Source organism: Zingiber officinale, chromosome 3B (assembly GCF_018446385.1).
Source record: "Zingiber officinale cultivar Zhangliang chromosome 3B, Zo_v1.1, whole genome shotgun sequence".
Lineage (NCBI taxonomy): Eukaryota > Viridiplantae > Streptophyta > Magnoliopsida > Zingiberales > Zingiberaceae > Zingiber > Zingiber officinale.
The window spans coordinates 41,733,884-41,805,972 of record NC_055991.1 but is presented as its reverse complement, the minus strand read 5'-3'; the positions used below and the strand labels follow the sequence as shown (position 1 = coordinate 41,805,972).

Below are 72,089 nucleotides of genomic sequence, written 5' to 3'. Positions count from 1 at the left end.
GAGATTAAATAGAGTTCAAGAGCTTGAAAGAAAGATAGTTGGAATAATCATATTCTTCTCGATATCCCAAGCGTGCTAGAAGAAAGTTAAAATAAAAGAAAAATATTGCAGGGAACATGAAGATCATGAAGATCGGCGTGCATGTTTGGTAAAACTTGGGAGAAATTGGAAGCTTAACATTGGGATAATGAGAGATACATATGATGTTGTGTGACTAATAATTACTACACTATTTAATGTTTTAATTAGATTAATAACTAGTCATTTAATCTTAATAATTCATAAAAATCTTAGGTTCCAATTTATCCTCCTGCACTTGATTACCAAAGCAATTGTTAAGGGCATACAGTACTAGATTTCTGAAACTAAGGATCCATTTGATTAGCGTAGAATATTTTCCTAGAAAATTTTTCCCCATTTTCCAGTCTCTTAGGCACAATGAAAAATTATGGTCAATCAAAAATGAAAATTTTAGAAAAACAATTACTAGGGGAATGATGGCTTCCTAGCTAGTCGTTGAGTTCGAGTATATTGCTTTAATGCATTTGATAACACAATTCAAGTTAGGTTTATATTTGATATTGCTACATCGAGTGTGTAAGTTAGTCATGCCAATGGGTGCTCAAAGTATTCAAGAGCTGAGAGTATGAATAAGAAAAAGTTCGATAGGCTAGAGGGTAGGAAGCTTAGATCAAGAGAATCCTCAGAGACCTCAACGTAGAAAATTTAAATCCGAGCAAGATCTTGATGGATTAGAGCAAGGACCCCAAATCAAGGAGTTGAAGACTAAATACATGTGATGATGTGAACCTATTGCCTGATTATGTTGATGTAATGTTAAGTTTATTTTTGGACATATAAAATATATTGATGTGATTGCCTAGGTAATAGTTCATTGTCTAGAACTTCATTGTCGGAATCTTACGACTTTAGAAGATACCTAAGTCATTTATCGAGTTGCTCAAGTCACAAACCTTACTAAAAGTTTATGACAAGCTATATGTGAGTAAAAGGTATTGTTGTCTAGTTGTTTTATTCGAGGGGAACGTGATATTCCAATCAATTGAAGAACAAAAAAAAAGATCTAGTTGGCTAGATAATCTTTTTTGTTTGAACTTTAATCAGTTGACGGTTTCCAGTAAAATAATGAGCAGTATCTTTCAGCCTTTTATGGTTGATTGAAGATATAACCATTGAAGCCCAACATTCACATTTGAGTAGTCCAATCAACTAGAAATGCCTCATAATATTGTACTTGATCTTGTATACCCATTTACATCTAAAAGGGTAATGTTTTGGAAAAAGAGGGACGAAAGATCAAGTCTTATTTGCTTCCAGTGTAGAATTTTCAGCATTCATTGCTTCAATCCATTCTTGGCCTTTACAGGTTTGCTCATGTGTTTCTGACTCGACCAAATGAGAAACATTATAGATGAAAGTACGACGAGAAGGAGAAAGATTACAATATGACACATATCTTGATAAGCGGTGTTGAGTGCTAGATTTAACCAGAAGAGACGAGTAGTGGCCAATAGAGTATGGTTGATTTGATAATCTTGAAGGTGGGATGGTGTGAGTCTAAGTCTAGCAGATCTATGAAGTATTGATTCTAGTTGTGGAAAAGTTTCATTCGGCTGATGTGATTGTTCCTATGTGTTCAGGTTGGGTGTAGGCATGATGTTGGGTTGGAGGTCAATGAGGCTATGAGTAGGATTATTGACATCTTGTATAGGTTGAGTGATTAAAGGTATCTCTATGTCGTTATCAACAGGCTTTAGCAAAACTGGCACATCGATTTGGTCATCGTATGACATGATTGAATATGGAAGTAATCATTTTTCTGTTAGTCAAATCATAAAAAAGGAACCCTTTTTGGTTTGATGGATACCCAAGAAAATAATAACATTGTGCATGAATATCGAATTTATGAGTGAGTTGTAGATTTGTGGCAAAACAAAGACAACCATAGACCCGTAATTGGGAATAAGAGCGCATTTTATTATGTAATATTTATTTTATATGGTGTTTTATTTGATAAGAGTGGTGTGGGTAAACGATTAATAAGATAGCATGCTGCTTTGATGTATTTCCTCTAAAATTTCAAAGGAAGATTAGTTTGAAAGCAAATGACATGGGCTACATTTAAGAGATGATGATGTTTGGATTCAACTACCCCATTTTGTTAGGGTGTGCAAGTATAAGATCAATGAAAATTGGTGTCATTGCCATCGAAGAAGGTTTGCAAAGAAAGAAATTCTAGTCCATTATCGGATCTTAATGTTTTGACTTGGCGATTATGTTGTGTTTTGACCCAAGAGAAAAAATTCTCGATGATTGATTGGACTTTAGATTTGTGACACATAAGATGAACCTAGGTATAACGATAATAATAATCAAAATTTGTCAAAAAAAATATCCTGCTCCATAATAAGAATGAATTCTATGGGGTCCCCAAATATCACAATGTATCAGATTAAAAGGTTCATGACTAAAAATATTACTAATAGAAAAAGGTAAATGAGATTGTTTTGCTAAATGACAAATATTACAAAAATTACTTGAATATAAAGAAATATCTAGAATAATTTTAGATAATAACTGAAGTGGATGAACGGAATAATGCCCAAGACGTTTATGCCAAATTTTGGGTGTCTGGTTGATGGCACTGCAAAGATGAGGGATCAGATTCAATGTAAAGTAGTACAAGCTATTACTCTGTTTGCCCAACCCAATCATCTTCTTTGTAGTTAAATCCTACATTACACAAGAATTAGGGTAAAATGTCACTTTGCAACCGAAAGCCTGTGTAAGTTTGCTAATCAAAAGCGAGTTTAACTTAAATTTTAGAACATAGAGCATATTCTCAATAGTCACATTGTTGCTTAATTTCATAGACCCGATGGATTTTATTTCTGCATGTCCTCCAATTTGTTGGGATCAAAATGTACTTAGAGGGGGGGTGAATAGCTCGGCGCGATCTCGTGCTCGTCGTTGTTTGCTTCTTGTAATGAAATGCAGCGGAAAATACCAAGAACACAAACACAACGCTAACACTAGGGATTTACTTGGTATCCACCTCACAAGAGGTGACTAGTCCAAGGATCCACACACTCACACACCCTCCACTAATAAAACACTCCTTTACGGTAACTACCGAAGGCGGAGAAGCCTTACAACACTCTCAATACAAGAAGAAACAAAGAGAAGCAAATACAAAGGAAAGCTTACAAGATTTGTACAATGAAACCCTAACCCTAGCTTCTTCTTCTTGTTGCAGACACGCCTCTTGACTTGGATGTCTCTCCAAGATCCTTCAAGAACTGGCAGTGAGAGTGGAAGATGCTGTGGAGAAGCTTCTGTGCTGATCGGAGCTGAACTGTGCGAGAGATGGCGAAGGAATCGCACGCCAACGGCTTTATCCAGAGCCAATGGTCGGATCCCGATCGATTGGATTGCTCTCAATCGATCGGGGAGGCTTTGGATCGATCAGTCGATCGATCCAGAGTGCCTCTGTGCTCTCGGGAAACGCCTGGATCGATTCACCGATCGATCCAGGGCTTATTGCGCAGAATCGCACCTCCCAATCGATCTCCCAATCGATTGGGAGCTCTGGATCGATCGGCTGATCGATCCAGCACTGTTCTGTGCGATTGCGAGCCTCTCCCAATTGATCCACCGATCGATTGGGAGGAAGCTTGTCGTGGGGACTCACCCAATCGATCGGCCGATCGATTGGGCATGAGCCAATCGATCGGCTGATCGATCCAGCTCCTTGATTTTGCCCAAAATCAAGTCTAAAGTCCCCTAAACCAACATCTGGTCAACCATGACTTATTGGTACATCATGTCTAGCATTCGGTCACCCTTGACCTGCTAGGACTCCCTCAACAAGTGTCCAGTCAATCCCTTTGACCCACTTAGACTTCTCTCCTCGTGCCAAGTGTCCGGTCATCCTTGACCCATTTGGACTTATCTTCACCAGGTGTCCGATCAACCTCGATCCACCTGGATTTCCCGTGCCAAGTATCCGGTCAATCCCTTTGACCTACTTGGGCTTCCCAACACCAGATGTCTGATCAAACTTGATCCATTTGGATTTCCTGTACCTGGCTTCACTCACCAGGACTTTCCTTCTGTCTAGCTTCACTCACTAGGACTTCTCATTTGTCTGGCTTCACTCTCCAGGACTTTTCATACTGCCTAGCTTCACTCACTAGGTCTTTCACCTGGCTTCACTCACCAGGATTTTCCATACTGCCTGACTTCACTCACCAGGTCTTTCACTTGGCTTCACTCACCAGGATTTCCAACTGCCTAGCTTCACTCACTAGGACTTTCACCTGGCTTCACTCACCAGGACTTCCAACTGCCTAGCTTCACTCACTAGGACTTTCACCTGGCTTCACTCACCAGGACTTTCCTGTCTGCCTAACCTCCCAGTTAGGACTTTCACCTGGCTTCACTCACCAGGATTTTTCAGTCAAGTATCCAGTCACCCTTGACCTACTTGACTCTTCTTCACAATCTCCCACATGAATAATTGCACCTGCAATCTTCATGTCTTGTCTCCATGTATTGTCAAACATCGAAACTCAAACATCAAGACTCAAGCTTGACCCAATTCAAGCTCAGTCAACCAGGTCAACCTTGACCTAAGGAATATTGCACCAGCACAATTGGTAGTTGCACATCAGTATCTTCAGAGACAAATTTATTTGCAGTAGGTGGAGTATTAGATACATGATCAGTGACACCACTGTCCAAGATCCAGGTGCTATTTGCGTAAATAGAATCGATACCTAAAGTATTGATAAGAGGTTCAGTGTTACCTATGTCTTTGTGAAGGAGGGTCATAATCTGATCATATTCTTTTGTTGCCAACTGTTTGGTTTTGCTCTCTATATTAGAAACAAAAGAGGAATTTATAAATTTTTTACCTTTAGTTTGACTCTTTTTCCATGATATATGTGTCCCAGAGGAAAACCATGAATATATAAACAACAATCGGTGGTATGCCCATCCATTTCACAATTGGTACAGTAGAGCTTTTTGCTACCTGTTTACTGGTGATATTCTACTTCGGTGACCCATCAAGCAGTCATCCAATTTTGTGTCTTGGGTTGTGCAAAATTCACAACATATCTAAAATCATCTCTGTTGGCACCACAACACTTTGTCTCTCATGTTGTAAAATAAGCGCATGGATCTTCTGGGTGTCAGGAAGAGGATTCATTAAACGTATGGATCCTCGAATTGTGGAAAAAGAATCATTCAAACCCATAAGGAATTGCATGACTCATTTTTTTTCTTCTCTTTCAGCAAGGCCCTTGAGGCCACCACAAGTGCAAGTGATTGGATCATGGTACCAAGATAGTTCATTCCAAAGAGCTTTCATCTTGGTATAGTAGATTGGCGCGGATTGGTGTTCTTGTCTAAGTTCTACGATTTCTTGAAGGATTTTAAAATTTTGAGTGTCGTTCCCTTGTGACAGTCTGTCTTGTAAATCATTCCATCATTGATTGTAGATGTCACGCCCCGAGAGTAAGGTTGTCCGACGAAAATCGGACAGCACCTCCCCTGTAGCAGTGACAAATAGAACCGGTATACAACACCACAGATAATACATATACAAATATATATCACAACCACGCAGATAATATACAGCCCACACGGCTGTAAAGTCAAACACAGCGGAAAACAAGAATAACAAAGATAAAATAACAAAAACTCACCGCGGGCCGGCCCGACTAGCCGTCTCAACATCCGTTGGATCCCTAGAAGAATCCGCCTCCTGAGTCACTGGTTCTAGTTCCTCGGCCTCAATGGGTTGTTTCCGTGGTCGTCCCGGTCCACGACGATAACCGACTCCCGCTCGACCACGCTGCATACCTGATGTAAACCACTAATAAGTATTACACACAGTATAAGTTCGTACTTATAAAACTTACAGCCAATTACTTGGAGGTGTTCCGCCGCTGCCTGGTCCCAAATCCCGAAAAGTCACTTCGAGGAATAAAATCACGAAAAATCCAAAACGTATGAATCTGACATCGTAAACCTGTAGCTCTGATACCAATAAATTGTCACGCCCCGAGAGTAAGGTTGTCCGACGAAAATCGGACAGCACCTCCCCTGTAGCAGTGACAAATAGAACCGGTATACAACACCACAGATAATACATATACAAATATATATCACAACCACGCAGATAATATACAGCCCACACGGCTGTAAAGTCAAACACAGCAAGAATAAAATAACAAAAGCTCACCGCGGGCCGGCCCGGCTTGACTCATCGGCAAAACAACCAAATACAAATAACAAGTCCACAGCTCAATTATTACAATGCTAAATTCAAAGGTTTAACTCACAATAAAATGAAAATCAAAACCGTAAAACCATCCTCGGAAGTGACATGGGACCGGCAGTCGGGATCCTCCTCCAAGCGTACTAGCATCGCTATCAGCTACCTGGTGAAATTACCAATGCGGGTGGTGAGTATAAAACTCAGCGGGTAATAGGATAGACAGTGCATGAGTATCATAAAGAACAGGAATACAAAAGGATACAGTCTCGGAAAGATAAATAGCAGATACTACAGGGTAAACAAAGTATATATATATCCATACCTGAAACCATATCCTAGGTTAACAGTGTAAGGTCTGAGATAAAGTAAACTGCTACAGTACTGCTCATAACTACCAGAATCACATATAAAGTATACTGCAATAGTAATCAGTGTCCAAGCATATATAACAGGTATGTGATAACAGAACTGCATAAGTAAGCATAAACAGCATAAGCAGGTATATCAAAAAGTAGCGTATGCACGGATGGTCACTCCCGCCCACCCCTCAAGTCCATGACCCCAGTATGGACGAGAGGCCGGGACAATGACAAACTGTACACACTCCAGCTACAACTACTCTCGAGTGGCCGAGAGGACAGTTGCATAGTAGCTGAATAGCTACGTCTGCGACGGGGGTCCCTGCTGCCCGCGACTCCAGCAGACACTACCCATGAGTGAGCGAGTGGGGGGCACGACAGGACATGCGGCACGCTCCAAGCTACCACCAACGACCGTCTCAACCACAAGGGAGCCAAAGTCGTCGGCTATGCATGCAATGACATGATGCGAATAATGCAACAGTCATCATATATATATAACAGGAAATCAGGTATGCTACATGAATCCGCATGCTCAATACTAAGCATAAATAAACAGTAATCAAACAGGTAAACATGGTATCAGGTCCATATATCCAATACCTACTTTCTAATGTCTGGTATCTGGTATCCAATACCTAGTACTATAGTATCTGCTAAATATCATCGATAGCAACAAGAGACTGTAAAGATACAGAAACGAGTAGCTCAAACATTGAGTGGATAAAGTATCAAGCACAAGAAATAAGACGAGTGGAGTCAAGATAAATACTACGTATATGAAGCTAACTCATGCACTAAGATCAATATCTAAAGAAGCAAGTCAAGAAATACCCGCCTCTAAATGTAGGTTGAATTCAACGCCAACTTCGTCACAACACCCGCCTCAATCAAAGTCCTGTGTCAACATATAAATTTTAACTAATTACATATGAAACTGAATAACTATACGAATGTACATGACCAGCGAATTTAATCCGAGTTCCATTTATTACCTAAACAAATCCACACTGAACTACTCAAAAACTAGTCTCAAGCCTTAATCTATCTGTTCCCGCGAATCACACAATTCCAACCTAATCTGATCAACATAAGGAATTCTAAACATGCATTAATTCCATATACACTGGTACAGTACGAAATTATCCCATTCCTTAACAAAATCTACATCTATCAATTATCTAATCAACAAGCTTCCAATTCTAACAAAATCAACATACCTTACCTAACTCCCCGCTGTTGACTCACTGCCGGTAGGTGGAATCGTCGGCACAAGCACAATGGTGCTGCTCACTACCTCAGATGCACAACCAATGTTTCAACAAGGCTACCAACATTTAAAATTGCACTAATCAGCCCACAATTCCAACCGAATTCAACACCTAATTCTACAAACCTCACATCTGTAGTTGTGTAAACCTTACCTACTGTTTCATAGCCGGAACACACTGCTGTGGAGTCCCGCCGGTGATAACTTGCTACTGGAGGTTTTGGCCGAACCTTCACCGTGAGCCCCCTGCCAACACCCAATCAACACATAACCCCTACCGAAACCTAACAACCAGAACTGCAGGTCTACATCCAAAGCTGAAGATGACTTACCCAATGACTCACGGTCGGAAATCATCTGCTGGGGATGTCCGTCGATGTTGATTTGCTGCTGGAGAAGCTTGGCCGAGCTCCTCACCGTGTGTTTCTACTAGAATCAATCCCTAATCAGTCCAATCTCCTATCCTGGCCACCAATCGTAGATCCCATAGCTACCAAACCCTAATTGAAACAATCCTTACCTCCAATACCTCAATGGCAGCTTCCACCACCAGCGACGAAGCGAAATCCGACGAAATCAACTTGGCGTTAGGGCTAGGGAACGTTGTGACCACTGTTGGGAACGCACCCTCAGCTAAGATCGAGCTCAGGGTTCCGGCGATCCGACCTCAGCATCTCCGATCTTCAGCTCGGCTCCTCGTGCCCGACGGTCCTCGCACGAGGCAGCAAACTGAAGAGAGGAAAGGGTAGAGAACCGGAGTAGAGGACTGGAGGCTTCGGCGAGGCTTCGCTGAGCTCCGCGACGCCGTGAGCTCGGGTGCGAAGTGTCGTCGCGGCGCTGGGTCGGAGGAAATCGTAGAAGGGCGAACAGGAGGAGGAAACGGTGTTTTTTTTTTTTAGGGCTTGGCACTGTAGCTTCTTAATTATATAGGTAGGGTTTAATTACTCCACCTAATTAACTCCCTAATAATCCTCTCAAATGGTGATGTCCATTATCCCTTTAAACACTGTCATAAGTCCTCCAAATAAATCCAGAAAAATATATAAAAATTCCCAATAATCATTATAGATTATTTTATTTTGCCGTATCTCACAGTAGATTATGTGTAGATAATACTACTTGCAATATTGGAATTAACAAAGTTAAGAATCAATTAAAGCACCAAGTAATTACAACGCTCCCATGTTTGAAATGTATCATGGTTTTTTTTAGCCTCTTGATTATCCCATTTACAAAACCAATTTTGTTCTTCGAGCTTAGAGCTATGCGCATTGTGCAGCTCCATTGCCCATAATTATTTCCTTCAAGTAGTTTAGAGATGACAACTAGACTGGGGTGATCAGAATGATGCAAGGGTCACCTATGGTCACCATGGTATTAGTCCAACAAAATGAATCATGACTATGCTGTACTAAATCAACCTTTCAGAAACAACTCAAGAGTGAAGTGTAATGGTCAAACTATTAAGTAGGCATATGGTAAAACAAAAATCAACTCAACATGACTTCTATAAAATTTTACTACTAGATAGGAAACATGAATTACCAAAAATGAGAGAATGCATTCACATGATAAAACTAATACTAAACACATCAAAATATTACTTAATGGATAAGGCATGCATGGGTGCTTCTAGTTGATACGATATTTATTGCGCAATGAGAAACATGACAAAACTAACTAACAATCCAAAGTATGTACATTCCCCTGACTTAAATTTTTCAATGTGTCAAAGAAATCTTAACTAAAATTTGGAGGAAGTTTAAAGTGAGGAGAGTTACCGAGTGATGCGTGCCAAATGTTTGAATCATTCATGTATTGAAGACACCCCTCTATCTAATGTTCACATTCCTCCTCAACATTGAATCCATAAAAAGAAAATTAAACAAAAAAAATCAAGTAGGAGTTTAGGGTAAGGAAAAAGGGAAGAAGTGAGATCAATGAAAGCATGACCCATGTTTATTCTTGATGAAAGTTGGCTCGAAAGAGATCAAGCTCTTCCCATTTTTTTGGCTTCTGACACAGCCCATGCCAGCGGGCACGACCTGTGTTGGGCACTGTGAATCCCACTAGTACCCGCCACGGCCCGTGCCGGCTAGCACGGGTACCTGTGGTGGGCTCTGGAACCTAGGCATGGCTTGTGCTTAATGGCACGGGTGCTCATGGCGAGGAGGTCGATTCGAGCATGGGCAACTGTGGCAAGTTCTAGATTTTGTCCCTGAACTCTATTTTCGCTCTCTTCGTGCCTCATCAAGGAAAATAACAGGAGTCACTCTCAGAAATCATGCTTCTTTCCCTAAAATTAAGAGAAACAAAATGTTAAAACTACGAAGAAAATTGGGTTGTCTCATAAGAAGCGCTTGTTTACAGCCATAAGCTGAGCCCCTTATTTGGCTCATCTAAATCTTGTCCTTAGAGGAGTGAGATATTTTAGAACCCCCTTGCTAAGGGTTCTTGGTCTTGCATCTTTCTTAAACCTTGGCCGTGAAAGAGTAGGTATTTGATTGCTCCAGGTCTTAGGCCATCATTGAATATGTCCATCTTTAAATGGTTTCCATGAAATCATCCATGTGGTTGCTGTTAGGGTCGATTTCTAGCTAGAGGAAGGGGGGGGGGGAGGTGAATAGCTCGTCACACTTTATTTGTTTGCTTCGGAGTTGTTGATATGCAGCTGAAAGACTCGAAACAAGACTCACACACTAACATGAGGATTTACTAGGTATCTACCTTAAGAAGATGTGACTAATCCAAGGATCCGACCCTCACTCACTTATCCACTATGAAAACACTCCTTTATAGTAACTACCGAAGACAGAGAAGCCTTATACAAACTCTCAATACAAGAAAAAAGAAAAATAAGTTTATACAATAAAAAATCTTATAAGAATGTCAAATATGATGTCATGGCAAATTAGCATATGATGGCAAATTGGCATATATGAGCTCAACCCTAACTGTCCAAGTTGGGTGAGATTAGGCTCAAAAATGGGCAATTGCTAATGGAGATCAGTGGTCCATGTTCAAGATATATAAAAACTCGATCCCGACTATTTTCAAGTCGAAAGAGGCAAAACACCTTCAAGTAAAGTTGCAAATAAGTGCAACAATTCATATTTGAAAGATAGAACTATATGCACTCAAACCTGATGCTCAATTTTGAGGTAACTCCGCCATTATCTAAGAGATAATATTCCCATCCTTTGACTCCCAAGTATCCACGGAGTCAGGGAGAAAAGAGTAATATCGACCCCGCAGAGAGAGATAATAGCTCCATCTCGCTGTGAGAGAGAATGACCTAATCCTGCTGAGAGAATAGCTTGATCACTCAATGTTGGGAGATCGGTGGTCGGTTAGAAAGGGGGTTGGATAGTTAGGTCACCTCTAAATTGATTGCTTCTCCTACAAAGTTAGTGCGCAAGCAGAAATACAACTAACTAATGAAAATAATAAAGAAAGAATACCAAATCGCTAACAAACTTGATGTAACGTGATTCGGAGATTGCTTGCTCCTACTCCACGACGTGTCCTTGAGGTGGACGAACCCTTGATCCTTCGGTGGATCAATCCCTAGCAATCTCCGGCTAGAGCTTTCTCCTTCTCGGTGGAGCAAACCTCTCACAAAGGATCTCTTCCTCTTTACAATGATGAAGTTTAGGTTTGGGAGGAAGAGAGTAGACTTGGAAGCTTTGGCAAAGACTAGGAGTTATTCAATAAGCATAAGTGACCTCCTTCAAGCCCCAAAGCTTTCTATAAATAAGAGGTGAGAGTTGATGATCATCATATCAACTCATCTTGGCACCTGTCAACTGGCAAAACCATCAGTCGACTGGTGCTACAGTTGGAGGTAGCCAATAACTACTTCGCAGCACCAATGGTTTGCCAACGGTCATTTACCAGTCGACTGGTAAAACTACCAGTCGACTAGTAGCTACTGGCTGAGCGAACAGAATGCTTTTGTTCGCTCCCAATCGATTGCACAAGTCGACTGGACCATTTGACTGGTCCCGGTTACACACTCACACTCATCCTCTCCAGAGTCGCCCTTAAAGCCCTCTTCCTTTGGCCTTCGTCCCTCAGATGCACCCGAGCCGTCCCTTAGATGCACCCGAGCCCACGGCTCCTCTCCGTGTCATCCTTCACATTGCCTTGAAGTCCGCTTCCCTCGGCTCCACTCCGTTGCTCCTCATCCGGTGGTCCTTCGGATGTCTTCCACATCATCCTTCACTGACTCGAGGATCTAAGCCCTAGGATGAGCTTCCCAAGTTTGGCCGCACCAAGTTCCTCATGTGTTTCACCAAGTCCTGCAAGACTCAAACACATATCAAACACATATGAAAGTCTAACTTAAACTCTTTGACACACACATCAAAACCATGATCGTACTGATCAAACTTGGGTCGATTGCATCAACAATCTTCCCCTTTTTGATATGTGGCAATATGTTTAAGTTAGGAACAAATAATAACTTTTGAAAATTACAAGCAATATGTAAACATGAAGCATAAAACCCAAGCCCCCCCTTAACATATGCTCTCAACCATAATTTTTCAGTTTTACACATACACACAATTAGGTTTCTAACTTAAACCTTCCCATTTCTCCCCCTTTGACACCATCAAAAATTGTACTAAACAAGTACATATACCAAGGTATCAATGTGGACTTAAAAATATCCAAAACCAACTTCTGAAAGTGTTGGGAAATAGGTACCAGTCGACTGCTAACTGTCACAGTCGACTGGTACAAACCCAATTCGAATTTTAGCATTCTGAAGCCAAATTCAGAAATGCATAAAAAATTATAGAAAATTCAAAAAATCATGAAATTTTGAAAACATATTTCTTTTAAAATCCTCTATCAAGGAAAAATATATTTTCATAGAAAATCAAATTATTTTTGAAATTTTGACCAAAATCTCACAAACCTTGAAAACATGAAAGTTTGTATCAATTTTAAACCTTGTTTTGAATTCATATGTTTTAAAATAACTATACCACGGTAAGTGAAACATAGAATTGTTTTCAAAATATTTAATATATCCAACTATGATTTATGGGCAAGATGTCCATTAATTAAACATTCACTTTCCCCATAGTTGGCCTAAGATCTCTAAAAATTGATATTTTTCATAACTCATCAAAATGTCATAAGCATAAGTGAATTATTTATATCATCCTAGTATCTCACATTTATGGTTAGAAAATAATGCAAGTCATTGTGAGATAAAGGTAACCTCTACTTTGTCCTTTTGATCATGAATTTCTATCAAGGTCAAGTGCTCCCCCTTAAGGTCTCAAGTCAACCATATATAAAAAAAAATAGAATTATGATTTCCATGGTTGACTAACCCATAATCCTCTAACCCTTGAGGATTGATTTTGGCATCCAATAGAAATTCTTTCTAATTTGGTTAACCAAATATTCCTTGGGGATCCATTTTCTATCTATGGTCTTAGTTTTTGATTGCCCCCTAGCAAGTAGACAATGGTAGGTCTTTTCATTGTTGGGTTCATTGTAACCTAACTCATTTTTCTTAAAACTTGCCCTTTGGTTCCCAATAATTATGTTTAGGATTTTAGAGTCAATTTCAAATTTTCTAAGGGCATTTGTAAGGTGTTCTACCTTTTCCCTTAATTTCCTATTTTCTTCTTTTAAACATGAATCATTCGAATTAGTAGAAGAAGCATGCATATCATTATCCTTAATAGACATGGATTCTAATCATTTTTCAAAGATTTCTTCTTTCTTTTTGCCTTAAACAAATCATCATTTGTACTTGAAATAATTTTAATTAAAACATGGGGAGGAAGATTATGTACCTCACTTACCGAGAAGTCCGAATTCGAAGTTTGACCTCCTTCTTCACTTGAGCTCCCTTCTTCATCTTCACTTGAACTCCTTCTTCTATTTTGGATGAGGTGGAGGCAACATCATCAATTCCCATTAGAGCAAAATGGGGCACATGGTGCTCTTCTTCTTCCAATGACGACATATCATCCCATGTTGCTTTTAGGTTTTTGACCTTATTCCCTTTTTCCTTTGACTTCTTCTTCTCTTTCTTCTTTTCTTCTTTCTTCTTCAAGAGAAGGCAATCATCCCTCATGTGTCCTTCTCCTTGGCAATTATAGCAAATGACCTTCCTAGTTCTACTCTTGCCTCTTGAATTTTCCTAGCATGGGATTTGTTAGTAGAAAAAGATTTAAATGCTTTTCTCATCTTCCTTACCATATATGCCTCTTGATCGCTATCCATTGAGGCACTTGACTCCTCGGAATCGGAAGTTGATTGAGATGGAGCTTTCTTCTTCTTCCCCTTTCCCTTGTTTTCTACAAAGGCTACTCCTCTTGATCTTTCTCTATCTAGCCCTTCAACTTGTGTCTCATGAAGCTCCATAGTTGAAAAGAATTTATCTAGAGAGCTCTTCTCTAGATCCTTTGAAATGTAGAACGAGTCTACAATTGAGCTCCATGTCGTGTTTCTTGGGAAAGCATTGATGACTTTCATCATAATGTCTCGGTTGAAGAGTTTCTCACCTACACTTGTTAGTCAACTTAAAATTTCTTTAATTTTAGAATGAAGTGAAGATACTTTCTCCTTTCTCAAGTTTAATGTTGTTGAGTTGAGTTCGGAGAAGGTCTCTTCTTGCTAACTTTGCCTCCGATGTGCCTTCATGAAGCTCTATGAGTCTTTCCCACAAATCCTTTGCACTTGTATAGTTCCCAATCCGAGTTACTTCTTGTTGAGGAAGAACACTCAAGAGATGGTGCATTGCTCTTGAGTTTGATAAATGCTCTTCTCTTTGCTTCTTGCTCCATATTACTTTCTCAATTAACTCATTATTTTGATCCCTAAGCATCTCAAAACCATTTTCTATTATTAGCATAATGTCAAAATCGGTTTCAAAAAATACCTCCATTCTCTTCTTCCACCAAGAGAAGTCTCCTTCGAATTTAGGTAGATGAATGCTTGAACTGGCCATTTTGATAGTGCTCTTCTTGGCGATTAGTCCGTTAAAGGCGTCATCGCTCTGATATCAATTGTTGGGAGATCGGTGGCTAGCTAGAAGGGGGGGTTAGATAGCTAGGTCACCCCCAAATCAATTGCTTCTCCTACAAAGTTAGTGCGCAAGCGGAAATACAACTAACTAATGAAAACAATAAAGAAAGAATACCAAATCGCTAACAAGCTCGATGTAACGTGGTTCGGAGATTACTTGCTCCTACTCCACGACGTGTCCTTGAGGTGGACGAACCCTTGATCCTTCGGTGGATCAATCCCCGACAATCTCCAGCTAGAGTTTTCTCCTTCTCGGTGGAGCAAACCTCTCACAAAGGATCTCTTCCTCTTTACAATGATAAAGTTTAGGCTTGGGAGGAAGAGAGTAGACTTGGAAGCTTTGGCAAAGGCTAGGAGTTATTCAATAAGCATAAGTGACCTCCTTCAAGCCCCAAAGCTTCCTATAAATAAGAGGAGAGAGTTGATGATCATCATATCAACTTATCTCGGCACCAGTCGACTGGCAAAACCATTAGTCGACTGGTGATACTGTTGGAGATAGCCAACGGCTACTTCGTAACATCAATGGTTTACGAACGGTCATTTACCAGTCGACTGGTAAAACTACCAATCGACTGTTAGCTGCTGGCTGAGCGAACAGAATGATTTTGTTCACTCCCAGTCGACTGCACCAGTCGACTGGTGTCGGCTACACACTCACACTCATCCTCTCCGGAGTCGCCCTTGAAGCCCTCTTCCTTTGGCCTTCATCCCTCAGATGCACCAGAGCTCGCGACTCCTCTCTGTGTTATCCTTCACATTGCCTTGAAATCCGCTTCCCTCGGCTCCACTCCGTTGCTCCTCGTCCGGCGATCCCTCAGATGTCTTCCACATCATCCTTCACCGACTCAAGGATCAGAGCCCTAGGATGAGCTTCCCAAGCTTGGCCGCACCAAGTTCCTCATGTGTTTCACCAAGTCCTGCAAGACTCAAACACATATCAAACACATATGAAAGTCTAACTTAAAATCTTTGACACACACATCAAAACCATGATCGTATTGATCAAATTGGGTCGATTGCACCAACACTCAACTCCCAAATATCTGTAGTGCCGAGGAGAGAATATGATAAACTTAATCCTGTTGAGGGAGGGAATAGCTCGATTCCATGACTCTCAAGCTTTTGCGGAGTCAGGGAGAAAATATAATAAACTCAATCTCACAATTCCCGAATGCCCGCGGAGTCGGGGAAAAAGTAATTCACTCAATCTAGTTTAGGAAGAGAATAACTCGAATCCACTGAGGGAATACTCGATCCCTCAACTCCAAGCCCGAATGTCCACGGAGTCGGGGGGAGAATATGATAAGACTTGATCCCGCTAAGGGAAAAATAACTTGATCCCGCTAAGAAAGAGAATAGATCGATCCCACAACTTCCAAACATTCGTGGAGTCAGGAGAGAATATAATAGGCTCAATCCCGTAGCTCTCAAGTGTCTGCGGAGTTGTGGAGAAAATATTACAAGAAATCGGGTTCGACATTGAAGGCAAATATCGAGTCAATCCATAAAAATGGTATTGATTGGCGGACTGAGATATATATAAAACCAAATGTATGGAAGTTAATAAATTTGTATCTCCTGTGTCGACCGAGAATTTAGAGAGTAAGGATCTCTTTAGGACAAAGATCTGTGGGCTTCTATTGTAGTTTTTGAATGAAAATAACGCCTAAGAAATTCATCTCTCTCGGTCTTGTAATGTAGTGATGATGAGTTTGTTGAAATCCTCTTAGGTCATGATGAGGGTAGCAAGTCTTTAGGTGTCATCCATCTTATCGTCTCAGTTCAGGATCTTAACTTAGTTGTTTCACAGATTGTGACAATTTTTTCCTTCTTGAGATCATCGGGAGGGTGAGCCACTATTGAGATGTTGGCGATGCTGACTAAGTCGCCATGATTAGGAAAAAGAATAAGGTGAGCTATCTTTTATATTGATCAAGTCATAGAGTTTTCAAAGAAAAGGTGAGCTATCTTCGATATTGAGCAGGTTGCTGAGTCTCCGAAGAAAAGGTGAGTTGTCCTCGTCGCCGGAAGAGCCAGGTGGATGGTGGGACCATCGTAGATACCTGTGGAGTTGTAAAATGACATCACCGTACGCTGCAGGAAAAATTGAATCGTCTAGAGAGCCTATGGGGAGTAGAGGAGCGAAGAAGAGGGTTAGAATGGAGGCCGAGGGTACCCCGCATCATCCACTCCAATGCTCATGTCAGTCTCCAACTAGGGAGATGAGGAAGATAAACAATAATGAATGTATGTATGTAATCGTATATAAAAGTGTATGCATATCTTGACCCGCGAGGTTGGAGCTTTTTTATAGTACGAAAGAGTGGGATGTGAGTCGAGGCGTCCGAATAGCAAGGCTAATCGGAGATTAGTTGTGCACTCAGTTGACAAGTTGATAGGCCTAGTGGAGACCTAAGTCGTCTGAATGACGGGGTTGATCGGAGATGAACTGAGTGCCTAGTCGGCAAGACCAAGTGGAGAGCTGGATCTAAATAAGGCGTACGGTAGGAGTCGGGAGAGCTAAGCCTTGGATGCCGGAGTTGAAATCTACCTCAAAGTGAACAGCGACGTGGTCCTGGACGAGGGTGTGAGAGGAGAGGTGGACAAGGTCGGCTACGGCTGGGGCTTGGAGGCCGGAGGCGGTGGCGTCAACAAATGTTGCGGCGTGGGAAGAGAGGTGGAGGCTTTGTTGGCATGGAGCTCTAGCGTGAAGGTCAGCAAGGAAGGCGACACGAGGAAGACGAAGATCGTGGCACCGTGAGGAAGGGGAGACATCGGGAAAAAAGGGGCTTCCGGGAGGCGGTGGTGGCAGTGGTGAGAAGGCAACAGCGATAACGAAGACTCGTGGAAGGAGAAGGGGATCAAGAGAGAGATGTGGTTCCTTCGGCTCCTCCCAATCCTAAAGAAAAAAATGGAGACCGTGGAAAATTCCAAAAAGCCCACATGGCTTTCCATCTACCCACGTCAATGACAATAAAGTTTGGACTGTAGTTGAAGAAATTGCAGCAGTTTCTTAACCTCTTTTGAAGTGTTTATGGATGTTTCCGGGGTAAAACCAGCAACTGGTTAATAGAACGAAGGGGAATGCAAGACTTCTCTCTGCCATAATCACTCACTCCTTCATGCAGCAGTAGCAGCAGCGGCGGCGTTGGTGGACGACGGCATATCTAAATCCTAGCATACGTAACAATCCTCAAGTTAAATTTCTTGGGATTATGAAACAACATTCCTTAGTGTCGTAGTCTAACTACTGACACAATATCTACAGATCAATCTATCTATTTAGAAAGGCACAAGTTGGTGTTTGGCTCCAATTAAGACTTTGCATGTTAACTTCATTTTACACATCAAGAAAGTGGTGGGAACAAGATGTGATTAAGCTAATACTTAGCTATGTCTACAGCAATTCCTCTCTTTCTGAGAGAAACTGGAGCTCCTGATCTGATCTATTCTATTCTATTCTATATGCATAAAGCATATAAAGGGAGACTTAATTCTTTTATCTTCTATATTTCACTACTACTGTAACTATTTTACTGAAAATCTCTCCATCCATGCAGAGTCAATTGATCCGGTGGTAAAGATCGGGGGCCCACAGAGGAAGGGGTCAATGACACGGGAGAGTCAAAGGTCCGACCGAACAGGGAGGGAGTCTCCTAGCCGATCGACCTGAGTAGACCTCGGGCCGACACGAAGACAGCTTGACCTCGGGTTGAGCTTCCGACGCTCACAAGCTCCTTTATAGAGAAACCGCTATGCCGAGTAGCTAAGCTGCTCTGCCGAACTACAAAATAACTAATCGATGCCCCATCCTAGTATGTGACCGAGCGGCAGTCTCGCCTGGTCCGAGGTGCGTGTATACCCGAGCACCCGGGAAGTCAAGCGAGCAGCTCGACCGACCCAATTAGAGACAAGGGGCTTAGAAGAGGACAAAAGGGGCAGCTAGTGATATCATTCTCGAGACGTCTGCCGCCGACAAGTTGCATGGTCGGCGGCCAGGCCGTACCAAGGATCGTACGGAGGAAGTTTCCGCTGCCATGACAGAGATATGTTCGGACAATTGGGGTATGGTGTCAGACATACTTTTCTGACACAGTCATTCCAAGGTATGCTTTGAGGAACATGCACGCCTTGGGAAGTGTGCACGCGCCTCTCCGAGGTCCTATATAAAGACCCCCGGACTTCGACGGAGGTATGATTTTCTTCTCGTCTACTGTAGCCACAGTCTCTATTTTATTGCTTCTTGCCTTCGCCTGACTTGAGCGTCGGAGGGTCGTCACCGGAAACCCCTTCCCAGCCCGGCTTTGTTGCAGGTTCATCGGAGGCTTACGTCGCTATGAAGAGCATCTGGGAGTAGTAGAGAGCGCCACGTCCCCAGTTTCCATCGACTCAGTGCGCGGACAGGATCAAATTGGCGCCGTCTGTGGGAACGCACTTGAATTCGAGTCGAGAAGATGGAAGAAGCTGGACGCCAACTCATGGTAACGCTCTCTCCCGAGGAGCTAGAGGCACTCATTCAGGCACGAGCCGCAAAGATGGTGGAGCAATAGCAGAAGGCCCAAGCCGAGAGGATAGCGCAGCAGGCCACCTCGGTTTCTGGAGGCCGAGCGGCAATGGAGGATCGACCGGAGCAATATTCTACCTGGGCTCAGAACAAGGGGCAGACCGGCACACCAGGAGACGCGTCGGCCGCCCCTATCCCATTCCATCGGGCACTGTTCCAGACTCCGTCGGAGTTGGCCCTCACCAACCAAGGATAGTCCGATGAAGCACCCGTGCGGGACGCCAGAAAAGGGAAAGCGCCGAGCGCAGAGTCATCCCCCGAGCGGGTCAATCGCCAGTTCTCTGAGGCGATCTTGCAAGACTCTCTCCTAAAACATTACGCTCCAATATCGATCGGAGAGTATAGTGGTGTAACGGATTCGGACGGCCATCTCGGTAAGTTCGATAATGCTGTCACTCTTCATCAATATATCGATGGAGTCAAATGCAGAGTCTTCCTTACTATATTGTCCGGTTCGACTCAACGCTGGTTCCGGAGGTTATCGGATGGATCCATTAAGAGCTTCAGAGATTTCCGAACGACATTGCTTCATCACTTTGCCAGCAGCCGACGCTATCAGAAGACTAGCGTGAGCCTCTTTTCCATGAAACAAGGGCCAAGAGAAACTCTCCGAGCCTACATTCAGTGCTTCAACCAAGCAGCTATGGACATCCCCTCGGTCTCGTCTGAGACAATGATGCATGCTTTTACACAAGGCTTAATCGACGGGGACTTTTTTCGCTCGCTCATCCGGAAGCCGCCTCGCGACTACGACCACATGCTGAAAAAGGCAAGTGAGTATATTAATGTGGAAGAAGCACAGGCGGCTCGAAAGAAGGAAGCGTCGGGCGAGCCACCAACCCAAACCGAACGGAGAATACACATCAACCAGCAACCGCCAAAAGGACCGCGTGCCGAGGGGATAAGGCCACCTCAAGATTCCAGGTCGTCAGCCGTTTAGCACATTGCGACCGAATGGCCCCGACAAAAAGGCAAGGTATGGACGCTCATGTTTTGCAAAATCCATCAATCAGCCATCCATAACACTCGAGACTGCCGAAGTCTCCCCCTGATCAGCCAACCTGAGCCGAGGATCTATCGTCGCTGGTCACCTTCACCGGACAGGCGAACTCATCATCAGCAAGTCGAGCGGCGAATAGTTCGGCGTTCACCCGAGCGGCACCATCACCAGCAGCAACAGCGCTAGCCAAGGGCCAGCCCCCGAGTCACCCATGAGCAAGCCAGACCGTCTGCTCGGGAGGAAGAAAATAGAAGTAATTTCGCTCGGGGGGAAATCAATATCATCGCCGGTGGGCCAACAAGTGGTGTAACACCCCACCCTCCTCACTACTAGTCTGTGAGGGCGGAGCGCTACTGGACTACTAACTTATCTTGACTAACATTGCGCACATGTTGATAGTAATTCCTAAAACTCTCGGAGAACTCAAAACATACAATTAACTAGCAGCGGAAGACTAAATGACTCATCTAATACCTTCTACTCAACTCTTTGTTAATAAATTCTTATGATAAATCCCAAGGCTTCCATAGTTCGGGCATCACACATCCATCCGCACCTCCTTGTCGCCTTCCTTTGCTATAGCTTTTCCTTTTCTCTATCTACAGTAAGAGGAAATGCAATTATAAGAAAAATTACTTAGTAAGCGCTATCTAACTCACAAAACTCGAATATGCATGTTACTAGAAGAAATCTAAAACTGAATGCTCAGAAAGAAATACTACTCATGCTCATCTAATAGCAAAAGAAACATAGCATACTGAAATACTAAACATGTAAGCAAATCTAAACAACATGTCAGCATATAGGAAAACTAAACTTGCTGAATTTTAAACTTATGTGAAGTTTGTTTCTTTTGTTTAAAAATAACTTATACTTTAATACTTCAAAATAATAATCAACTTCTCTTAGGCCTAGGCGTAGTACCATCTTATGCGCGTTCCCTAATAGGTTGGGGTAGCGAGCCACCAATCCTAAAAGAGCAGACCTCGGTTTACCAGGGCCAAGACCTCGGAATTGGACACCTAGATTTGTTTAACGACAACCTCGGAAGTCGGGTACTAGCCTCTTCAAAGTAAAATATCTTAATTACTTCTTCTTTAAATGTCTTGACATTTTAATAAGCACCATGTGTGCCAAAATCCCTAAAGTCTTGACTTCAAGATCTACTTAAGGCCTTGGCCTTTTTCTTTCTTTTCTTTATCTTTCTTATACTTGTTAATACCTCTAATAAAAGAATGTTTCTTTAAAAACTGAAATGTTTAAACAAATTCTAACTTTGAAATGCATAAACAAAAATCTGCATACTATGCTAATCAAAATTCTACATACTATACTAATCAAGATTCTGCATTCTATGCTACACTATTTCTGCATATTATGCAAACATAAATTCTGCACTATAATACTTAACCAAACTGCACTATAATCTTTTTTTTTAAAAAAAAACTGCACTATAAGTTCCACCAAAAATCTGCACTGCAAGTTCCACAAAAAATTTGCACTACAAGTTTCACCAAAAATCTGCACTATAAACTTAATTAAAATCTGCACTATAAGCTTAATTAAAATCTGCACTATAAGCTTACATAAAAATCTGTACTATAAGCTTAATTAAAATCTGCACTATAGGCTTAATTAAAATCTGCACTATAAATTCCACCAAAAATCTGCACTATAAACTTAATTAAAATCTGCACTATAAGCTTAATTAAAATATGCACTATAAGCTTACATAAAAATATGTACTATAAACTTAATTAAAATCTGCACTATAGGCTTAATTAAAATCTGCACTATAAATTCCACCAAAAATCTGCACTACAAGTTCCACAAAAATTCTGCACTATAAACTTAATCAAAATCTGCGCTATAAGCTTAATTAAAATCTGCACTATAAGCTTACATAAAAATCTGCACTATAAGCTTAATTAAAATATGCACTATAGGCTTAATTAAAATCTGCACTATAAGCTTACATAAAAATCTGCATTATAAGCTTAATTAAAATCTGCACTACAAGCTTAATTAAAATCTTCACTATAAGCTTACATAAAAATCTGCATTATAAGCTTAATTAAAATATGCACTATAAGCTTAATTAAAATCTGCACTATAAGTCTACATAAAAATCTACACTATAAGCTTAATTAAAATCTGCACTATAGACTTAATTAAAAATCTGCACTATAAGCTCACATAAAAATCCGAATTTCTAATTACAAGGGGAAAACAAATCTTGGATCTACTCTAAATTACCAAGCAACCACAATCCTTCACAGCATATTCTGAAAACTAAAAGAAACACTAAATCAAAGCTCGAAACTACCCTTACCGCAGGTGAGTAGCACTTACCTTGGTGTTCTTGGACTCACAACCGAACAAGAAGGGCTTCTAGGACCTTGGTTGGCCGCCGGAGACGATGCCCTAACTCCCTTTTGTTTTCTGCCCGAGCTCTGTCTTCGCACGCAGAAGAGAAGGAGAGAATGATTTAGGTCACGGGAAAACAGAACATCAACTTATCCCTTTTTATAACTCAATATTTCTGTTAACTCCTTAAATAAATTTTTCTATCTTTTCTAAACAGAACCGCCCGCTTGGCCACTTGGTTAGCCGGATCCGCTTAAGGTTCGGGTCGGGTTGGAGGTTGTGGGTTCGAATCTGGGCTGCATCCCTTTTATTCCTATTTATTTTATGTTTTCCTATTAACTATTATTTAAATAAATTTCATTCCCCTTTTTAATTGGTAACGCTCGCTGGGACACTTGGTCAGCCGCGCTTTGCTAAATCTTGACCGGGTCAGAGGTCGCGGGTTCGATTTCTCAGTCGCCCTTTTTATTCCCATTTATTTTCTGTTTCCTATTAACTATTACTTAAATATATTTCATTCCCCTTTTTAATCGGCAACAATCGCTGGGACACTTGGTCAGCCGCGTTTTGCTAAATCTTGATCGGGTCAGAGGTTGCGGGTTCGATTCCTCAGCCGCCCTTTTTTATTCCAATTTATTTCCTATTCCTCAACTACTGCTTAAATAGATTTTGTTCCTTCTTTAATTAGCAACGCCCGCTTGGGCACTTGGTCAGCCGGATTCGCTTAAGAGTTGGCTCGGCTTGAGGCCTCCGATTCGAATCTTGGCTTGGACATTATTTTTGTCGAAACTTCTTTCGTTTAGTAAAAATACCAAACGACCTCCAAAAATTACATAAAAATACTCTAAAAATTTCTAAAAATCTCTAGAATATTTCTAAAGCATTTCTAAATATTTTTACGTACTATTTGGACTCGTAATGAGGAATTTTGGGTCGTTACAAGTGGGGACTCCAACCGAGCCTGCAAGTCGTACGCCTGACGATTGGAAATACATGCTGTGGGATGCAGTCAAGAGAAGGCGAGCGGGCCGGCGATCAGCTTTGTTCCTGGTGACCTCGAGGGAGTCGAAGTGCCGCACAATGACGCCCTCATCATCCGAGCGGTAATAGCGAACTATACTATTCACCGCATCTTTATTGACACAGGGAGTCCGGTCAACATAATCTTCAAGAAGGTGTTCGACCAACTCCAAATCGACAGGGCAGAGCTACTACCGATGACCACGCCCTTGTTCGGATTCACGGGGAACGAGGTTCAGCCAGTCGGTCAGATTAAGTTGGTCATTTTGCTCGGGGAAGAGCCACTCAAAAGGATGCGGGCTGCTAACTTCATCGTTGTGGACACTCCCTCTGCGTACAACGTCATTTTGGGCTGACCGGCCCTTAACGAGTTTCGGGCAGTCGTCTCAACTTTCCACCAGAAGATCAAATTCTCCGTAAAAGACCGAGTGGGAGAAGTTAAAGGCGATCAGTTGGCAGCGCGGCGTTGCTATGTGGAGATGGTGCGAGCATAGGCGAGATTCGCTCGGAAGGCCCCTCGTATCGAGGTAAATACTATAACCGAGAAGCCGCCTACTTTTGTTTATGAAGAAAAGGAGGAGGTACAGATTCATCCGGCTCGACCGGAGGCCACTACGTTCATTGCCTCCGACCTGGAGGCAAGCCAGGAGGAGGAGGTGATCAGATGTCTCCAACAAAACCACGATGTCTTCGCGTGGTCGACACACGAGCTACCAAGAATCTCGCTGATCGTCGCGCAGCACGAGCTACATGTCCGGCCGGACGCTCGGCCCGTCAAGCAGAGGAAGCAGGATTATAGTGCCGAGCAGAACGTCATAATACGTGCGGAAGTCGAGAAGCTTCTGGAGGCCGGCCACATACGCGAGGTTCAGTTCCCAAGCTAGCTCGCAAATGTGGTGCTAGTCTCAAAGCCCGGTAACAAGTGGAGAGTTTGCATCGACTTCCGCGACCTGAATAGGGCGTGTCTGAAGGATTTCTACCCACTGCCCCGGATTAACCAAATGGTGGATTCGACCGCCGGGTGCCAACTGATATGCATGCTGGATGCATATTAGGGTTATCACCAGGTGCCACTCGCCCGGGAGGATCAAGAGAAGGTTAGTTTCATCACAGCGAACGACACTTATTGCTACAGAGTCATGCCATTCGGACTGAAGAACGTAGAGGCTACGTACCAGCGACTCATGAACAGAGTGTTCCGGAAGTAGATCGGACGAAATCTAGAGGTATATGTTGATGATATACTCATTAAATCATTCTGAGTGGCCGACCTCTTTGCAGATATAGAGGAAACTTTCCAGACACTACGAGCATACGGGATCAAGTTGAACCCGTAGAAATACCTGTTTGGAGCAAAAAGTGGTCATTTCCTAGGCTACATAGTCACCGAGCGAGGCATTGAGGCCAACCCTAGCAAGGTCAAAGCGCTACAAGATATGCCTCCACCTAGAAACTTGAAGGAAGTCCAGCGCCTTACGGGTCGCATAACAGCGCTATCCCGGTTCATCTCTCGGACGGCCGATCGAAGCATGTCGTTCTTCAAGATCCTGCGTCAGGCAGCCAAATTCCAATGGGACGAGGAGTGTGATCGAGCGTTCGAAGAATTGAAGACCTACGTAAACTCATTACCTGTATTAGCTAAGCCATTTGTCAGCGAGCCTCTCCTCATTTATTTGTCTTCAACCGAGCACACGGTCGGCTCAGCGCTGGTCCGGCAGAACGGCGAAGAACAGCCGGTGTATTTCCTTAGTCACATTCTAAAAGATGCTGAGTCCCGCTACACTGGTCTTGAGAAGCTTGCCTTCGCACTTGTTCTAGCCGCTCGAAGGCTCTGACCCTATTTCCTGGGACATACTATCATCGTCATGACGAATAGCCCCTTAAGTCGAGTTCTCCTGAACCCTGAGGCGTCCGGGCGGCTGATCAAATGGACCACAGAGCTTAGCAAGTTTGACATACAGTATCAGCCCCGTACGGTAATCAAGGCACAGTTGTTTGTAGACTTCATCACTGAGGTACAAAATCCTGAGCCCGAAGCCACTTGGAAGGTGTATGTAGATGGATCGTCCACTCAACAGGGAAGTGGAGTAGGCGTACTGCTAGTCTCCCCCCATGGAGAACGGATGCACCTATCCGTACGGCTAGACTGCAAAGCGACCAACAATGAAGCGGAGTATGAGGCGCTTATAGCAGGTCTACAGGCTGCTCGGCATGTGGGAGCTAGCAATGTGATAATTCATTCAGACTCACAGTTGACCGCTCAGCAACTTTCGGGAGCATTTGAGATAAGCAACGTTAGGCTAAAGCTTTATGCGGAAGCCTTCGCCAAACTTAGGATCGGTTTCCGAGAGGTGGTGGAACAGAAGATCCCCCGTGCGGCCAATCAGGCTGCAGATGAACTGGCTAAGCTGGCCAGTTCGATATCACCAATCGTCATTGAGCAGCCAGTCGAGCAAGTGTCTCTGGTCGCCTACATCGATCGGATGGAGGGACTCACATTCCCAAATGACTGGCGAACGACTATAACCAAGTTTTTGAAGTCCTGAGCAACGCCGTTCGATCGGGTGGAGGCACATCTGCTCAGAAGAAGAGCTGGTCGGTTCGTCCTCATTGGCGACCAGCTCTATAAAAAGGTGTTCTCCAGGCCTCTGCTTAAATGCGTCGGCCCGGAGGATGTGGACTATATTTTGCAAGAAGTACACCAAGGCTCATGTGGAGGGCATCCGGGCGGTCGTTCGTTGGCAAGGAAGATTCTTTTGGTCGGCTATTTTTGGCCGACTTTACAAAAGGACGCCGCCCGGACAGTCGCCACATGCTTATCCTGCCAACGATACCACAGTTTCTTGCATCGTCCCGCGGAAGAATTAAAAACTTCCACGGTGTCTTGCCTGTTCGATCAATGGGGCATGGACATCGTGGGACCATTTCCAATGGAGACCGGACAGCGAAAGTTCTTACTGGTAGTCGTGGACTATTTTTTCAAGTGGGTTGAAGTCAAGCCACTAGCTAAAATAACCGAGGAAATGATCAAGAAATTTATATGGCAGCATATCATTTATCGGTTCGGCATCCCGCGGCAGCTCATCTCCGATAATGGGAGGCAGTTCTCGGGTCAGCAGCTCAAGGAATGGTGCGAGGGGTACGGCATTCAGCAAGCCTTCACCTCTGTAGCCTATCCCCAAAGTAACGGGCAACCCGAAGTCACCAATCGGGAGATCTTATGAGTTCTCCGGGCTCGGCTCGACCATGAAGGTGGCAGTTGGGTGGACGAGCTGCCCGGGGTATTATGGGCACTCCGAACGACGCCCAAGGAGGGAACAGGAGCAACCCCCTTTCACATGGTGTACGGTGGGGAAGCCATCGTCCCGGTAAAAGTCGGGGTAGAATCCGACCGGATCAAAGTCTACGACGAGAACAATGCTGAGCGGAGGCATTTGGAGCTAGACTTGGTGGACGAGACGCGAGCTAAAGCCGTCGTTCGGTTAATGGCGTATCGGCAGAGGATGAAGCAAAATTACAGCAGACGGGTAATTCCCAGATCTTTTCAAGTCAGCGATCTTGTCTGGAAGAAGGTCAAGCCTGTCGGCGGCGTGACCAAGCTTGGAGCTCCTTGGGCCGGGCCGTTCAAGATTGTCGAAAAGCTCCATTCGGGCGCCTATTACCTCGAGGATGAAGATAGACGGAATCTAGAGCGACCGTGGAGCGCAAATCACCTCCAGTCGTACTGAGCTGGGTGAAAGGTGTGCCATTGTAACTCATAATGTTCAATCCTGTTGTATCTTTTGACCGCAGGAGTAAAATCAAAGGAACAATTTATGCCGAACGAAGATCGTCGAGCGGCGACGTTAAATCCCAGAGTCGGACCGGCGACTATAAAAACCCCGGCTTGAAGACCGTCGAGCGGCGATGTTAATGTTAGGATCTTCGGATAGCGGCTAGAGAGGGGGGGTGTGAATAGTCGACCCCAAATTCTTGTTTCTTCCTACAATTTGCGTTAGCGCAGCGGAAATAAAAAGTAGAAATGAAAATGAAGATGATCAAACCTCAAACACGACGATATAACGAGGTTCGGAGATGATACTCCTACTCCTCGGCTTGTCCGTAAGGTGGACGAATCATATCAATCCGTCGGTGGATGAGACCCCGGAAAACCGGCTAATAAGAACTCCTTCTGGGTGGAGAAACCTCACCACAATTCCTTTTGAAATAGCAATAATGGAGTACAAAGAATAGAGCAAGAAACAATGGACAATATGAATGTAAAGACACCCTAACAGGTTTGCTTGCCTTCTCGTTGTCGACTGGAGTCCGTTGATGAAGCAGCAACTTCACAATAGCAGTTAGAAAACCAGCCGATGGAAGCTCACACGAAGCTTCAGAAAATGAAGAGCTCAGCAAAGCTCTGGTCGCAGTCTTGAGGAGGAAGAAGTTGTATCCACCTTCACTGTAGAGGCTTATAAACTGCACCTGCGAAGAAGAAACAGAAGACACAGAAATCTAGCCGTTGTGACTCAACGGCTAGACCTGGACCGATCAGGCTTCACCCTGATCGGTCCACAAGACATCTGATCGGTCTGTGGACCGATCAGGCCCTAGGCTGATCGGTCCCCAGACCGATCTCCAATTCTCACAGAGAGTTGGTTCCACAAGCCTGATCGGTCTGTGGACCGATCAGACTATAGGTGGATCGGTCCACAGACCGATCCCCTCCTATCGTCCATCGCTTCCTGATCGGTCTACAGACCGATCAGATAACCCACAGTAAGCTTCTGTTTGGTTACTGATCGATCACCAGACCGATCAGATAAACCAAAGTATCACTGGATCGGTCAACAGACCGATCTAATGCCTATGTAGGTTTTAGAGCTTCCCAGCCCTAAACCCTAAAGCCTTCCCCGTCTAGAGAATGAGCTACCGAGCCCTCTCTGACCTAGTCCGGAGAACGAGCTACCGAGCTCTCTCCGACTTCCTCATCCGGTCCAGAGAACGAGCTACCGAGCCCTCTCTGACCTAGTCCGGAGAACGAGCTACCGAGCCCTCTCCAACTCTGTCTGGTCCAAAGAACGAGCTATCGAGCCCTCTCGGACCTAGTCTGGAGAACGAGCTACTGAGCCCTCTCCGACTTCGTCCGATCCAGAGAACGAGCTACCGAGCCCTCTCTGACCTAGTCCGGAGAACGAGCTACCGAGCCCTCTCCGACTCCATCCAGTCCAGAGAACGAGCTACCGAGCCCTCTCCGACTTGCACGTCCGGTCCAGAGAATGAGCTACCGAGCCCTCTCTGACCTAGTCCGGAGAACGAGCTACCGAGCCCTCTCCGACTTCGTCCGGTCCAGAGAACGAGCTACCGAGCCCTCTCCGACCTCCCATGCCAAACTTCCATACTTGGACTTTTCCCCGTGCCAAGCTTCCTGCTTGGACTTTTCCCGTGCCAAGTCTCCATACTTGGACTTTTCCCGAATCAGGTCAACTCAAGTCGGGTCAACCAGGTCAACCTTGACCAAAGGTTGCACCCACAATCCCCCAAGTTCCTATTCTTGTCAAACATCAAAATACAACTTCTCTATTCTTGTCAAACATCAAAATATACCTCGAGTCAGGTCAACTCGAGTCGGGTCACCCAGGTCAACCTTGACCTAAGGTTGCACCAACAGTTAAATCCCAGAGTCGGACCGGCGATTATAAAAACCCCGGCTTGAAGACCGTCGAGCGGCGACGTTAAATCCCAGAGTCAGACCAAAGACTATAAAAACCCCGGCTTGAAGACCGTCGAGCGGCGACGTTAAATCCCAGAGTCGGACCGGCGACTATAAAAACCTCGGCTTGAAGACCGTCGAGCGGCGACGTTAAATCCCATAGTCGGACCGACGACTATAAAAACCCCAGCTTGAAAACCGTCGAGCGGCGACGTTAAATCCCCGAGTCGGACCGGCGACTATAAACCCCCCGGTCCGAAGACTACTGAATACCACTCGGGAAGAATGCGTGCGAAGAAGTAACATTAGCAGAGACGGAATTTTATATTGACACATCGTATAAAAATAACACAGTCAAGTAGGTTGAAAGTCATATTAAAGCGGATAATTTTAACTCGCCGAACGACGAGCATACAGATGCAGCTTCAAAACGTAAAAATAAAAACAAGTTAAAAACACTCCTCACTCTAGGACCTCAAAGATGGGCTCGGGGATGGTTTCTAGCAATCCGACAAAGTCTTTGGGAGGGATACAGGTCGTCTCCGGGAGTTGGCCCTTAGCCTTCAGATAGACAGTTGTCGCCGGGATGGCTTCCTCAAAGGCCAAGACTAGCCGATCGCTAACTTCTCGCCAAATTCATCCGAGCGAAAATAATTCTGCTTCATCACCGCGAAGCGGCTCGATTCACTGTCTTGATATTCCTTTAGTGCAGCTCAGGAAGCGTCAAGAGCGTCTTGGAGATCCTTCTTATCTCCTTGAACTTTAGCTTCAGCAGTCAATCGACCTTCTCGCTCAGCGGATAGCAGGTCGGCCAATTTTTTGACGCGCTGCTCCAGCGCTCGGGCCTGCATATTCTTTGCTTCTAAATCGACGACGACCCTATTCTTTCTGTTGGTGGCCAGCTTGATCTCCTGGTCGTGGGACTTAACCTGGGCTTCGAGCCCAGCTACCCTGGTTTCCAAGCCAGAGGACTTGTGCCGCTCGGCCGCAAGCAACTTCTCTGCTTTGGTCAGCTCGGACCGAAGCGTGGCGTACGAAGGCCCCTGAGTCGGCGCCCCTCCAGAAATTTGGAGCTTCTTCAACTCTTCCTCCAGCGCGGCCAGGCGGTTGCTGACCGCGATGTTCTCTACCCAATTATGCGCTCAGATGATATAATATCAAGAACCAAGGTAAATAGTCATGTAGTGTGTTAAAAAGCATACCCCGGTAGCTTACTGCAAATGACTTTCTCCGAGCTGACCAGGAGTCATCAGGGCAACGCGGGCCCTCGCGTCCTCCCATATCTTGGCGAGCGGTCCGTGGATAGAAATCTGATGCTCCGGAGCAACTGGCCGATCAGCCGCTAGAAAAAATTCTTCTGTTGGGAGATGGAGGATGACCTTAACCACTCGACGGCCGCTCGGATCCGATTGGGCTGAAGTTGCGCGACCAAACAACTCGCCGAGCGGGGCGGAGATTATACCAGAGCGCCTAAGCCGAAGATGAGCTCGTGGCTGGGAACTGACGGGTTGCGCTCCAAGGGAAGCCACAGGCGATCTAGCTGGGAGCGAGTGTAGTCCGAAGATATGGCCTCGACTGAAGCGGGGGCCGGGGTGATTGCGGCAGAGGGGGCGCCGGCCTGCTCTGTCACCGGTTCCACAAATGTAGCTGATTAGGTGTGGAGATCCGTCCGACTCCATTTGCGTATTATCAATGGTGAGTCTTTGGTCGAGTGCCCCGCTTCTTCCGACACTGGTTGTCCAGCAGACGAGATAGCATCACCGACCGGTGCAGTTGCAGGGACCCGAACGGCCGACTCTCCAACCGCAGGTGGAGCTTCTTCGCTTTCACCCTCGTGTGAGCCGACCGGTTCGATGCCCAGATTGACCATCTCCTTAGCGGCCGCCGCCTCCACCTCGGTAGCTTTCAACCTCATCCGATCAGTAGCCTTGGCACGCCACATGATATCGGCTGCATAAAAGAAGAATAAATCAGTTAGATCAAAAGGAAGGGGGATGAGGAAAACGCTTACCCATGCTACTCGGAAGCTTTATTTGGATCGGGCTCAATTCGAATATGTACAACACCCCCTCACAGAGCAGCTTGTGAATGTTGAATCTCTGCCTGGCAGGCAGATTGGATGCATGGAGGTAATCTGGCTAGCTCTTATATTTACCAAGGTCCGGCGGGCTTGGCACAGTGGTCTACCATTTAGTGCAGAAAGATGGCCACTTGGGAAAGCAAAGGTAGAAGTAGTTTTCTTTCCAATGTTTGTTCGAGATCGGCATCTTGTCGAAGAAAATAAGACCGATCCGCGATTGGAAGAGAAAAGTGTCCCACTCGGACTGTTTGGGATAGTAAAAATAGTGGAAAGTCTTGGGGACTAAGGGAATGCCGTGTAGCCTAAAGAGGACAACTACCCCGCACAACAACCAAAAGGAGTTAGGGACGAGTTGGCCAAGCAGGAGGCAGAAGTAGTTGCACACCTCAAGGATGAACGGGTGAATAGGAAAGCATAGACCGACCACAAACTGGTCTTGAAAAAAGCAAACAGTGCCAGTCGGAGGGTCGTGTGGGCGATCGGAGGGTGTGGCTAGTATTAGTTCGTGGTCAGATGGTAGTTCGAAGGTTCAGGTGAGGCTTAGCGCATCCCTCTCATCGAACCGGCTCTCTGTGGTGGTAAGGGGCGAGGTCGGACTGGCGAGAGGAACTGGACATTGGTGACAAGGGCTGAAGCAAGAGATGGCAAAGGTTAAGGAGAAGAATGGCCGGAACAATGTCTAAGGGGGGCACGAATACGGCGAAAGTGCAAAGAAAAACGCAAAAGAACCGGAAGGAGAGGGGCGAGGGAGCCTTACAGAAGATATAACCGAAGGAGGAAGCGAGGGATCACCGGAGCGCCGAGAAACGAGTTCGCCGGAGCACTGAACGAGAGTAAGCGAAAGCCCTCAGATGTGCACACACGATAACGCGAAGCGACTGGGGAAGAGGAGATGCCCTTATAAATGTTGGGCTCGATCGACCGGAGCCGTCTGATCCAGGTCACGAGATCCGAGGAGTGAATTCGAACGTCGAATTCGAAAACCCAAAGGTCACATCAGCCCTGACAGCTCGAGCGAGCGGTGACGGCTGCGCGACCACGTGGTGCCTGCTCACAGGTCGCATTTAATGAGCATCATTATGTGGGCATGGTCGCGTGCTCAGCCTTAATGGCGTGGATTTGCACAAATCCCAAGGAGTTTCTAGGGATACTAGTATTGACCACCGCCGGAGCGGCGTGACAATCACCGGCAAACAAAATTGGCCAAGTGCTAACCGGTGACGTGTCGATTGACATCACCCATTCGCGTAGTCCCCGATCAAATAGACAATAACATCGACAGCCGAGTGTTAGAGACGCCACCAAGCCAACGGTCCAGTCAGTCGGACTTGCCGCCTCCTTCGACTAGACTTGAAGGGAAGACATGTGATCCGGTGGTAAGGATCGGGGGCCCACAGAGGAAGGGGTCAATGACACGGGAGAGTCAAAGGTCCGGCCGAGCAAGAAGGGAGTCTCCTGGCCAACTGGCCCGAGTAGACCCCGGGCTGGTACGAAGACAGCTCGACCTCAGGTTAAGCTTCTGACGTTCACAAGCTCCTTTATAAAGAAACCGCTATGCCGAGTAGCTACGCTGCTCGGCCGAACTACAGAATAACTAATCGATGCCCCATCCTAGTATGTGACCGAGCGGCAGTCTCACTTGGTCCGAGGTGCGTGTATACCCGAGCACCCGGGAAGCCAAACGAGCAGCCCGACCGACCCAATTAGAGACAAGGGGCTTAGAAGAGGACAAAAGAGGTAGCTAGTGATATCATTCTCGAGACGTCTGCTGTCGACAAGCAGCATGGTCGACAGTCGGGCCGTACCAAGGATCGTACGAAGGAAGTTTCCGCTGCCATGACAGAGATATGTTCGGACAATTACGGTATGGTGTCAGACATGCTTTTCTGACACAGTCATTCCAAGGTATGCTTTGAGGAACATACATGCCTTGGGAAGCGTGCACACGCCTCTCCGGGGTCCTATATAAAGACCCCCGGACTTCGACGGATGTATGATTTTCTTCTCGTCTATTGTAGCCACAGTCTCTATTTTGTTGCTTCTTGCCTTCGCCTGACTTGAGCGTCGGAGGGTCGTCGTCGGGAACCTCTTCCCGGCCCGACTTTGTTGCAGGTTCATCGGAGGATTATGTCACTGTGAAGAGCATATAAGAGCAACAGAGAACATCATGTCCTCAGTTTCCATTGACTCAATGTGTGGACAAGATCATCAATCTTTCCCAAGGAACATGCATTGTGACTAGGAATCATAAAACTCCTCGTTGTATAAAATTTAAATACTGATCTAATCCACCGACATAGATTTCTGCTCACTCACTAGCTCCACCTGAAACACAATTTGTTTCTGAGAAAAATACAAAGCGTGTCATATTGTTTCTGTTGCATGAAGTAAATGGAATCCAATCATGGTGCAGTTGCATCCTCAATCACTGGCCCCGTCCTGCACATGCTAGCAGATGGCATCTTGCTCCTCCCTGCCCACACCGTCCCCAGAGCTGCCTCGTCCTCTGCCACCCTCCCCATGCTCTCCCTTCTCTTCCTTCTCCTCCACCTAACCATCATGATTCCCACCACCACCGCCACAACAACCACAACGACCCCACCGCCGAACCACACTGCCCACACCATCCACCACCTCCGCCCCCCATTCGGCCGTGGCCCAGCCGCCGCCACCAACGCGAAGTGCCCCGTCTGCCTCGCCACGCATGCGTTCCCCGACACCGCATCGGCCAGCTCGTCCGCCGCGCCGAGCCTCATGCATTTAATCGCCGCCGTGGAACTTACCCCCGCCGGCAACGAGACTCTCGGGAAGGCGACCATGATCGGCTCGCCGAGAGTCCTCAGCTCAACCTCCTCTCCGGGATGCAACGACGCGTCGTAGGCTTTCAACCCGACGACCGGCGACGCGAGGGCGTACCCACGGACGCCGTCGAAGAAGGACGACGACCGGTTACCGAGGTCCTGGTACACGAATGCGAGTCTTCTCACAAACGGCGCCGTCGTCGTCCGCGGCGGGACGCTGACGGACCCGAGGCGAGCGCCGGCGGTCCATAAGATGCCGCTCCGAATGCGTTCGACGGAGGCGGAGGCGCCGGAGAGGTCGGAAGGCAAAGGCACCGAGTAGGCGACGCCGGTTCGGCGGCGGGCCAACACGCCGAAGGCTCTGTCGCGGACGGTGGCGCTCAGGATAGCAATGTCGAGCGCAGCGGTGTTAAAGGGGAAGAAGGAAAGGAAGAGGGAGAAAAGCAGCAGCCAATAAGGTGCTTCCATGAGAGATTTGTCGTCGAATGAGGATGGCAGAATTGGATGAAACAAGGAAAGGACCATGCCATGAATCATCATGCCATCTGTATATCATTAGCTGCCTTTTGCTGTATTTTACCAACTTTATCTGTCAAATGAGTTAGAAGACGAAAATGAGATGGAAGACAGATAGGGGAGAAGAGGAAGATTGGTTGGCGTTGATCATTAGCCCGCACTGTTAATTTAACCCAATTAAAACTCCAAAAATTTAAATCCAAGCCAATTCGAACCTGACCTAAAAACCTCCAATATATTCTTCGAGTCAACTCACACGGTTAATTTAACCCAATTAAAACCCCTAAAATAAAATTCAAATTCAAATCAGTCCGAACTTAGACCTAAAAATCTCCAACCCTAACTAGATATTCTTCAAGTCAACTCGGATCAAATAGATATTCTTCAAGTCAACTCGGATCAAATGAGTGGATCGGATCTATTTTTAACACCCATAAGGTTAGGAACGGATTATAGTAATCCTAGAAGAGTTTAGAGGTATTAGAAGTGTCCAACTGGTCCGGTGAATGCCAGTGATTTAAACAAACAGATTCAAGAAACAACAATTCTATGAATATTTACACGAAACGTTTTTCTATCAGAATATGCAACAACAAATCTAAGAATATATACACAAAACGTTATTCTACACTATACAAAATCAAATTCACGATACAGTCAACTGATGATAAGTGCAATATTAGCGTACAGAGAGTTCGCAGTCCTTTGTAGCACGTCTATATGCAATAATTAGGTAGAGTACGAAGTAGCATCTGATCCACGAGAATCTAAACAAAAATGGCAAGCAAGAAATGCCTTTGGGCGGTGGTGACTCGAAATATGTTGGCTTTGGTGTCGATGGACAACCAAGCAACTGAATCAGCTCCTCCACTGGTAATACCTTGAACTTGGTTGGTGTATTAAGAGCAACATTGTCTACACGATGCTCATAGATCTTTCCATTCTTGTCGAGTTTGTATTCGGAGTTCCCATCGAACCGGCCATGGCTCTCCCAAGGCACCCTAGGAACACCGTGAACAATCCAGCGAATCATTATTATATTCTCTACAGGCTGCCATATGCTCACGATATTGATACTTATAACTCGGAAGAAAATACTTCCAGTGAATCTAAGTGCCCAGAATATACGTTTGTAATTGTCTATCCCAACAAAGGAGTTCAAAGGATCTTTGAAGACAATATCATCCCTGAACCAAAACAAAACATGCATCTCAGCCAGGATAATTAATAGTTAGGAATTATGCAGCACATATGCTAGTCAAACATTTCCAAATCATAATTGGATACAGTAACATTCAACAATGTTTAAAACAGTGTCGGCTACTTACCCAACACATCGTGCTGCTATAAACCAAATGCATTGTCAGATAAGTAATAGAAAATATTTAAGATTGATTGGCAGCGAGCATTCTTCTGGAGAGGCAATAAGGCATACACAAAAAATCTAATGTATTCTAAAGCAGCATATGAAAACGACCAAGGTGTGCTCAAGGGTTGACATTGCTACTCACAACATTGGATTGTTAATGGTAGGCACTAATACTAAAGAGAAACATGTGTTCTGATTGACATTGAGATGATGAGGAGACATAAAATAACATGTTTTTCTAAAAATTATATCATCAGAAGATGGTCTCAGGGCACAAGTGTTATCAGTGAGACACATCCAGTTTTAACTTATGGTCCTCTTTGTTGGGAAACACCTCAGCTTGATGTCAAATTTTGGAAGAAGTAACATTGTCTATATGACAATTGATTTCCATATCTATTTCTGGGAGCATCTAAACCATTGGTGACTAGTTACCAGCTTTGGCAACCTAATCTATATTTGACATTGATTGAAAGTCCTCCAACAATGGAAAGGTTATTTCTCACTTAAGTCACTTTATGAAACCGGACATGCCAAAATTATGCATCATACAGCTGAATAAATATTGACCATCTTAATGCTGTAATGAATAATGGTCTTCAGTTGGAGAAATTGACAATAAATATGTAGACCATGGTCTGGTTTATTTTATTGCACCAATTTATTTTAAAATGGTCTATTTTTGTTGCATTAAGACCCTACTTCAAATGGGTCTTTGACTTCGTGCAAAGTTAGTTTTAAAACTTCATTATGCACTTTCCTTATGGGGAAGACAAGTCCATTATAAACTTCAATAACAGAAAACCAAAGAGCTTTCTAAAGTGGAACTGATCAATCTGGTTAGTCAGAAACTACTTGGTTTCTGAGGGTTCCGATGTTCTTAGTGGAAGATCTCCCAAGGATATTGTATAGCCTTTTCACATAGTCTAGAGGCTCTGAAATCTTGACAGTAACATAAGTATTCTAAGCCACGACCTCTATCTAGATAGACTAAATTTAATTTTTGGTGATCCATCACTGAGCCAGGAATGTGAGACATTCAAATCTAATTCGCACTCAAGTTCCAGTTCTCCTGAGATATATCTGACTTCAACATCATTTCCTTTGAAAGATCTCAAGCTGCAAAATTATTTCTAATGGATTGCCTAAATTTTTGCAATCTCAAGTTGAATCACTAAGATATGACTTCTCATTTACTAGTCCATATCTTTTTACCTTATCTGAATATAGTTTCGTTATCGAGTTCAGGGTTTATACTCCAGAAATCCTCAGGAGAGTTGTATAAACAAAATGCCGTAATAAGTTAGTGTTTATGTTGTATATTCAATTTCATCATCCAAAATTAGGTATATTGACTTCATTATCAAATTTTAAACACATTTTATTTACCTAACCAATGCTATAGTTCCTGGTTTGGGTGCTGAACAAATTCCGATAATGTGAATCAAAAGCATGTAGTTTATCTAGAAAAAAAAAAACAGAACCATTGATATAATCATTGATTTCATGGGACATTTAATCTCACTAACCTACTAATACAAATGAAATTCAGAGATGGGAGAATGGAGACTAAGAAAGTTGGTGTGGCCAAAAATACATACTCCAGGAATCACTGATGTTAACACGTGCATGATTGGTAATGGTGTGAACAAAGCTCAATTAGTGTATTCAGGCAACAATGAATGGGGAAGTGACACGTGATTGGTTAAGCCAAACGACGGATTAGCTATTATGTCCATAGACCCCTTAGATGTATTCTTCTAAATGGCATTCTAAGTAGCCACCTAGATGGATGCAATAAGGTACCGCTTCACCTAGTGGTTAGGGAGCTCCTCTTAGGTGGCCCTTTCAAAAGTAGCCTAGGTGGACTGCCTAGACGACCTGGACAGCCCAAGAGAAGCACCTAGGTGGTCTAGGCAAGTCTAAAAAAAATTATAAGTTATTGGTTAATTTGATTATAATGTGATACTAGTCATCTAATCTATATTTTATCATGACACTAATTATAAATTTACTATGTATTTTCTGGCAATTTGGATTTATGACTGAATTATTGAATTTTATACTTTGTTGTGATTTCGATTTTCTTCATTTATGTAATGTGAAATATGAAATGGTTCAATTTTAGTTCTTGTCAATTATGAATTGTTTCTTTATGTTTGTGAAATTGATTAATACAATTGGTATATAATATAATACATATGTATGCATTGTATATATGTATACATACATATGTATGTATGTATACGTATGTATATATACACATACATATATACATAATTTCATTTTCTATTTTAATATTATTTTAATGCCAAAAGTCTAGGTGGTTAGGACCATCTAAATGTTAAACTGGGTTGAGCTCCTATTGCCTAGAACTAGAGGTGTCAAATGGGTTAGGTCACTTGTCGCCCAGCCTGGTTTGAAGGCCCGACACCATCAACAGGTTTAAGCCAAGTAGCACCTACGCAGTTCATAGGCTGAGCACAATCCGGTTTCGAACAAGGTATGACTCGCGAGTTGAGCATGGCCTACTTCATGTAGAGTTCAATTTAAATCTTTTCAAAAACAATTCTAAAATTTATCTATTAATATTAAACATACAACAACAACAACAACCAAGCCTTTTCCCACTAGGTGGGGTCGGCTGTATGAATCATTTTACGCCATTGAGCTCTATCTTCTATTATATCATCATCTATATTTAAATAAATTTTATCTTATTTTATTGTTGCTAACGAAGTCTTTTTTGGTCTTCCTCTTCCTCGTTTGATATGCATGTTTATCATAATTTCACATCGCCTAACTGGAGCATTTATTGGTCGTCTAAGTACATGTCTGTACCATCTTAAACATGTCTCTCGGAGTTTTTCCTCAATAGATGCAACTCCGACTTTCTCTCTAATGTTCTCATTTCTTATTTTGTCCATCTTCGTATGCCCACACATCCACCTTAACATCCTCATCTCTGCAACTCTCATCTTCTGCTCGTGTGCTCGAGTCATAGCCCAACATTCAGCTCCATATAACATAGCAGTTCTAACTGCGGTTTTATAGAACTAACCTTTAAGTTTAAGAGGTACTTTACGGTCACATAAAACACTCGACGCTCCCCTCCATTTCACCCATCCTGCTTGTATTTTATGTAAGACATCTCACTCAATCCCTCCATCATTTTGTAAAAATGATCCTAAATATTTAAATCGCGCGGTTCCAGGCAACTCGTCCTCTCCTATCTTAACAATTGTTTCATTACTTCTAATATTGCTAAACTCAAGGTTTAAAATTTCGACTCGTGCCAAGGTTTCGGTATCAGACCGGAACGATACGGTTTCGGTATCGTATCGTGCCGTGCCGATACAGTTTCGATATTTTTTTATTAATATATAGTAATTATTAGATAGATATGTTTATTGTATATAATTTTAAAATAAATTGTATATTGATTTTATATAAGTTGCTTGAACTACTTAATATGGTTAAAAAAAATAATTAAATATAATTTTCTTTAAAGATGTATTAATTACTCGAATTAAAATTGATACATCATAATTATATAAATTAATTGTTTATTCATTTAATTAATTATTAATTTAAATCTTATATATTTAAAATGGTAAAAAAAATTAAAATATAAATTAAACAGTAAAAAAATAATAATAATAAATTATTAGAATATAAATATGATTTATTAGATTTTTTTATTTTTAAAAAAAAAATTAAATAAATTTAAAACAGTAAAAAAAAATTTAATATCAATTAAGTTTTTTTTAATTTTTTTTTTAAATTTTAAATATATTTTATAGGGATAATTTAATTAGGGTTTATAAAAGCCTATTCAAAATATCCCACTTAGGAATTGTTTAATTAATTAAAAAAATTTCGTTTGTAACAGTCCGCCCGAGCCCGAGCCCAATCCCGCGATCCCGATCTCGCGATCGCGATCGCGGGCTGCGGAGCGCGACGCCTCCGCCGCCGAGGGAAGCGTCGCGCGACGCTTCTGGCCACGGAAGCGTCGCGCGACGCTTCTGGCCACGGAAGCGTCGCGCGACGCCTCCACCGCCACCGGAAGAGTCCTGCGACGCTACCGGTGGCAACGAAATTTGTTCTCCTCATGTGCCGGTTTCGGTTCGTCACTGGAACGGTAAATTTCGACTGTTTCGGGCGGCAAGGCTCGGCACTTCAAACCTTGGCTAAACTTAAATTTCATATATTCTGTATTTAATCTACTAAGCTTAAAACCTTTCCCTTCTAGTGTTTCCCTAGAATCTTACCATTTACTCCTTCACGTGTCTCATCTACCAAAATAATATCATCTGCAAACAACATACACCACGGTACTGTGTCTTGAATGTGCGCAGTGAGTTCGTCCATAATTAATGTAAAAAGATAGGGACTTAGAGTTGATCCTTGATGTAACCCTATCTTTATTGGAAATGCTTCAGTTACTCCGCCTGAAGTCTTTACTCTGGTCATTACATCCTCATACATATCCTTAATTAGTTCAATACATGTTACGCTAACACCTCTCTTTTCTAAAATTCGCCATATAATTTCTCTTGGGACTCTATCATACGCTTTTTCTAAGTCAATGAATATCATGTGTAGATCTTATTTTTGCTCCCGATATTTTTCAATTAATTGTCTAAGAAGATGTATAGCTTCTATTGTCAGTCTTCCAGGTATGAACCCAAATTGATTTTCTGTCACTTTGGTCTCCTTAATCTTTTTTCTATTACTTTTTCCCAATGTTTCATAGTATGACTCATTAGTTTAATACCCCTATAGTTTGCACAATTTTGTATGTCTCCCTTATTCTTATATAAGGAAACTAGAGTACTTATCCTCCATTGATCAGGCATTTTTTTTATTTTCAATATCATGTTAAATAATTTTGTAACTCATTCAATACCTTGTTTCCCTAAGCACTTCCATACCTCTATCGGAATATCATCTGGTCCAACGGCTTTTCCATTGTGCATCTCATTTAAAGTTTGTTTTACTTCTGAAGTTTGAATTCTACGATAAAAATTAAAATTTCGATGCTCATTTGACCTACTTAAATTACTTAAGTTAAGTTGGTCTCCTAAACCTTCATTAAAAAGTTGATGAAAATACCTCTTCCACCGTTCTTTTATTTCTCCATCGCTTACTAATACCCTATTACATTCATCTTTAATACATTTTATTTGGCTAAGATCTCTTGTTTTTCTTTCTCTCACTTTAGCTATTCTATAAATGTCTCTTTCCCCTTCTTTTGTATCCAATTTTTGATATAACCGTTTAAAAGTTTTATTTTTTGCTTCACTCACCACTTTCTTAGCTTCTTTCTTAGCTATTGTATATATTTTTTAAGTTTTCCTCATTCTTACAAATATATAATTCCTTATAAGCTATTCGTTTTTCCTTCACTTTCTCTTGTACTTTTTCATTCCACTACCAAGATTCTTTACTTAGCGGTGCATGCCCCTTTGACTCACCGAGGACACTCTTAGCTACTATTTTCAACTTCGATACCATCTTATCCCATGTTGTATTAGAGTCATCGTATATTTCACATAATGCTTGTACTTCTACCTTCTCCTTAAATATATGTTATTTCCTATCTTTTAACTTCCACCACTTAATTCTAGGAATTGTATATATTTTCTTTCTATTGATACTATGTTTAAGGCGTATATCCAACACTACTACCCTATGTTGGGTAGTTAAGCTTTCTCCAGAGATGACTTTGCAATCTTTACAAATCTTTCTATCCTTCTTCCTAACCATAAGAAAGTCAATTTGCGATTTATTATTCTCACTTTTGAATGTGACTAAGTGTTCTTCTCTTTTCTTAAAAAACGTATTAGCTAATATAAGGTCATATGCTATCGCAAAATCTAATATAGTTTTCCCTTCCTCATTCCTCGTTCCAAACCCATAACTCCCATGTACTCTCTCATATTCCTCATTTTTCACTCCGACATACCCATTTAGATCACCTCCTATTAAAATCCTTTCATTTGGTGAAATATTTTGTAATATTTCATCTAAGTCCTCCCAAAACCTTGATTTGGTAGGCTTCATCTAATCCTACTTGTGATGCATATACGCTAATTATGTTCATAGTTTCTTTCGCCACTATTATCTTAAGGGCTATAATTCTATCCCCTTTTCTAGCTACTCTTACAACTTCATCCTTTAACAAACTATCTACAATAATACTCACTCCATTTCTTGCTTTACTCTTTCCAGTGTACCATAACTTAAAACCCGAGTTCTCTATCATCTTTGCCTTCTCACCTATCCATTTTGTCTCTTGTACACACAAAATATTAATTTTTCTCCTAATCATTATATCTACTACCTCCATTGATTTACCAGTGAGAGTTCCTATCTTCCATGTTCCAAATCTTAGATTATTAGTTTTCCTATCATATTTGTTCTTATCTAACCTATGGTGTGAGAACTCTTTCCTATTTAACACTACACCCAAGTTCTCATGGAGATGTAGCGGTCCTTGCTGAGACATTACAGTCGGACCCTGTAATGCAAACTCTTGCATATTTATCACTACACCCGAGTTCTGGAGATGTAGCGGTCCTTGCCGAGACGTTATAGTCGGACCCTGCAACGCGTTCCTTCCGGGGAACAACCTAGCATTAGCACAATAGTTTAATGGATTCATTCATGAAATATTTGTCATAGTTTGACGCTGGCTGGCAACCTAACGCAACCCTCCTCCTTTATCCGAGCTTGGGACCGGCCATGACCGGTCATCATGGGCGGAGTTATCTATTAATATTAAACATAGTTAATAAAAATAATAATAATACTATTATTAATGATTTTTCAAAAAATAGATTTTTTATTAATTATTTAATAATTTTAAAGTATTAACTAAAAGTTTTAACATTAAAAAAAATAATTGTTCTTAGAGTGTCTAAACCAAGCATTGTTTGAAAAGAGCTAGGTTGGGCAAAACTCAAGCCAAGGTGGGCTTTGGTCCGAGCATACAGGCCCAAGCTTAGGTTGTGCTTGGCATAAGTATGACCTATTGACACCTCTACTTCGAATCAGCTTTCAATACCTTGCTAAGATGTTGGCATATGCCCATGATGGATAACTAATAATATGAATAGGGCTAAATGTGTGCGTTTTAGACGCAACAAATGGAGAAGTTTGGTCAAGGTCATGATCCCAAGCATGGATTAACCTGAGGCCCTAGCAATGAGGGCCATTCATTCTAAAGCCTACAAACGTGAGGATTTCATCCACTATCTGCTACAGCAACCCTAGAGGTTAGAGGGATATTACACCTTGTCGCCCATCTCCACTTCGGTCTACTTCTGATCTACCTCCGTCTTTTTCCACTGATACGGTGAGTAGGGTGGGTGCCCCAAAGTGAGTATTGAAGTTAAGAGTATTAGCTAACGTTGTGGTCAAAGTCCAAAAGGGGTCAACTTAGGCCTCAAGTCCGCCCATAAAGACTAATTAGAAGGATTAACATAACCCTCGAAGAGAGAAGGGGTAAGGGGATAATCCCTTAATCCTTGGTTGGACAAAAGATCACTCAAACAGCAATGGGTGGTCACACCCTCGAGGTCTTCCGACAAGATAAGAAAAGGTTTCCCTTACAAATCCAAGCATATGCTTTTTAGTGGTTAATCATGTCCAATCGGACATGGGGTCCTCTAGGTTCGACCGGACTTTCTGGCCTTGTAGATGGTAACTGCCGGATAAATTGAGTTGTCGAAAGTCATCTAAACCATACTAGTACCCAGTCCCTTTTATCCGATCGGATTTGATTGGGAGTGAGGTCCGATCGGATAACATGAAAGGTTTGGGCTGCTGCAGGAACGTCACCAGAGCCCATGAAGGCCTAAAAGCTCTGAAAAGCCCATCATTACGGGATAACAACCCGTCAGCCCGTTCGACCCATTAGCTCGATTGGTCTTTTAACACCACATATAACGATCGCTGTCAGAGAACCACTGGAATATTCTCTACAGCCAGTATAGTGGACATTCCACCAGCTATATGCAAAAACTGGTCAGTGCAATTTGGGCAGTATGAGTATGGTTGGTCTTATTATAGCAATATGCCTCGTTATGTGTGCTAAGAGAAACAACCCTATATAAAGGGGTCCTTTCCTCACGTGCAAGTTTTTCCTGTTGCCCTTCATTATTCCTCAGCACTGTTCTTTGATTACCATTGCTCAGCCTCCTTACTAACTTGAGAGTTTGAGTGACTGTGTCGGGGACCCCTCCCTAGCCCATCTACTGACATTTTCTTCTCCCTCCATTCTCTGTGACGTGGCATGCAAGATTGTGACCAGAGACTCCCCCGTTCAAGGTCTTTTTACGGTTCGCATGCATGCCATCTCATCAGCTATCCATCTTCACCGACTCTAGCCATGGAGCACTAACCATCTCTAGCCTTACCGGGCTTGAGGCCATGTTTATACTACACATATATATCTTGTTGGATATCTATGCTTAATGATAATGCAGGCGAGTTGCGCTCAAAAGCAAAACATACCAGACTCTTATGCCTTAGCGTCAAGTCATAAGCGGGTTCCCTATGCCTAACAACCTTCCGGTCGAATAAAAATGTCCCAGAATCTTATGCTTAAGCGTCAAGTTACAAGCAGGGTTCCCTATGTCTAACGACCGTTCGGTTGGATAAAAATATCCTAGACTCTTGTGCCTTAACGCCAAGTTATAAGCAGGGTCACCGTGCCTAACGACTGTCCGGTCAGATAAAAATGTCTCATACCCTTGTGTCTTAGCGCCAAATTATAAGTAGGTTCCCCGTGCCTAACGACCGTTAGAGCTATAAGCAAGCCAACCCAAGCTAATCGTTGTGGTGTTCAAGCTTATTTGATAAAATAACCGAGCCGAGCTTAAAATGAACCAAGCCTTTGAAATGATTATTCAAGCTTGACTTGCTTTATTTTTTATGAGCTTGAGCTTGTTTGAATCTTCGCTTGAGATTGACTTGTTTAGATGTTATCGAGCTCTCAATTTAAGCTTGGTTTGAGTTTAATTCGAGCTTGGTTCGTTAAGATGTTATCGAACTCTCAATTCAAGCTTGTTTGATTACTTGAAACTTTACTTGTTTGATTAGCTATTGAGCTCTCAATTCACGAACGTTGTTTATGAACATTAACGAACTGAACACTTGAAGTGTTCAAGCTTGCTTGTTTAGTTTAACGAGTTATTCAAGCTTATTTATTAAATTGATATTGTGTATATTGAATGAACGTAAACAAGCTTTTATCAAGTCGAACACTAAGTTTGTTCATGAATGTTTAATTCATTTACAACTCTAACGACCGTCCAGTTGAATAAAAATATCTCAGACTCTTGTGTCTTAGCGCCAAGTTATAAGTGGGTTTCCTGTGCCTAACAACCGTCCGATCGGATAAAAATATCTCGTGCCTTAGCACCATGTTATAAGCGGGGTTCCTATGCCTAACGACCATTCGATCGGGAAAAAATGTCCTAGACTCTTGTGCCTTAGGACGAAGTTATAAGCGGGGTTCCCCGCGCTCTTAAGGAAAGATCACCACGTCGCTTTCTCGGTCGTCCTATTCCTTTGATTCTATTATATACAATCACTCGATCAGCTACCTTCCTATTTATACTTAATCGAGAATGGTGTACTCACATTTGCCTAGTTGATATCGAAATGCCAAGTCGCTCGCTCGGCTTTGGGATATTTGTTTGCTCACCTTTTGAGCAACATAGGCAAGAGTAGGCTCTACCCTCCAGAAAAATGAAACCACTCAACACCTGACACGCGATGGAGAAGTTGTTCGAATTCTCCCTAAAGGATTTGCGCAGAGTCTTTTGTTATATGGGGAAATTTAATGTTGTGATCTCAGGTATTTGTAAAGTAAAAGTAAACAACTAATAAGAATAAAAATGGCCAAAAATCGACTAAGGTCGTGAGGACAAAGTTTCATTACATCATTTCAAAATAAAATAGGAGAAGAAACAAACACCTATCAGAATATGTTCTAAGAAGCAACGTTTGAAGTGTCGAGCCGTGCCGCCCGAAACAGTCGAAATTTACCGTTCCGGTGACGAACCGAAACCGGCACAGTAGGAGAACAAATTTCGCTGCCACCAGAATCGTCGCAGGTCTCTTCCGATGGTAGTGGAGGCGTCGCGCGACGCTTCCGTGGCCAGAAGCTTCGCGCGACGCTTCCCGCGACGGCGGAAGCGTCGCGCTACGACTCCGCCGGCGCCGGAAGCATCGCGCGATGGCGTCGCGCTCCGCGCGACGCGATCGCCAGATCAGGCACTGTTACAAACGAAATTTTTTTAATTAATTAAACAATTCCTAAGTGTGATATTTTGAATAGGCTTTTATAAACTCTAATTAAATTATCCCTATAAAATATATTTAAAATTAAAAAAAAATTAAAAGAATTAATTGATATTAAAAAAAAATCTTTATACTGTTTTAAATTTATTTAAAATTTTTTTAAAAAAAATAAAAAATTCTAATAAATCATATTTATATTCTAATAATTTATTATTATTCTTTTTGTTGTTTAATTTATATTTTAATTTTTTTACCATTTTAAATATATAAGATTTAAATTAATAATTAATTTATATAATTATGATGTATCAATTTTAATTCGAGTAATTAATACATCTTTAAAGAAAATTATATTTAATTATTTTTTTTTAACCATGTTAAGTTGTTCAAGCAACTTATATAAAATCAATATACAATTTATTTTAAAATTATATACAATAAACATATCTATCTAATAATTACTATCTATTAATAAAAAAATATTGAAACTGTATCGGCACGACACGATACGATACCGAAACCGTATCGTTCCGGTCTGAGACCGAAACCTCTGCATGGGTCGAAATTTTAAACCTTGCTAAGAAGTACAAAAATGGCATGCAAAGTCGGGAAGGCATTGTCGGGATGTCATCAAATATCTTTTGTAGGCCGGGGGGGAGTTCAGTGGTGAGGTGGCCGCCCTCTCTCAAATGTTTGAGGGCACCATCGGCCCCAAACCTGAACATTTTATGGTCCTTAGGTTCAGGAGATCATAAAAGGCTTGAGACCGAAGATACTCCACCCTCTTCGCTTCACAGTGATCTGCCTCCCCAACCTTGTAGTTCTCCAGCTCAGTTCTAAGACCTTCCAGCTTAGCGTCTTTGGAAAGTAGCTTGGATGCTTTGCCATCCAACTCCGCTTCGTGGGTTAATGTAAGATCTTTAAGTTGGGCGAATAGGGCCTTGACCTCCACAATTTTCTTGTCTACCTCTGAGTACTCTCTGACTTCAGCTTAGATTCTGATATGCTGAGTTGGCGCTGAAGCTTCTCCAAAGTAACCAAGTTGGAGACGTTCTTTTTTTTCTCCTCCTCCGCAAGCTGAGCAGCGTGTTCAAGAAGTTCACTCTGTTTAACCAGATCGGCCTTCAAGGACGTCACTTTCGCCCGACTTTCCTCCCAGCCTGGGGAGTTTGCCTGGGCCACCTCTAACACTACCAATCGTGTTTCCACTTCTCTACAGGCACGGGACGTTTCAACCAAGTGATAACTTAGGCCCATCCCAGCTATCAAACACTGGCCAGTCACATAAAAATTGCAATTACAAGTTTTTAACAAAATAAATAACCTACCAATCCTCCGCCTAATGGATGTTTGTTTGTGAATGAGATCCATACCATCCTAATAGGAATGGGCAATGGAGCCCCTTAGTTTTAAAAGATAGAGAACTACGAAGGATTCTGGTTCAGAAAGGACAGCTCCTCTCTTGGAGTGAAGCATCATGGTGACACCAGGGGCTCGTAGAAGAGGTCCTGTGGATGATTCGGGGGGAGGTCCTTTGGTGTGGCTTCGGTCGAAGGTAGTCAGGGTGTTAGGGGAGCAAGAGAAAAATAGGCCAGTGAACGATCAATCAAAGGCTCGCTAGTGATCGCATCCACTGTTGGCGGTGAGGGGTTAAGTACCTGTATGGGCGGGCCCCCTCAAACGGAGGAGGGGGCACAGCCCAAAAGATGATGAAGGAGCTTAATCCCCGATTTTTACCAAACGGTGCTTTTTTCGCCTCATTGCAAGAGGCTCAGCGTCCTTCGGTGATCCTGAAGGTACAGATACTAGGACTATAGAAGGGCGAAGAGGGGGTAGTTATTCAGTGGCAACATCACTGTCCTCCACTACGGCGAAAGAACTGGTTTGTTGGGAGTTGTGTTGTTCCAACTAAATGTCCACTCAATTATTTAGCTCATCATTAAGCCTAACGGGGCTCGCCAAGGGTGTCTTTCCACATAGTTTTAGTTGCAATTGCAAATAACAGAAAAAAGTCACAATTCAAAAAAATAGAAGTTTGAATCATAAATATCTTACCTAACGAGTAGGGCAGCCTGGATTCGATGGGACTTAGGCCAAATATACAATATGCCCTCCTGAAGTAAGATAAAAAAAAAGGGCAACCCGATGCCCGAAGCTCCTGCCATGCGGGATCCCGAGGAAGGATCCATTGTACGCAGCCTTACCCTACTTTTTGCAAGAGACTGTTTCCAGGATTCGAACCCGTGACCTTTTGGTCACATGGCAACAACTTTACCGTTACACAGCCTCCTGAAGTAAGATATTTATATTAAACTTCAAGTCGGCCACCATCACGAATGTAGGCTCCGCTCGGAAGTCCCCGAGCTTCGGTGACGGGGGCATATCCATCAACCACCAGTCGGCCAAGAAATGGGAGGAACAAGCTTAATAAAAATATAGTGGGATTTCCTGCCCTTATTTGAAGAAGGCATTGAATCAAATAGGGTAGCCTTCATTCGAGCCTAGTAGATGAAAACCCCCAGTTCGATTTTCTTAAGGTAGTAGAAATAATAGAAAGCGCAAGAATTGAGGGGGAGGCGAAATAATCGGAAGATGATCACAATCCCACAGAGCAGACGGAAGGAATTGGGTGCTAGTTGTTGAAGGGGGATTCGAAAGTAGTGAGAAACCTCAGAGAAGAAGAGGTGGTGAGGAAAGCGAAGATCGCCTATAAATGATCTTTGAACAAGGCGAAGAAACCTAGAGGAGGCAAATGAAGACCATCGTTGGCATTGGGATGATGATCCTATGGTTCTTAGGGACCTCGTAGGTTAGCCTAATTTGGTATAGGTCACCTCCATTGATATCGAAGAGGGTGGAGGTGTATCAGAGGGTGGGGACATAGAGGGGAATTTCTTAGGCCAAGTAAAATAGAGGAGAGGTTAATCCTAAGAGGCGAAGGGAGCTTACATGGGAAGGCGAATGGGCAGAAGTGTGAAATCGCCGGTGTCTAAGGCACAGGGGAGTTGAGGAAGGGAATGAGCAGTGAATGAGTTTTTGAACATTTGAAACCTTAAAAACCCTAAGGCCTTCAATCTCTCGTCGTCCGATCTGAAGAGGAGAAGGAGATGAGAAGATCACCACCGTTGAAGCCTAACAGTCATATGTCACGTTGAATCGCAACAGTAGCCTGTCGTTTCATATGCCTATCTTTTTGCAGGCGTGGGCCACGTGACGGAAAAGTACGGGCGACATTTGTTAAGGATGAGATTAAGTAATCATCATCATCATGTGTTAATATTCGTGCGAGCATTACTACACATTTATGGCATATGACACGCATGTTTTCGAGGCACTAGTATGGCGGTGGGAGGCATGGGTGGTGGAATAACACCAGTTCAGGCAAAATAGCCGATCGGAGGTCGCGAGGAGGCGATAACACATAGTGGTCTAATCATTCAGACTTGCAGTTGAAGGGGAGGCTTGTGATACGAAGAGTACGGTGAGACCCCCAAAGTGGGTATTAAAGTTAAGAGTATTGATTGACGTGGTGGTCAAAGTCCAAAAGGGGTCAACTTAGGCCTCAAGCCAGCCCATAAAGACTGATAAGAAGGATTAACCTAACCCCTCAAGAAGAAAGAAGGGGTAAGGAGATAATCCCATAATCCCTTGATCCCTGGTGGGACATAGACCACTCGAACAGCCATGGGTGGTGACACCCTCGAGGTCTTCCGACGAGATAAGGGAAGGTTTTCCTATACAGATATGAGCGGATGCTTTTCAGTAGTTGACTCAAGGCTCGATGCGCTAAATCTCTCTCCTCAGGTCCAACCAAACTCCATGTCCAATAGGACATGACTTTTTGGGAGTATATGGCAACTGCCGGATAGATTGAGTTGTCAAAAGTCATCTAAACTATACTAGTACCCAGTCCCTTTTATTCGATCAAATTTGAGTGGGGTCATATCGGATAAAATGAAAGGTTAGGGTCGTTGTAGGAACATCACCAGAGTCCATCAAGACCTAAAAGCCCCAAAAAGCCCATTGTTATGGGATAACAACCCGTCAGCCTGTTCGGCCCATTAGCTTGATAGGTCTTTTAATGCCACATATAACGGTCGTCGTCAAAGAATCACTAGAATATTCTCTGAGTATAGTAGGCGTTTCCACTAGTTGTACGAAGAAACTGGTCGGTGCAATTTGGGCAGTATGGAAATAATTATAGAAATATCTCGTGATGTGTGCTAAGAGAAACAACACTATATAAAGGGGTCTCTTCCTCACGTGTAAGTAAATTTTTCCAATTGCTCTTAATTATTCCTCATCACTGTTCTTCAATTATCATTACTTAGCCTCATTACTAACTTGAGCGTTGGAGTGACTGCGCCAGGACCCCTCCCTGGCCCATATACTGACGTTTTCTTCTCCCTCCATTCTCTATGACATGGTAGGCTTGGTCGCGGCGGGAGACTCCTCCCGTTCAAGGTCTTCTTGCGGTCAGCGTGCACGCCATCTCATCAGCTGTCCATCTTCACCAACTGCAGACAGGAACATCCACCTTGCATTAGTCATTCAGCTCTTCCCCATACGCCTTAAATCTTCTCCCTTGGTTGCTCAGCCTCTAGTTCAACCAAATCATAAACATTCTTCTAAACTATTTCGTTCCAAGCATGACCTACTCAATTAGGCTGAAGCAATCCATCTCCCTCTCTTACTACAGCTGACCTTGACCTACCTTCAACCAATTTACCCCAATCGAGCTCCAAATCAGCTTTAAATAGTTGGCACGCTGTCTTTACATGTTGTGATTTGTTTATAAAATAAGCTTTCAAGCGGTTCTTACCAAGACAAATTATTTCCGATAAATCAATTATTGAAAACTAAATTACTAAAAAAAAAATTCATTCTCCATAAACCAAAAACAAGAAGGAAGAGGGATCTCGAACCTATAAATCTCGAAGTTGGGTTCCCTCTGGAAGATATCAGTAAAGTCCTCCCTCAAGGAGCGAATTGCATATCCCATGTTAACATAATACCGTTGCTTCTCCCCCTCCTCCTCCTCGTCCGTCTGCTGTTCCGGCTTGAGGGATGGAGACGGGAGCGAAGAAGGCGAAACACTGCCGAGAAGCGTAAGGGACGGAATCGGAGACAGGACAAGGCCGCCGCTGCGCAGAGGATCGCAAACCCTAATAACCCTCTCCCTCACCACGTCCTTGACCGGACCACGAGCAGAGCACGATGCCGGAGTTCTCTTGCGGGGGCCGCACGTGCCGGCGATCGTCCGACCGAAGTATTGGCGTTTGACGGGAGGGTTGGAGGGTGTATCGGTGAGAGGGAGAAGGAAAGCCATGAGAGGGGGAGGAAAAAGCAACTCTTTTCGGGCGCTACGGGAACAGATCCATTTTAGCGAAGATATAGGAATAGAATTCGAGATATTAATTGAAAGTGTCCGGTTAAAATTGGTCTCAGTGGGACCAGTGAGGTGACCGAGGGCCACTCCCAGAATAGAATACTTTAATTTAGATTAATATTTGAAGATTCCAAAATTATTCGGATAAAGGATATTAGAAAATATTTAGGCTTTGATTCCAGAAGCTTCCACCGCTTCAAATTCCGTCATTGACTCCCTTTATCAACAGAGTCGATGATAAAAAACTATTTAGTATAAGTTTGGTTCAAAATTATGATTTATAATGTTGGTTATTTGATTCGGAGGCGATCTGCACGCAGGGAGAATGCAGCACCGTCTTACTCGTGCTAGATGACCACCACGCTCGGCTCCAATCGTCCTCTGCATGCCGCTGTCGCGCGCGCAAGCTTCGGTGGTGACCTGCGTCTGTGAAGGAACATAGCGCTCGCTCTAGACGACCATGCTCGGCTCCCATCCTACTTCGATCGTTCTGACAATAATTTCCAAAGAGTTGTTTATTTGATTCCAGAATCTCGAAAATTTTCGACAGCTCGAGATAATCTGATTCCTTATTGGATACTTCGATTATCTGCTGATATTTCAGAATTTTAAAAACTTTTAAAATTGATAAAAAAATCTCAACCAAACACACGATTATTACATATAATAATAAACGAATAATCAAGATTATCTATGCTAATTCTAACTAAACGTGTCCTTAGGGTGAATGGATCTCTTTTGCCCCAATTATTTTTTTTCTTAAAAAAAATTTATGATATGCATAGATGAGTGAAATATGGTAGATGTTAGAATTTCAATTTTATTATAATGCTAGTTAATATTTCTATACATTATTCATCTCCTTACCTTAATCCATATGCACATGTAAGAAGTTAGATTCATTACCGGCTCTTACTTATAGTGGTCAAGTCGGAATGCTATTTTAATTCATATTCTATGCTAGTAAATGGTAATGATTCCTATAAAGTCTGTTAATAGTTTATACTTATCACTAGCGCCCCTTAGTCATAAATCATAAGAACACATTAATACTTAATAACATAGAGATATAAATAATAATTTTATTTAATTTCCTACTTCCTTGTGGAGAATTATCCTCTCTTTCAAGATGATACCCTAGACATCCATTAACGGTTACCCCTGCCAGGTCCGGTTGAAGGCATAGGCCAATAAGGCCTATGCCTAGGGCCTCAATATAATTGGGGTCCATTAATATTGTATTTTTAAAAAATATATTTAATAATTGAAATTTAATTTTAATTAGAACTGGACGTTTCATTTTAAGAATGCCGCTTCGGTGCTTCGATTTCCGTACAAGCGTGCACAATAATATATATTGTACCGCCGTCGTTTAGATTTTTTACTGTGCACATTGTACAACCATCTTTGAAGATTGCCGCTTCAATTTCCATGCACAGTAATGCACTGTACATCCACCTATTCCAACGAAAAACAAAACTTCAATCAATTATATAAAATAATTCTCCTAGAATTCTATATAAAACCACTATAGAATTTGATTTACTCATGTTTTCGTTCTTTAAGTCTCATACTCTCATCCTGCTCATATTTTCATCCTATAAATTTCATCCTTTGTAATCTGTATTTTTTGTCCTTCATCATCTCGACGATGATTCTTTCCGTCTCAGAATACTGAATACGACAAAACGCCCTCGACCCTTCACATTCTTTAACCGTCAGGTAATATTTTTTAAATTTTTTTTTCATTCTTGAAATGTTCTTTATTGTTCTGTATAAATAATAAATTATTGATGAAATAGACCCAAATATGAAATATGGTTGGAAAAATAGATTATTAGCAATTGTATGAAAATTTTTTTTCTCATTTTTCCTCTCTCACAAACAAGTTACTACCATCATAAACTTGATTTATGCACTTATCTCATTTATTATATATTTGTTAAGTATAGTTTATTATAAAATATAAACGGCATAAATTAACTGATTCAAATCAAATTTAATATTTTATATTTTTTATTATATTTGTGCAGGTAATACTCAGTAATCAGTTTGAAATATCATCAAATTAAAACTACACGGCATAAATCAAATTTTATTGTTCATTTAATTCTAAGTAATTTTATTTTGATAAAATAATAGAGACTTATATTTTCTTTTCTAATATTATTTTAATATAAATATGTCTATGAAAAAAAATATGATTCTGGATATATGAAACGTATGAAAAAAAAAGAAAAATAGAAGAATTTATTCAATCTCAAAAAGGCGCACTCAATAGATTTATTATTAATAATCAAAATCAAAACTCAAAAATAATATAATTGAAAATTTAAATGAAAAACTAATTGAATTTTCACCGGAAGATAATACTTTAGGATAAAAAGAAATCTATCAAGAACTTTCTAATGATCACAAAACAAATTCATCAAATTAAATATTAATATTAATGAAGAAAATAATTATAATTTAGAAGAAGAAAAAGACGACTTAATAAATCATGAAAATAATTTTTTAAATAATATTGATGAAGCCATTATTCAAAATATATATGATCTAGCACACTGGAAAAATATAAATACAAATTTAATAGATTTATTAGTTGAAAAGGGTCCAATTAGATAAATCAATATTTCTTTTCCAAATGATGAAAATTCTAGACATTTTTCTATGATTCATTACATTCGAAAATTACCAAATGGAGAAAAACATGATAGAAAATGGTTAATATATTCATAAGAATTAGATAAAGTATTTTGTTTTTGTTGTAAATTATTTAGTCAAAAATCAATTACAATTCAATTAGCAAACGAAGGGTATCGTGATTGGAAAAATCTTAGCGCCAAGCTTAAAAGTCATGAAACAAGCAGTGAACATATTATAAATATGAATATTTGGTTTGATATTGAAATGAGATTGCTTAAAAAATAAAACCATTGATCAAAATTTACAAGAAAAAATAAATAAGGAAAAAGAACATTGGAAGAATGTATTAATAAGAATTATTGCTATAGTTAAAAATCTTGCAAAAAATAATTTGACATTCTGTGTCACAAATGAGAAAATTTATCAAGATAACAATGAGAATTTTTTAGATTTAATTGAAATGATAGAAGAATTTGATCCTATAATACAAAAACACCTTAAACGTATTCAAAATGGTAAAATTTATAATCATTATCTTGGTCATAATATACAAAATGAGTTAATAAATATATTAGGAAAAGAAGTAAATAATATTATAATTAAAAAAAATAAAAGAAGCAAAATACTTTTCAGTTATACTTGATTATACTCCTGTAAGTCATCAAGAACAAATATCTCTTATATTAAGATGTGTAGATATTTCAACAAGTCCAATTAAAATAGAAGAATATTTTATAGAATTTTTAAAAGTAGATGATACATCAGGAAAAGGTCTTTTTGATACGCTTATTAATATAATAAAGAAAATTGAACTGGATGTGAATGACATAAGAGGACAAGGATATGATAATGGAACTAATATGAAAGGTAAACAACAAGGTGTACAAAAGAGATTGTTAGATATAAATTCTAGGGCTTTTTATACACCATGTGGCTGTCATAGTCTTAATTTAGTACTATGTGATATGGCTAATTCTTGTCCTAGTGTTATAACATTTTTTGGTGTGATATAATGTATTTACTCATTATTTTCTTCTTCTACAAAAAGATGAAAAATTTTACAAGACCATGTTTCTAATTTAACTCTTAAACCATTATCACAAACACGTTGGGAAAGTCATCTTGAAAATGTTAAAGCAATAAAATATCAAGCTCCACAGATAAAAGAAGGTTTATATAAACTTGTAGAAACTAGTGATGATCCTAAAACAAAAAGTGAAGCAAATTCTTTAGCAACATATGAGTTTGAAATTTTTGAATTTTTATTAGGTATGGTTATTTGGTATGATATATTATTTGCAGTTAACACTATTAGTAAATTTTTACAATATAAAGATATGAACATTGTTATTGCATTAGATCAGTTAAAAGGTCTTGTTTTTTTTTTTAATGATTATAGAGAAAATGGATTTATATCTGCTGTGATTTCTGCTAAAGAGATTGCAAATGAAATGAATATAGAACTAAAATTTTGTAAAAAACATGTAATTTGAAGAACTAAACGATTTGATGAGAATAAAATTAATGAAGTGAAGCTTTCACCTGAAGAATCTTTTAAAATTAATTACTTTAATTATATTATTGACCATGTCGTTTCTTCACTTCAAAGCAGATTTGAACAATTTAAAATATATGAAGATAATTTTAATTTTCAGCAGAAAGAATTTTTTCAAAATTAAAATTAATAAAGTCATATTTACGTTCAACAATATCTCAAGAAAGATTAAATAATCTAGCAATTTTATCAATTGAAAAAAAATATTATCAAAACTTGAATATAAAAATTTAATTAATAATTTTGCATCTCAAAAAGTTAGAAAACTAAATTTTACATAAAAAATTATTTTAAATTAATATTTTATTTTTTAAAAAAAAAATTAAACCCACCATTGTCGGTCCCAAGTCCGAATGAAAAAGGGTGAGGGAAATTTTTTTTAAAAAAAATATTAAAGGCCTAAATGTTTTTTTTTACCTAAGGCCTCATAGAACATTGAGACGGCGCTGACCCCTGCCACTAGGGCCCCTCGGGCATACAATCTAGGGCATCCCCTACGGGATGAACAATTAATACGTGTAGGATTGATACGTGCTAGAGGAGGGGGTGAATAGCACTCGTGGCTTTCTCACTCGTTTTGGAAAATACAAAATAACGCAGTGGAAGATAGAAATAAACGAGGAGCAATGCTAACAAGTTTATTTTACTTGATTTAGAGTCTATGATGACTCATACTCTAAGGCACGCGATCGTTGATCGCTTTCATTGAGCAATCACTATAAGTTTAAGAAATCTCTTTTATAAATATGCAAATACAAGTACTAAAATTAAATACAACATTTACCGACAATAAAGAATAGTAGCAGTTCGTGATTGTTGGAGTAGCGCAGAAGAGAGACAGAGTTGTTTTTTATTGATCTCAGAATAATTGTCGAAGCAACTAATCGAGCCCTTCTTATATAGCTGATTCAAGCCTGATTCAGATCCACTGATCTTGGGATCAGGTTTGACTTCGACGTTGATTGGTTGACCAATCCAGGTGTTCGATCGACCGGACCTGATGAACCTGCCTGACTTTCTGTCTAGATGCTGCTGCTCGGATAAGAGTCTTTGTTCGGTCTATCGATCCCACTATTCAGTTGATCGATCCACCGATGATCTCTAACTTATCTGATTCTGTTGGATCGAACGAGTGCGATAAAGGGGGGGGGGGGTGAATATTGCGCTTTTAAAACCTTGCTTTTACTCATTAAAAACAAGTCGTGCAGCGGGAAAATAAAGAACAGTTCGGTTACTTGGTTCAGAGCCTGTCGACTCCTACTCTAAGGCCCGCGATTCTTGACCGCATCGATGGACAATCCACTAAGTCTCTTCTTTCCGAAAGCCTCAGAAAGAAGCAGTGCGTACACCAAGATGAGTAAGATAGTGACAACCTACTATCTTACTTGAATTAAGTACAATGTAAACAAAAATAAGTTATACCGACAATATGTAAAAGTTGAAGCTCGGTCGACACTTCTTGAAGCAGTAGACGAGTAGTCATAGCACAAGTCGTAGCTTTGCACAGAGATGAACTTCGAACCAATCAGCATTATCTTCAGCCTCGGACCTCGAGCTCTCTTTTATAAGAATCATCGATGTTCAGTCGACTGATCCCTAGGTTCGATCGACCAAACCAGCTCCCTTCCTTCCTGGCTGAGATTCGATGCTAATTCGATCTTCGGCAATTAATGATTATTAAGGGTTCGGTTGACCGATCTCTCTGTTCGGTCGACCGAACAGGCTCCTTCCCTATTCGTCAAGATTTGCTGAGATTCGCATTTACTGTGCCTTTAATGATTGATTCTTCGATCGACCAATCCTCCGGTTTGATCGATCGATCAGTGTAGTTTCCTTCGCTGCTGATCATTGCTTATTGAACTATGCTGAGTCACCCTGATTCGATCGACCAATCCCTACGTTCGATTGACCGATCCGACCGAATCTGCAAAATAGTGTTAGCCAAAATATCCCTGCAACACAAAGATTAGCACAGTAATATATAATGCATGAGTAATATTAAACAGTAGAACCTGTCTTGATCTCAATTTGGAAACCTTCCCGATTTCTTTAGTTAGATCAGTGACCTTAGTTAGTTCCTAAAAGGAACACGACCTCATTGTCGCTCCTCCAGTTGCTTTCCTCAATTTACCTGTCAAACATTGGTCCTCCAGACTTGTTTGGACTTTCTCTGCTCAGTGTATGATCACTTGATCCACTAAGGCCTTTCCTGCAATATTACATTAGCCACCAACAATAATAGTAATACAGAATGCTATGCTAAAACTAAACTTAGAATCACCAAGATCCGCTGGTCTGGTCGACTATGTCTGGTCGACCGAAAATCATCCGATCAACCTTGCTTGGAGTTCACTCCTCCAAGACTTCTCGCTACCTAAGGTTATCTCCCCTTAGGATTTTCACCATCTGGCTTCACTCACCAGAACCTAAGGTTACCACCCCCTAGGGTTTTCTCCACCTGGCTTCACTTACCAAGACTCAGTATTCGACTACCCAGGGATCAGGTCCTCCAGACCTATCCATCTGGCTTTCACGATCTACCAAGATTTCCCTTGCCTCAGTATTCAGCTACCCAGGGATCAGGTCCTCAAACCTATTGAATCCACCTAGCTTCCACGATATACCAAGATTTTCCTTGCCTAGCATACAACTAGGACTTTCCTTCCCTAACCGCAGTTAGGACCAGTCTCTTGGTTGACTTCCCACCCTTGCCTAGTTATGACTAGGACTTCCTATGATCAAGCTCCATTAAACATACTTAAACATATTTGTCGGACATTAAACCTTGGAGGTTGATTGCACCAACAGATTCGATCAATCCGGTCCCAAGCTAATCAACCGTTCAGTCGACTGAACCTCCCTGTTCGATCGATCGATCCCCTGGTCAACACTTCACCGTGAGCTAGAATCTGATCTGTTCACTTTAGTGGTTCAGTCGACCAATCCGGACGTTCGATCAATCGAACGAGGCCAAATCTGACCCTACAAAAATGTTAGTTTCCTACAAAACAGAGTTAGACTTAAAGATAAATAACATGTAAATAGATAACTTGACAGTCTTTGAACTGTCCGGTTCTAACTTTTAGATTTCTCTGAAATCCTAAGTCGATCCGACGCCTACTGTTCCCTCTTCGGGGAACTCGTCCTCACAAACTCCTCTCAAGAGAGTTTACCTTTTGTTAGACCGGTCCTCCAGACTAACTAGACTTTTGCTCAACATCTAAGAATTCAGGTCTTCATGCTAAACGTCCGCTCCACGACCCATCCAAACTTTCACCTGGTCCACGACCACCAAGATTTTCACCTAGAGTCCCCAACGCTAGGATTTCACCCAAAGTACTCGACCTGCCAAGACTTCGCCTAATCCCTAGGATCAAGGTTTTGTATCTAACTGCAGCTAGGACTTTTCTTTACCTAGGGTTACCTCCCCTTATGACCTATGGTTACCTACCTCTAAAGTTTTCCATCTGTCTAGAATCCATTAGGACTTTTGCCTAAGAACACTTAGGACTTTCCTGCAAACTCATTAACACTTGTTAGACAACAAGTAACCTTAACTTTGGACTCTTTGCCATAATCAAAACTTAGGTTCGATCGTCTGGTGTTCCTTGCACCAACAATCTCCCCCTTTTTTATTATGACAACCTCGTTCAAAGTTAAGTAAAATATAACAATAATTACTGTAATGTAAAGATTTTTTTTCTCTCTCTCTAACTTAGAACACTTTTTTATATATGTCAAAGGGGAGAGACAAGTTAAAGTTAAGAGTTAAACATAAAACATAATCTTTTATGTTTAACTCTTAACTTTAACTTTTCTCTCCCCCTTTGACATATATCAAAAAACATTCTAAGTTAGAGAGAGAGAAAAAGTTCTTTAAATCTAAAAAATTAGTTTTTAATCTTTTTCCCTTAAGCTCCCCGTGAAAGGTAGCACTTACTTGGTTTAACAAAATTGGATAAATTCTTAGTTTTGAAACTAGACTTTAATTAATAAAAAATTAGCGAATTTTTTAAGTTTTGAAAGTGACTTAGTTTTTACCAAAAATTTAGCTAAATTTAAGTTTTGAAAATGACTTAGCTTTTAAAAGAATTACTTATAGAAATACTTGGCTAAGAAAATAATTTCTTTGAAAAATACTTAAAAATACTTTATCAAATATTTAGCTTTATCAAAACTTAGTTAAGTACTTAGCTTATATAAAAATATTTTTAAAAAAACTTAATTAAGTGCATAAAAACTTAGTTAAAAATACTTTTTTTAAAACTTATTTTTTCATATAGAAATATTTGAACTCCTTTTTCAAATAAAATATTTAAGGTTGCTTTTCAAAAATAGTTAAACCAAAAAAAACTGAACTTCCTTTTAAAAATATTTTGAACTTTTTAATGAACTATACTTTCAAATTTTAAAAAAGAATCCTTTAAATTTTGAGAAAATATTTAACTTTTAGAAAAATATTTATCTTAACTTAAGTCCTTTTCTCCCTCTTGATTAATGCCAAAAAAAAAATTTAAGAAAATTATTTAAGTTTTAGGGTCCTTGAGTCCAAGCGTGAAAAAAATTAAGAACATATTTAAAATAATCATTTATTTTCCTAATTTTCCATCTCACCCTTTCTAGATTGTCAATCAGGAGACCTATCTATTTTGTGAGATGGTTAATTTTATCTTCAATTTTAATTAATATCTAAGGATTGATTTACATTTGAGTTAGACTAAGGTTTGATAATTAGTCAATTAAATATTCATTTTAATAATTGACTTCTAACTATGGCGAGGCACTAGGCCTTCTTGGGTATTGGATCATTATCCACTTCTAGACAAAACCTTTTAAAGAAATTGAATATTTAATTTTCTTCCTAAAATCCTAAGTCTAACTAGTCAAGTGTAGATCAAGCTTAAATCCTTATCTATTCTAATATAAGTATGTATTGAGAAAAAGCAGTAAATCAAGCATCAATCAAGTTTATCTAATAATAATGATCTTTCGATTGGCTCCCCTTGGATCATAGCCTTGATAATGTCTATCAAGGTAGTGGATTTAATCCCCGGAGATCCAATATTGACCAAGTCTAACTTGATTAATCAGGTTAGACTTGGGGACTCATGCTTAGACTAAGTTTCTATTTGATTGATTTACAAGAGATAAGTAAGATCTAAATTTATGTTTAGCCTAATACCCAAGTCTAGATAAACTATATACGGCTCTTTGTTTTACAAGAATCAGATTAAGATTCTTGAAACCCAAGGTGAATAGTTCTAATGTATCCTTCAGTTCCTTGACTTGACTTTTCAGGCTAGAATTTTTCTTTCTCAAGTTGTTGGAATTGAGTTGAAGTTTCAATCTGAACAGATTTAGTCAAGGAGCCTGGGTTAGTCACTTCCTTAAGGGTTGTTACCTCCTTTTGGAGTGACTTTACTCGAATGTTGGATTTGGCTAGCTTGCACATGAGATAATTTACTAAGTTATGTAGTTTATCTATTTGAGAAGAACTTACAACGTGGTTAGGTCCTTTGAAAACGGATACGAATCTGTGGCTTCTTTTGGATTCTATTTCTGATTTAGATCCAACTTCAGATTCAGACTCTATTTCAGCAACATACGCTTGTACTTGTAAAGCAAGGAAGCTTGTTTGCTTGTGTTCTTCGTCAGAATCTTCCGAGGATTTGGACCACGTTGCTTTTAAAGTCTTTCTTCTTCTTTGCTTCTGGTTTAGACACTTAAACTTATAGTGTCCCTTCTGGTTATAGCCGTGACAGGTAACTTTAGACTTGGTCTTCATGTTCGATTGAGTTACCTTCTTCTTTCTAAGTGTTTTTCGAACTAGTTTGGTGGTGATTTCGTCTTCTTTTGAGTTTGATTTATCTTCGGACTCGGGTTTGGTCCGGCGCTTGGATTTTGGTTCCCTCATTTCATTTGTACCTGCGACCAAAGCAATACCTTTCTTGACTGGTAGTGCATTAGTCTGTTCATGTAATTTAAATTCTAAAAATAATTCATCTAGTCTAATCTGAGACAAATCCATAGAAACTTTGTAAGCATCTACCACGGATGCCCACAAGGTATTCCACAAAAAGGCATGTAAAACTCTCCATCTTCGTCTTCTTAGAAGTTCTTTCAGGTGGTCGAAGACGGTTTAGACTGAGCTTCTAATTTTTAGCCCAAGTAAACTCTGTACACCCAAAAGAAAAACAAATCTCCCACAAGCATGTTATATAAGATAGAACTAGAACCATACCAAGATAAGATGAATAAGTAATAAAAACTGAATCACATCCAACAAAATAAATTATACGTACCTCTATGAAGTTTCTAAAAGATCATAATAATTACTAACTTTGCATTGCTAAAAGCTACCTGAAAGTTTTAAACTAGTGGATGTGACTTCTTCTGGATCTTGTAGTGGCTCTAGCTCTAACTCAAGTGGTGGTGTTTCTGAAAGTGGTGATTCTTAGGGTTTTGCTTCCATTGCACAAGTCCCTATACATTTATCATCAACCAATTCCATTCTTACAACTTCCATAGTGTCAATTGGTTGTGTGATCAAAGGAGATGATTCTTAGGATATTTCCTCCATAGTCCATGTCCCTACACTTTTATCCACCACATCATCATCATAAGTGGGAAGAGTCCACTAACATCAATATTGTCAACTAAAGGATCGACAACTACATTAGAAAAATCTTCATGAATTTGTTTTAACATCCGTAGAGACCAAATCCCTCATTGAACCAATAGCTCTTTAGAAACTTATATTATGGTCTTCACCTGATTGGGAGCAAAATTTTCCAAGTCTTGGGAATCTTCCCAGAAAGTCAGCTCAATGTGTTGAGATTGATGTAGTTTATCTAGTGTTAAATCATCATGAAATTCTAACAGACTTTGAGATGCTTGAAGAGATTAATTAGCACCTTGCAAGCTTCTATAATCAAAATTTTAATGATCTGTCAATCTTGATTGTAGTAGTGAAGTGGATCAGGGATCTTCTGCTGAGATAGAGACTGTTCACTATGCATTGGAATTAGCTGGGGTTGATTTTTACAAATTTACTTGTCTTATACTCTTCGTATCACTTGTTTGCATATTTATTTTTGATGAATGCCAATGGGGGAGGGCAAAAGTTTAAGATTAGAAAAATGAAAAATTATAACCCAAAAACAACATGTAAAGAAAACAACATAATTAAATTATCATACATGCTAGTTTTTATTCCTGTAAATTTTTTTAACTTTAACTTATATTGTCATTGCATAAAAAGGGGAAAGATTATTGGTGTAGTAAGCACCAATGATCAAACTTAGGTTTTGATAAATGACAAATGATCAAAGTTAGGTTCAAGTGATCTAATGCTCTTACCAAGTATACAAGACTTGATACCAGGCTAAAATCCAACTAGGTATGTTGAACATGATAATTGATGGGAAGTCTAGATAAATTAAGGTGTGACTCGATATCTGGCAGGTAGTCCAACTGGGTCTGCGGGACCTGACAATTGGCCGAAGTCAAGTTGGGTCTGTGGACCTAATAACTGGTAGGAAGACCTGGTGGGTCAAAGGAGAGTCAAGTGATTCTGCATGATAAGTAAGGTAAGTCATTGAAGAGTGATCTAGTGAGGACGAGTTTCAATTAAGGATTTTAGACGCTGGTCAAGCTTAGATCCATTTTGGAAGCGGAGACCAAGACTAGATCTTGGTTTGGAGGACAAAATCTAATAATAATGCTTATAAATTGTGCTAACTCTATTTTGTAGGATCTATTATTGTTTCTGTGCACTAATATATCTCTGTAGGAGTTAGAAGTAAAAGAAGCCTCGGATACTGTTCACTCGAGGCATCTCGGTTGGATTAGAAGCGTCTCGGTTGAAGCCTTTATGCTTGAGGAGTGGTTGGCCGAAGCCTCTGTCCTTGAGACGTAGATGTGCCTTAGTGGTAAGGAGTCTCCTTAGTGCAGAAGGTGTGGAGGCACCTCAGATAGAAGGAGGTGCCTCCCTACATGGATAAGGATTGCGACCGTGAAGGATAAAGTTTCAGCGAATCGAGGCGTCTCTAGAGTGAAGGAAGCACCTCCATGCAGATAAGAGTTGATGTCTTTAGTGAGGATTAAATCGACTGAAGGTACCTCCAAGGGAAGGAGGTGCCTCGAATCATCTATAAAAGACAGTGTTGAGATGCAGCCAAATAACAACTCTTCTATACGCTACAATGCTCATTTTGCTACTCTGTTTTCATGCCAACGTTCTGCTACTCTGCTAAGACACCTCTTGGCCCAACACCCGAGCTCGATCCAGTGATCTTCAAAAAGTATTGGGTAACAAATTTATTGATAACCTTTTAATTACTACTTAGAGAAAGTGTAGAGCTGTTATACTTTCTCCTATCGTGTGTATTCAATTTGCTCTTTCAACGATATTCTAGAAGAGAAATATAGTGAATTGCCTATCGATATTGTCCAAGGGATTTTGGGTCTTGGAGTAGGAGTCATCAAAAGATCTGATCGAAGTAACCAACTTGTATTCTTGTCTTTCAATTACTCGTAATTTATTTTCCGCTGTGTAGTTTCAATTTACTAAAAGTTTTTTTTTTTAATGAAAAGTTTTAACACATGATTCACCCCTCTTCTCACGTGCACTCAATGATCCTATGCAAGTTTCCTTCGAGCTGAGGTATTCAAGTTATTTTAATTATGGAGACTTATACTTTAACATTTTAAGCAAACAACTCCTTAGAGGTGTGGCCCCGAGATGATTGGACATAAGTCAAAGTGTTAAAGGTGATTAATAGTCCATAGATGATTCACCACTCTTTTTATAAAGAAACATATACCCTATGACATCTTGTCAGGATTATTACTCGTAAGTATTTGGCCAAAGTATTACATGTCAAGAGAATGGTCTTCTTGGACACGTGTTTAGTAATTTGAATTGGCGGGACAAGGAACTACTTGAGATAGGTGTAGCATAGTCAGCCTAGTGCAAACTGTCATGTAGACCATGTCCTAAACCAAATATGTATAATATAAGTGAAAAAATAGATGCACTGATAACGATAGCTGCTGAAAGACTTCAGATTTAGTTTTGAAATCAACTGTGATTTTTTGATTAATTAGGGATCATGATATACTACTATATGTCACTCATGATTGATTTATAATTAATAGTTAATTATGAATGATCAATATAAACTGAGAACCTATTGGATCACACGCACTACGAGTATATCCGAAAGACTTAAAATAAGTTTGAGAATTGAATTCTCAGATTGAGAGAGACTAAGTCTGGTAAGACCAAATGAGGAGCAAATATGGAAGATATTTATTGGATGGAAACGATGATAGGTCATGCCTCTTGAAGGAAAGGTTAGATTCGTTATGGTTTAATTATAAATCAAATTGGCTTGGTTTAGTTATAAACCAAAATTAGTTTGGTTTAGTTAAGAACCAAAATTGGTTTGGTTATAAATCAAGATGGTTTGATTTTGAACCAAGCTTAATGCTAATAAATCAGGTTGTTATTGGGTTTTGGATTTAGGAGATGACTTGCTCCCCAAGTCATTATGAAGAGGTATATAAATACCCCTCCATGAGGAGAAGAAAGATAGAAATATTCATGGGAGAGATGTTTGTTGCTACTCAGAATTCCGTTCTGCTTCCCTGTACAAAAATTTGTACAAGCACAGAACTTTCCTAACAACCTATGTGTTCCTCATGAATTAAACTTGAATTGGAAATGGAACTTAATATTTTTACTTCAAGTTCAACTCATGTGTTCTTCAGTAGTTAAAACTTGGATTGCAAACGATACTTAACATTATTAATTCAAGTTCATCTCATGTTACAGAAGTTAATTAAATATCTATTTCAAGGAATGACTTTCAGGTTAAACATGGCGAGACACTTGGCCTTTTTGGGTATGGGATCATCCACCACTTCCTAGACAAAGTCTTTCAAAGAAATTGGATATTTAAACTTCTTACAGTAACCTTAAGTTTAACTACAAAGACTTCAATAGAAGCACAAGATCAAAACACTAAATCGAAACACAAAACCGAAATACGAAATTGCTAGCCTCTTGTGTTGGTATTTTAGGATCCATACAAAGAACACAAACTAATTAATTTGAAACGGAAGCAATTAATTAGTTATACCTTTCTTTGTAGCTAAAGACCTCTTGATCTTCTGTTGTATTCCTCTCTTTCTCTTGGACGTCATGTGGGGGACGATCTACCAAGATGAAATCCACCCAAACAACTTCTCCTCCTCCAAGAAATTCTGCCACCAAGGGAAACCAAAATAGGAAACTTCCTACTCTTCTTCTTCCTCTCCAAGCAACCGGCCACAAGAAGATGCCACTTGATGTGCCGTTGGCCCTAAGGAAGCAAAAGGAAAAAAGAAGGGAAAAAGAGAGAGTGTCAACCACCAAGGAATAGAATAGGAAGAGGAGGAGCCGACCTTTATGGAGCAAGAGAATTAAGAGATGTGTGTATCTCCCATAAGACACCCTCTACCTCTCTTTTATAATCCTTGGTCATGGCAAAAAATGAAATTTTAATAACAATTAAAATCTCTCTCTTTTAAATTTCCTATTGTGATGGTTACAAAAGGAAAGTTTTAAAATTAATCTCTCTCTTTTAAACATTGTAGATGACTACAAAAAGGAAAAATTAAAATTAAAACTTTTCTATTAAATCATGATTACAAAAAAGTAAAGTTTTATCAAAATTAAAATCTCTCTTTTAAACACTACAAATAAGGAAATATTTTAACAAAATTAAAATCTCTCTTTTAATCCTTTGTAGATGGCTATAAAAGAAAAGATTTTAAAATTTAAAACTCTCTTTTAAAACCATGTGGATGGCTATAAAAGGAAAGATTTTAATAAAAATAGGGTCATAATAGTTGGAACTAGGATGCTTACAACCACAGAGTTAATCTATTTACATATCCTACTATTATCCTGCCTAAATTTATGTATGAAAAGTGCATAATTTAACTGAAAACCAAACACACAAAGGCAGAAAACTAGCTCTGATATCAATTGTTGGTCGCTACTCAAAATTCCGTTCTGCTTCCCCTGTACAAAATTTGTACAAGCACAGAACTTTCCTAACAACCTATGTGTTCCTCATGAGTTAAATTTGAATTGGAAACGGAACTTAACATTTTTACTTCAAGTTCAACTCATGTGTTCTTCAGTAGTTAAAACTTGGATTGCAAATGATACTTAACATTATTAGTCCAAGTTCATCCCATGTTACAGAAGTTAATTAAATATCTATTTCAAGGAATGACTTTCAGGTAAAACATGGCGAGACACTTGGCCTTCTTGGGTATGAGATCATCCACCACTTCCTAGACAAAGCCTTTCAAAGAAATTGGATATTTAAACTTCTTACAGTAACCTTAAGTTTAACTACAAAGACTTCAATAGAAGCACAAGATCAAAACACTAAATCGAAACATGAAATCGCTAGCCTCTTGTGTTGGTATTTTAGGATCCATACAAAGAATACAAACTAATTAATTTGAAATGGAAGCAATTAATTAGTTATACCTTTCTTTGTAACTAAAGACCTCTTGATCTTCTATTGTATTCCTCTCTTTCTCTTGGACGTCGTGTGGGCGACGATCTACTAAGATGAAATCCACCCAAACAACTTCTCCTCCTCCAAGAAATTCGGCCACCAAGGGAAACCAAAATAGGAAACTTCCTACTCTTCTTCTTCCTCTCTAAGCAACCAACCACAAGAAAATGCCACTTGATGTGCCGTCAGCCCTAAGGAAGCAAAAGGAAAAAGAAGGAAAAAAGAGAGAGTGTCAGTCACCAAGGAATAGAATAGGAAGAGGAGGAGCCAAACCTTATGGAGCAAGAGAATTAAGAGATATGTGTATCTCCCATAAGGCACCCTCTACCTCTCTTTTATAATACTTGGTCATGACAAAAAAGAAAATTTTAATAACAATTAAAATCTCTCTCTTTTAAATTTCCTATTATGATGGTTACAAAAGGAAAGTTTTAAAATTAATCTCTCTCTTTTAAATATTGTAGATGACTACAAAAAGGAAAGATTAAAATTAAAACTTTTCTATTAAATCATGGTTACAAAAAAGGCAAGTTTTATCAAAATTAAAATCTCTCTTTTAAACACTACAAATAAGGAAAGATTTTAAGAAAATTAAAAATCTCTCTTTTAATTCTTTGTAGATAGCTATAAAAAGAAACAAATTTTAAAATTTAAAACTCTCTTTTAAAACCATGTGGATGACTATAAAAGGAAAGATTTTAATAAAAATAAAATCTCCTTTTAATCCTAGTGGCCAAACCCTAGCTTGGGCACCAAGCCATGCTTCGGTCGGCCACTTCTTGGGCTCCAAGCTAATGCTTGGCCGGTCCCTTTGCACCAAACAAGGATGTGTCCGACCCATTACTTAGGTAAGAAGTAGACTTGGTGGATATAAGATTTTATAGGGGCTACAACAGAGACCGAGAGGAGGAATTAGTTTTGGTCTCTCAATGAGCTTGAGCTTCTTATGTTCGCCCCGAACACCCAACTCAAGTTCATCAATAATAACTCATACCACTAAAGAGTTATTATTGAACTACCACACCAATCCCATATTATATTTATGGGCTCCTTCTTATTATGAGTGCATTGATCTCCCTGTGTTTAAGATATCGAATGTCCATTAATTAAATGAGTTACTGACACTCACTTAATTAACATCTAGCTCCAAGAGTAGTACCACTCAACTTCATCGTCATACCGGACTAGGTCCACCTGTAGGGTTTACATGACAATCCTTATGAGCTCCTCACGGGGACATCATCAACCTAGATTACTAGGACATAGTTTTCTTCTATAATCAACAACACACCATATAAATAATATTATTTCCCAACTTATTGGGCCTATTGATTTAACGAATAAATCTCACCCATTGATAAATTAAAGAAATAAATATTAAGTATATATGCTTGTTATTATATCGGGATTAAGAGTACGCACATCCATAATAACAGAGGTTATGTTATTTTATGCAGTCAGTATAAAAGGAACAATCTCAAATGGTCCTGCTCAATACACACATAGTATACTAGTGTAATTTTATAGTCAAGATAAACTAGTACCAAATTACACTACAACCATTCCAATTGTTTGTCCCAATCCATCTTGGTTGTGAGCTACTATTTGTAATTTATAATAAACTGATAACATGATCTTCTGTGTGACACCACACACCATGTTATCTATAATATAAATTAAATGGACAACTACATTTGACTAAATGTAGGCATTCAATCAATGTGATTCTTATTACAAAATAAATGTTCATTCAATAAATGTTTGTATAAAAAGCTAGGCTTTTAGTATACATCATAACAATCTCCCACTTATACTAAAAAGACTATGCTGCCATATATGTTGTCATACATCTTATTCTGATCCCCTTAACATGACTATCAAAAGCTCTCGCCGGAAGGGCCTTAGTGAAAGGATCTGTCAAGTTATCTTCTGATGCAATCTCGGCGACAACAACTTCTCCTCGCTTTATGATGTCTTGTATCAGGTGGTACTTGCGCTCAATGTGTTTACTAGCCTTATAGGCTCATGGTTCCTTCGAGTTTGCTACTGCACCACTATTATCACAATAAATTGTGATAATTTTGGGCAAACCAGGAATCACATCTAAATCCATTAAAAAGTTTCTAAGCCATACAACTTCTTTGGCTGCCTCAGAGGCTGCCACATACTCAGCTTCCATGGTGGAGTCCGAAATACATTTCTGATTAACACTCCTCCATGTTATGGCTCCGCCTCTCAAAGTAACACATACCCTGAGGTTGACTTACTATTGTCCCTATCTGATTGGAAATCTGAATCTATATAACCCATAGGGAGCAAATCATCTGCCTGGTAAACCAGCATATAATCTCTAGTCTTTCTCAAGTACTTTAATATATGCTTTACGACAGTCCAATGTCCCTATCCTGGATTACTTCGATATCTGCTAACCATGCCCACGGCAAAACAGATATTCGGTCTCGTACATAGCATTGCATACATTAGACTTCCTACAGCCGAATCATAAGGAACTGTCTTCATGTCCTCTATCTCCTTTGATGTTTTAGGACACATTTCTTTAGATAAAGGTACTCCATAACGAAAAGGTAGAAAACCTTTCTTGGAGTTTTGCATGCTAAAATGAGCTAGGATAGTATCGATATATAAAGCTTGGGATAAGCACAATATTCTTTTCTTGCGATCCATTATTACTTTGATCCCAAGAATATGTCCATATTCTCCCAAGTCCTTCATATCAAACTGTTTGAACAACCATACCCTTACGTCTGACAACACTTTGACATTATTGTCAATGAGCAAAATGTCATCCACGTATAGTACAAGAAATACCACCACGTTTCCGTCACTTGTCTTATATACACAAGACTCATCCAGACACTGAATGAATCCATAAGACTGGATTACTTCATTAAATTAGATGTTCCAAGATCTTGAAGCTTGTTTCAGTCCATAAATAGACCGATTGAGCTTACATACAAGATGCTCTTTGCCCTTTGCAATGAATCCCTCTGGTTGCTTCATATGGATATTTTCTTCAAGACTTCCATTAAGGAAAGCTGTCTTGACATCCATTTGTCAAATCTCATAATCCATATGAGCGGCAATAGATAAAAGAATCTGGATAGACTTAAGCATGGCTACCGGCGAAAAGGTTTCCTCATAATCGATTCCCTTTTTCTGAGTATACCCTTTTGCAACGAGCCTTGCTTTGAAGATTTCCACCTTCCCATCTGTCCCTCTTTTTCTTTTGTAGACTCATTTACACCCAATGGCTTTTACACCATTTGGTGGTTCTACAAGCTCCCAGACCTGATTAGAATACATAGATTCTATTTCAGAGTTCATTGCACTTTGCTAAGATGCTGCATCTTTATCTTGCAGTGCTTCATCATATGTGCAGGGATCAGGTTTATGTTTACTAGGGATCAAGTCCAAAGACTCTCCCAAAAACATGAATCTATCAGGTTGCCAAACAACCCTCCTACTATGACGTGACACTACTTGTAATTGTGCATCATTTGTGATACATGTTGCAGTTTCTTATGGTATCTCATCTTGTACCGTTGGTACTAAGGTTGACGTGTCTTCTCTTATTTCTTCAAGAACAATTTTACTCATGGGATTGTGGTTCATTACATAATCTTCTTCTAAAATTCGAGCATTGGTGCTAACTGATCCGGTAGTAAGAGCGGGGCCCCCCCTTTGTGAAGTCAACGCTAAGTGGAAGTCACCGGGACAGCCGCCCATCCGGGTCCGACCGGACGGACGGCCGGCCGGTGTAATTGAATACTCGGATGGGTCCGGTCGGCTTGCCGACCGGACGATATACATTGATGGTTGGAAGGCACCCTGTCAAATCAGGGTTCCGGCGCTCAGTTGAAAAGGTCATGGGCCGAGCTGACCTCTAGGCCGACCAAAGCCATAAGGCACCACTGCTTATTAGTCTCCACAAAGTACAAGTAAACCCCTGCGGATGTCCAGCCGGATGTTGAGGGAGCTGTCCGCCCGGGCGACAGGTTTGGAGCTAAGGGGAAAAGGACAAGGGACTTCTTTTTCTGACAATTGGTAGGTTTCACGTGTGGGCCATGCTCCAAATTTTGTGACAGGGGATTCTGCTGTCCCATCGAGGACATGCTTTGACTGTAGCGGTATGGGTCAGGTGAGCTTTCTGACAACCGCATACCGAGGAAAGGACA

General features: G+C 40.9%; 2 protein-coding genes across 2 annotated transcripts; both read right to left on the bottom strand.

The window, feature by feature from the left end:
* Positions 1-33,958: 33,958 nt before the first annotated feature.
* LOC121968235 lies at positions 33,959-35,157 on the bottom strand. The gene has a single exon (XM_042518695.1). It carries the CDS (start codon positions 35,060-35,062, stop codon positions 34,124-34,126), a length of 939 nt encoding a protein of 312 aa, XP_042374629.1. The 5' UTR covers positions 35,063-35,157; the 3' UTR covers positions 33,959-34,123.
* A 411-nt stretch (positions 35,158-35,568) lies between these two features.
* On the bottom strand, positions 35,569-52,108 carry LOC122056417. Its single transcript, XM_042618355.1, has 2 exons — positions 51,647-52,108; positions 35,569-36,225 (listed from the first exon to the last, which is right to left on the bottom strand). The coding sequence occupies exons 1-2, from the start codon at positions 52,048-52,050 to the stop codon at positions 35,718-35,720; spliced, it is 912 nt and encodes a 303-aa protein (XP_042474289.1). The 5' UTR covers positions 52,051-52,108; the 3' UTR covers positions 35,569-35,717.
* Positions 52,109-72,089: the final 19,981 nt, after the last annotated feature.

What these genes read in the sequence shown, in the direction of transcription:
- LOC121968235 (XM_042518695.1), bottom strand. Translation starts at nt 35,062, where the DNA reads ATGATGATTCATGGCATGGTCCTTTCCTTGTTTCATCCAATTCTGCCA.
- LOC122056417 (XM_042618355.1), bottom strand. Translation starts at nt 52,050, where the DNA reads ATGGCTTTCCTTCTCCCTCTCACCGATACACCCTCCAACCCTCCCGTC. An exon ending in CCCAACTTCGAGATTTATAG is followed by an intron (nt 36,226 to 51,646) that starts GTTCGAGATCCC and finishes GTTTTGGTTCAG; the next exon opens with GGATGATATTGTCTTCAAAG.